Source organism: Accipiter gentilis, unplaced genomic scaffold, assembly GCF_929443795.1.
Source record: "Accipiter gentilis unplaced genomic scaffold, bAccGen1.1, whole genome shotgun sequence".
Lineage (NCBI taxonomy): Eukaryota > Metazoa > Chordata > Aves > Accipitriformes > Accipitridae > Astur > Astur gentilis.
The window spans coordinates 79-70,032 of NW_026060855.1; the positions used below are offsets into that span (position 1 = coordinate 79).

The following is a 69,954-nucleotide window of genomic DNA, read 5'->3' on the forward strand; positions in this document are numbered from 1 at the left end:
TTGTTTTCCTCCCCTAGAAATGTAGTGCTTGATCAGACTGCACTGACCTGTAGAAGTTGTGGGCACTGTGGTGTTCTCCAGAATGCTACTTGGGCTGCCACTACAAGTAGGCCATTTAAAACAATAACCTTAGACTTTAAAAATACATAAAAACTTCATGATGCTTAAAGTGTAGAGCAGAGTAGTCATCAGGTTAAAATAACTTCATGCTTATGACCATGCACAGTGATGGTTCCTTTCAGGTTTTTTGGTTGTTGGTGGTGGTGGTTGTTTTTTCTTCTTTAAGATGGCACTGGTTGCAGTGATCTTCAGTTTTTACGGCACAGCTAACTGTCTTAGTATAGATATGGTTCCTTTCTGCCTACTATTTCCGTTTACTGGCAGACATAGTTAAGATAGCTCTTTGGAGTTGTGGAGTGCGCGTGTGTATATATCTATAATGTGTGTGTGGTGGTGTGTGTGAATGTGTATGAAAATAAGAAGACCTAAAGTCCCCTCCCCACATCATTAGCTTTCGCTGCCCTGTATTTCAGTGTTACCAAGATTTTAAAGTGACCCAAGTATTGCTGTTGCAAATGTTTCCATGTTTGTCTAACTATTGTGATGACAGAAAAAAAAAAATAAAATCAAAACACTAAATGTTTTATTACTTGCCCTATAACTATATAGGCGTTTCCCTGTCTAATATCTATTTCTTTTTTCAGGATTCACTGTATTTATTTTTTTTTACCCTATGAAACGGAAAGAGATTTCTGGCTTACTGTTGGCTTTTGATAGACGTTTTATCCTTGGGGAATTGCCCACCAATTACTTCATAGAGTTTGGAATTTAACTGAAGGACATTTTGCATGCCCGTGTTCAAATAGCGATGCTAACAGGCCACCATACGGTTCATGTTGATAGCTTTATGGATACTTAAAGGTAGGCAATAGTCTTATTTTTTAATAATGCTTAACCTTTTTCTCTTTGGCATGAACAAGCAAGTCTGCCCTGGTTTTGTAGGACTTGCAGCTTTTCCTTAACATCAGACTTTAAAAAGGGAGAACCAGTAGTATCAGGTACGCAGTTAGGATGGCGATTTTTAAAATACTAAGCTGCGTAACAGTCTCGGGAAGAACACGTGTGACTGGGCGTGAGAGTCTGTGGTACAGCATTACTAACCTTTGCTAAAAAAAGTTTTGAAGAATGAAGCATTTGCTTTATGAACGGTACTTGAGGACGAATTCTGATGCTGCTGCTAAAGTTTATTGAAAAATAGGCACTGATTTCAGTGGTGATGCAGGTGTGGTTTCTGTTCATGCCTTAAATCTGAAAAGAAGAGAAGAGAAACCTCCATTTGAAGGAGGATTTTGTATGAAGGGTAATCAAACCAGTAACCTGCTTAAGAACGACTTTAACATATTTGGAGCATCGGTTAAAGGCAAATAAGTAAAGTTTATCATATCCTCCTACATAAGCTGTGACTATTGAATACAGTCGGCAGTCCACCTCAGAACTTGCTGGTGCGCAACTGCAACGTGTTAAGTTGTAAGACTTCACAGCCACGAGCTGATGGGCCACAGTTCTCTCCGAGCATAAAGCGCTGTAAGTTTTAGTTCTTGCACAGCAGTGACTCTTTTCAACATTAGTAACTATACAACAGGGTAAAAGGCAAATTTAGTGAATAATAATGTGTCATTCTCAGAGTAGCTGTTTGCATTTCACCATTATGCAGATGCTTTTTATAGCAGTTGTGTTGGCACATGTGTTAGCAATTGGGTTAATTCTCTCCTTAACTCATTTAAACTTTTGGCTTCAACTGCATCACTGGCAATATGTTTCAGAATAGAATAATTATTTCTTTAAAAAAAAAACGGGGGTGGGGGGGTAAGAAGAAGGGGTGGAGGAAGCGGGGATAAAAAAATCTGTTGTCTGCCAGTGCTGTGGGCTGCTCACTCATTTTTCTGTAGAACTTCTGGGGGTTTTTTGTTGTTGTTGTTGTTGTTGTTCTTCTTCTTCTACCTTAATGCTAATAGGCATTTCTACCTTTTCTACCTTGTTTTTCTACCTAATGCTAATAGGCATTAGCTATCCTCTGCACTTTGGTCATTTCCTGAAGTTTGTCTGTAGTTTCCTACATTAGTAGGTAAATGTATCTATTTTACTTTACAGAGTTTTTGATAGTTTTTTAAATTATACAAGAAATTTAAAGTCTTGGAACAAATGTCTTTGCTTATTGATTTTGTGAGTAGCTGCAAAAATCTTATTTATTAGTTGCCCCTTTTAAATTAAAATAAAAATGAATGCTATGCAAGAAATAGGTTGCAAGTAACTGTTAGGGTCTTACTACTGCTCGCTGTTGGAGAGATCGTGGGAAGTGCAGAGAATTTGTGTTAAAAGTTACGGGCATTTTTCAAGATAGTTTTCCAGGTCTGAGGCGTGCTGAAATATCTTTTTCCTATGATAGTGTGTTTAGTTTCATTGACTTCAGCGGAACACACAGAATACATTGACTTAAACTAGCTGAGAATCTGATGATAAGGTTTTATACTCTACCTAACATAGTGTTGTGATGACCTGTCCCCTGAACTCAAAATTATGTTTGATGATCGTAACAGGAGGCCGGATCTTTGATCTGGAAATTATGCTGATAGCGACATTACAGAATCCAGGCTTGTAACTTCACTGGTTCTTGCAGCCCTCAAGTTCATGAAGGACAATAAAGACCCATTCTCTTTTGTTCTTGTGCTATAATCAGTGATGGAAGTATGACATTGTCAGTTGTAAGAAGTGGCTTAACTGCTGTTGGAGTCTGCTTTTATGCCTGGAAAACCTGTTGATTTGCATGGGTTTGCACAGCTTGTGCTAATGATATGGCTGGAATGAGACAGGGTCTTGTGTAGTCTGCAAGGGCTGTATATGGTCTGGTTTATAGCTGGGTGGGAGGGATTGGTTCAAGTTACTTCTGATTTGCCCTATTTAATATCTTAAATAGGAGTGAACAGGGTGATTGGAACAGTTTCATTTTTACAAGAGGAAATTTATAAATCGGTTTTTATCCTGTGTTAGAATTAAGATATGTATTTACTGGAGACAACGAGTCTAGCCTGAACACTGAAACAGCTCTGTTTTGGGCACACTATTAGAACTTTTTTAAAATTTTCAAATCATAACAGTCTGTCAGTTCATGCTTGTTGAGTCTGAGACATTAAGTGATGCCCTTTGAACAGGGAACATTGCTAATAATTGATATTTGGTTTGTAGACTATACCTTTTGTATGCTCTAAAGTCACCTGTTGTTTCCCTTTCATTTATAAAAGTTCTGTTCGTCAAACCATATAAGCGCATACCTAAATTCAGTGTTAAACTTCCTGAATTGCTCTAAACTATTGCGTTGCTGTAAAACTGTTTTTGGCTGATAAACCTAAGCGGTCAGCTTGGTATTCCTCCATGTATATGTGATTAAGATGCAATAGGTCGGAACGAGTTACCAGGCAACTGCATGCTCCAGCTGCATAGGAGGCACAAAGCAGCTGGCCCGTTCCTTGTAATCAGTGGGAAAGTACAGATTCTCCTGTGACCTTGGTCACTTTTGTCTATAACATATTAGATAAGAGTATTTTGATACTCCTCTCGCAGTGGGAGAAACACTGCTTGTGTCTGTGCAGTGTGTGAAAATCACTTTACCAAGATGCTTTTATTTCTAAAAACCCTTGGAAAAAAAAACTCAAAACGGAGTTTTAAAACTTTTTTAATCCAAGGCAAACGTCAGGATTCTCATTCTTACAAAGTATTTTACAATTGTGTAACCTTGTAGACTGTACGGAGAATGAGGATCTTGCATGTGACATACTCAAAAGTTTCATTTTCGGTGTTCTACACGCTTCTACTGATCGCAGCGCCTTTGTTTCCTAAGGGCACCTGCAACAGACAATGCGTATGGGTTTCAAGGCCCTGTGGAACAGAGAAGGTAGTTTGCCAGTGTTCTTACTGCTGTTGCAGACATTGTTTCAGTGGATTGAAAGTGGCACGTTCCAAGTACCTTTTCCTACCATTGCTGCGTATATTTTTTTTTTTTTCATCCAGAAGAATGTTTCTGTACTTCCCTTCCCTATAGGTGCATGTTGATTTACATTGCATGCTATTGCAGTGTTCTTAGTCTACCAGTTACAGATTACTCCTTTCAGTTCTTGTGCATTTCTGAATGTGTATCTACCTACTAAACTCACATTTCTTCAGACCTGATATGCAACTGCTACGGAAGTCAGCTATTGTGCTAGTTATGGTGTTTACCCCGTCAGTTGTTTTACTGTCTAATAAGTACCTTGATGACAGAGAAGGGGAGTGTCAGAAAATGGACAAGTCAGGCTTTATATTAGAGATGGTTTTCATAAGATTTAAGAGAATGCAGTTTTGGCATAAGGATTTACATACCGCTCCCGGTGTTCTGTTGGGCTGACGGTGTTCTGTTGGGCTGGACGTTTTGCAAGAAGCTGAGGTGTTTAACTTTCAAAAGCTGTTTATGTAAATTGGCTTACCTCTGAGTAGTCTCCTTCAGCTGTGTGTGACGAAGAAATAAATGTGCATCTCTAGACATGTGCATATGCAGATAGAATTGTAAGTGCAGAGCTGGGATGATGCTTGTGTTTGAGGGTAGAAATACGGAGAGGGACAGCAGTGGGGAAAGAAGAACCTTTGAAGATAGTCTAGTGTTGCTCTCATTCTAGAGGTGAATGATCAACTTTCTGTACCATTCTTGACAAACGCTTGCCTAATTTATTCTTAAACATTTTCCTGTAATTATTACTACTGTTGCAAAGATTGCCACATACCCTAAGTTTTTCAGGTTGTAATTTAAGCCCCATGATTCCGTGTAACTGTGTGCAGTGGATGCACAGAAAAGTTCTTCCTTATAGCTACCTTTTAGAGTTTAAACATTGTTCTTTCTCTTCAGTATTGCCCTTTCTAGGTTAAGAGGCTGTTTTTCAATTTATGCTTTGAAGTCAGACTCCTGTACATCGTTGAGCACCCTCTTGGACTTACTGTAGACCCTCACCAGTTATACTACACCCTTCTTGAAAAGCAGTACATCATCTGGAGGGTTCAGCAGCTAATCCGTGCAAATGTAGCGCGGCAGAAATAATGCTTGGATGTACTACCTCAAGTGTGATGTGTGAGGAGGATTCACTGGGCCTTTTGATTAGCAAGAAACGGTACATAAGAACTAGGTGACAGAAATAGGACACGCAGCTGGCACACTGGCCTTCAAGCTTACAGTGCAGCTCCGCGGGCCTTGGCTGGCTAAAGAAGAGCATGAGGCACAGGAGAGAACTGCTGCTGGATCTTAGTGAAAGACGGTAAGTCATTTGGAGAGAGGTTTTCAAAGCCAGGAATTCAAGTCGGGTGCCCAATTCCAGAGTGCCTGTGAAAACCTGTGTACTGCCCTCGCTTGTCTAACTTTGTGTTGTATATTGTCTAGCAGCTTTTCTTTCAAAGATAACAAAGCTACACTTGTGTGATAGGTGATGTAATGATCTCATAATAACAGGCAAAATCCAAGTCACAGAAAATGCCAGCATTTGAAAGAGAGCCGGATAGGAGAGCCTTTTTTGTATGGATCAGTTGTCTTGTTCTGATTTTTTTGTTTTACAGGTAAAATCACAGCTCAGTGTGACATGGAAATAACTGGAAATAGTTTTATTTTTAAATTCGGGGCCTTATTTTCCTTGAAACTGGATTTTCAGATACGGTGCTAGAAGACGTTACAGAATTGTAAATGTTGTTTCTGCCTCCTGTTCCTCTTGAACATTTGGTTTCCTGGGGAAAAATACTGTGTAAGCTCTGTAAGCAAAGAGGTTTTATATTTTTGGAATACTTGCCAGCTGAATGGTTTGTACCTTGGACTTAAACTGTAGAGGAGGATCTGTTCAGGACATCCATGTTATAGAGTAGCTGTTGCATGACTTATACTTGTAATCCGGTTCCTACTTGATAGCCTTAACTTTGCGTGGATTGTGTATTGAACTTTCCAGTAGTTTGTTTGTTTTTACATTTCCTTAAGGTCTAGGCAAAGGCTTAGAGAGTTAGCAGACTTAAGGATAAGCATTTATTACTTTGTCCTGCCACGTTGCTATTTGAAACCTGTTCTGAGTGTTGGTGGTATTCAAGAAATTGCCGAGATTTCGAGGGTGAAATCTGTATCTTTAGGTGTACTGAGCAGAAAAGTACAATGGATCTTTTTAGTTGCCAGATAGCTTGCTTTATCCAGGCGGTCAGTTTGTCAAGATCAGGCTGCAGCGTGGCCAATTCATTTCTTAGTTCCAACAACTGCCATCTTAATGTAGAGATTTATTCTGTAATCAAAACTGGAACTGTTGTCCCTGGTTATGTGTGCTTACTTATTTGTTTTTAACGCTGCTTCAGTGAGACTCCGTCTGAGGGCAGAAGAATCACAAAGCTAGACCAGATTTTGCTAAATGGAAATAACATAACACTGGTAAGTCAGCATTGTTAAAATGCTGCATGCATTTATTTTCTGTACCTGTAAATCAATCAGTCACTGAGCTCAGCTACTTTAAGCTGAGCTTTCCAGACAATTCCATTACACAAGGTAATTTCAAGTAGCTTCTGGGGCATATGTGTGTATGAATGATGCTGGAAAAGTGACCTTGCTGTCTTAGTACACGTTACAGTTAAAAAAAAAAAAAAAAAAAAAAAAAAGAGAATGTCCCTAACTTTATTTGGTGAATGTTTTTCTGGTCTTCAGGTGTGCCAGGGAATCACTGGCTTTGTTAAGCGCTCCGTAAGCTGGTTCATACAGTGGCTTTTAACTCACGAGTGTTTGCCTGCATAAGCGTGTAGGTGGAATGCATCTACGTTTTATCCATTATTGTATGTATAGATGTGTTTGCAGCAGTTTGGATGTTTACAAGCTTGTCAAGTCATTTGGCAGTTATGATTACCATGTGACGCCCAGAGAGCTGTACCTTTACGTGCTCTGAAAAAAATCTGGAGGTCTGTTGGCTTATACCAAATCAGAAGCACTATGATTTTTAGTTTATTATCTGCTGGTGTAGGTAGGTCAGTACTGCAACAGTAATTAAATACTGTGATTATGCATCCCTAAGCTGAATTCTGCGACTTCCTAAATACCACAAGAGCAGACCTAGAATAGTTTGTTGTTTGTCGGCATAGATGGCTACAAAGTCAGGACTTCCTACGTAAAAGCATTCCTAATTTTGTGGGAAGAGGAGAGGATGACCAACTCGAGTCGAAATGAGCTCTGTGTGAATGAGGAACAATCTCCATTTTGCTGTCTTACCCAGCTTGCACCTCCTCACTGTGTGTCTGAGCAAGTGCCATCTTGCCTTAATTTCTAAGCCTCTTTCTGCTTTGGTTATTGTTCTGCCTCCTTAAAGGATAGTGCGTGTTCTGACTTCTTGTGTGGGGTAAAATTACTACCCTCCGGTTAAGCTGGTGGTATACTGCCCTGGAAGCAGAAGCTGGTGATGCTTAGAGTGCAAATTTTCAGCGAGACGTAGATACATTTCTGTATCGGATCTTGTGCCTCTCTTGCGGACACGTCTTCCCACGTCAGGAAGACTATGCTTTAGACTTTTTCTTACTTCGGTCCTGAAAGCAGCAAAGTTCTTCCTCTTTAGAAGTGCTCAGCTAATTATTAAGAACGTATCAGTAAAAGCAATGGTTATCCTCTTCTTTTATCCCTTATTCAGGAAAGGTGCATCACTAATGATGATGCTGGTTTTGTAAGTTGAAACCGTTACTTTCCTGTAAAGACACACTAATTTCTTCTGAATAAAAGCCTTTCTTTTTGTTCTCTTTGTGCTCAGTTACGTAAGTGCACGAGTGAGTGAGTTTTCCAACGGGTTGATGGAGTGGAAAAAGAATAGTTACGTTCCAGTTGCTGTCGGTCTTCAGTTTTTCTACATCTGTTGCATTTGTTTATGGCCCAAGTCTATATAAAACCCAAATCGTGGGCCAAGAGATTGCTATTCTTTGCACTACAGGCAGATACTAAGCTGGATCATTTGTTTAAACCCTGCTTCAGGCTGTGTCGCCAGAAACCGTGTGGTAGAGTGCTGCAGAATTCTGAAAGCTCTTCAGAGTGGATGCATCTGTTTGATGCTCAGCAGCCGTTGGTTCTGCTGGCCTTGAGGTTCAGCACTCTTGGACTTGTTTTGCTTGGCAGATGTACTCTCTTGTAGTAAAGGCATTGTAGTGGTATTTTGCGAGTGAGGACAGACAGACCAGACATCGTTCATGTCCAGGGAGCCGGGGCGGGAAGGTTGGTGTTCAAGCTTCTCATTCCTGTCAGCGGTGACTCCGCTTGCACCACTAAGTGGTGCTGTGTACATACGCTTTATTAAATCGGGAGCTGCCTGTGCCTGCCTGCTTGTGTAGTTCGGAGTGGTCCTTTTAGAGAAAATGTTCTTTTGGCTGCATTTGTTCTCCTGTGATACAAAAACTTGACAGCTGTTGGGGGCAACTACTACTTTAGGAGAATTTCTATAAAGTAAGAAATTGCTGGTTTTATTTTGTCATGGTGGGCACAAAATTAACTGATTCAAAATCACGTCCACTGCAGCTTATGCTTCCGTAACACACCACTCAACTGATTTCTATGCGTAAGTGTCTTCGGAGAGGAATCACAGGTGCCTGCTGTGACTATAGGGACAAGCAGTATGGGCTCACAGGAACAGAACATGCTTTGCCTTCCCATCACCAGAAGAAAGAGAGAAAGAAAGAAAGAGGTGAAGAAGGGTGCTCAGGAGCAAGAGGCTGCAAGGAAGTTGCTGTACATGATCCTTTTGCCTTGCTTTATCTGACAGAAAAGCTGCCTTCTGCTAGTTGGGTCTTGGCTTGAAAGACAAGGGGAGAGAGACTCCCGCCCCTCTCCCAGGGAGTGTGCTACTTTTGACTGGCTTGTTCTGACTATGTGATCTGCAATTACAATATTGAGATTGCATGGTGACAGTCTATACCACTGACTCCCTGAGTGGTTTTTCATTTCTGTCCCCGCTTCCTTCTCCAGCTTTTTTCAATATATCAATTTAAAAAAAAAAAAAAAAAAAATTAATAAAAATTTAACCTTACATGAACATCATCTGTTGGCTTTGGCCCCAAACACTTTATTTCCTAGAAATAAGTTGAGTCTCTTCATCAGAATATGTAAAAGATTTCTAGCCACTGTAGTACTATTGTATTGTTTGTTTTTTTAAATAAGATTCTGTCCAGGCTCCAGCATGTGCACTAAATTTCTACTGCAGTAGAAGAGAGTCTTAAGCTGAAGAGAGATTTCATGCTTGGGAGAGAAAAAGGGCAGATCTTGACTCAAAAGTAACTTTTCCAAGGGAAAGGTAAACTCTTTTGTTTCTTTGGGGATTTTTATTCTGATAGCACAAGCATCTTGTTCTCTCAGGATTTTGTAATCTCTGGGAAAAAAAGCCTTGGTGTTGTGTCACTTCCTCCTTCCCTGGTTGTGTTTTTTTCACTCCTTTTCAGAGGAAGTGCTAATACTGTTATAATTTAGGAAGACATTTTAACTTTTGACTCGGAGGTCTGCAGACTTCACTGTAAAGACAGTTTCTGTGCATCCAAATGCTGTTAATCCCTTAAAATACGAAATGAAAGATGTGTAACTTGGAGCTGAGACTGAGTCAGAGTATTCCAGATGGGTCTGGTTTACTTTGCATTCAGTGTTCCTGTAGCCTGTTGCTTTGGAAGGTACAGGTAATAAGCTTTTCAATCGAATAAATGAGCGGTAGTGGTTTTTTGTTTTCCTCCCCTAGAAATGTAGTGCTTGATCAGACTGCACTGACCTGTAGAAGTTGTGGGCACTGTGGTGTTCTCCAGAATGCTACTTGGGCTGCCACTACAAGTAGGCCATTTAAAACAATAACCTTAGACTTTAAAAATACATAAAAACTTCATGATGCTTAAAGTGTAGAGCAGAGTAGTCATCAGGTTAAAATAACTTCATGCTTATGACATGCACAGTGATGGTTCCTTTCAGGTTTTTTGGTTGTTGGTGGTGGTGGTTGTTTTTTCTTCTTTAAGATGGCACTGGTTGCAGTGATCTTCAGTTTTACGGCACAGCTAACTGTCTTAGTATAGATATGGTTCCTTTCTGCCTACTATTTCCGTTTACTGGCAGACATAGTTAAGATAGCTCTTTGGAGTTGTGGAGTGCGCGTGTGTATATATCTATATGTGTGTGTGTGTGTGTGTGTGAATGTGTATGAAAATAAGAAGACCTAAAGTCCCCTCCCCACATCATTAGCTTTCGCTGCCCTGTATTTCAGTGTTACCAAGATTTTAAAGTGACCCAAGTATTGCTGTTGCAAATGTTTCCATGTTTGTCTAACTATTGTGATGACAGAAAAAAAAAATAAAATCAAAACACTAAATGTTTTATTACTTGCCCTATAACTATATAGGCGTTCCCTGTCTAATATCTATTTCTTTTTTCAGGATTCACTGTATTTATTTTTTTTTACCCTATGAAACGGAAAGAGATTTCTGGCTTACTGTTGGCTTTTGATAGACGTTTTATCCTTGGGGAATTGCCCACCAATTACTTCATAGAGTTTGGAATTTAACTGAAGGACATTTTGCATGCCCGTGTTCAAATAGCGATGCTAACAGGCCACCATACGGTTCATGTTGATAGCTTTATGGATACTTAAAGGTAGGCAATAGTCTTATTTTTTAATAATGCTTAACCTTTTTCTCTTTGGCATGAACAAGCAAGTCTGCCTGGTTTTGTAGGACTTGCAGCTTTTCCTTAACATCAGACTTTAAAAAGGGGAGAACCAGTAGTATCAGGTACGCAGTTAGGATGGCGATTTTTAAAATACTAAGCTGCGTAACAGTCTCGGGAAGAACACGTGTGACTGGGCGTGAGAGTCTGTGGTACAGCATTACTAACCTTTGCTAAAAAAAGTTTTGAAGAATGAAGCATTTGCTTTATGAACGGTACTTGAGGACGAATTCTGATGCTGCTGCTAAAGTTTATTGAAAAATAGGCACTGATTTCAGTGGTGATGCAGGTGTGGTTTCTGTTCATGCCTTAAATCTGAAAAGAAGAGAAGAGAAACCTCCATTTGAAGGAGGATTTTGTATGAAGGGTAATCAAACCAGTAACCTGCTTTAAGAACGACTTTAACATATTTGGAGCATCGGTTAAAGGCAAATAAGTAAAGTTTATCATATCCTCCTACATAAGCTGTGACTATTGGATACAGTCGGCAGTCCACCTCAGAACTTGCTGGTGCGCAACTGCAACGTGTTAAGTTGTAAGACTTCACAGCCACGAGCTGATGGGCCACAGTTCTCTCCGAGCATAAAGCGCTGTAAGTTTTAGTTTCTTGCACAGCAGTGACTCTTTTCAACATTAGTAACTATACAACAGGGTAAAAGGCAAATTTAGTGAATAATAATGTGTCATTCTCAGAGTAGCTGTTTGCATTTCACCATGATGCAGATGCTTTTTATAGCAGTTGTGTTGGCACATGTGTTAGAATTCGGTTAATTCTCTCCTGAACTCATTTAAACTTTTGGCTTCAACTGCATCACTGGCAATATGTTTCAGAATAGAATAATTATTTCTTTAAAAAAAAAACGGGGGTGGGGGGGTAAGAAGAAGGGGTGGAGGAAGCGGGGATAAAAAAATCTGTTGTCTGCCAGTGCTGTGGGCTGCTCACTCATTTTTCTGTAGAACTTCTGGGGGTTTTTTGTTGTTGTTGTTGTTGTTCTTCTTCTTCTTCTACCTTAATGCTAATAGGCATTTCTACCTTTTCTACCTTGTTTTTCTACCTAATGCTAATAGGCATTAGCCTATCCTCTGCACCTTTGGTCATTTCCTGAAGTTTGTCTGTAGTTTCCTACATTAGTAGGTAAATGTATCTATTTTACTTTACAGAGTTTTGATAGTTTTTTAAATTATACAAGAAATTTAAGTCTTGGAACAAATGTCTTTGCTTATTGATTTTTGTGAGTAGCTGCAAAAATCTTATTTATTAGTTGCCCCTTTTAAAATTAAAATAAAAATGAATGCTATGCAAGAAATAGGTTGCAAGTAACTGTTAGGGTCTTACTACTGCTCGCTGTTGAGAGATCGTGGGAAGTGCAGAGAATTTGTGTTAAAAGTTACGGGCATTTTTCAAGATAGTTTTCCAGGTCTGAGGCGTGCTGAAATATCTTTTTCCTATGATAGTGTGTTTAGTTTCATTGACTTCAGCGGAACACACAGAATACATTGACTTAAACTAGCTGAGAATCTGATGATAAGGTTTTATACTCTACCTAACATAGTGTTGTGATGACCTGTCCCCTGAACTCAAAATTATGTTTGATGATCGTAACAGGAGGCCGGATCTTTGATCTGGAAATTATGCTGATAGCGACATTACAGAATCCAGGCTTGTAACTTCACTGGTTTCTTGCAGCCCCTCAAGTTCATGAAGGACAATAAAGACCCATTCTCTTTTGTTCTTGTGCTATAATCAGTGATGGAAGTATGACATTGTCAGTTGTAAGAAGTGGCTTAACTGCTGTTGGAGTCTGCTTTTATGCCTGGAAAACCTGTTGATTTGCATGGGTTTGCACAGCTTGTGCTAATGATATGGCTGGAATGAGACAGGGTCTTGTGTAGTCTGCAAGGGCTGTATATGGTCCTGGTTTATAGCTGGGTGGGAGGGATTGGTTCAAGTTACTTCTGATTTGCCCTATTTAATATCTTAAATAGGAGTGAACAGGGTGATTGGAACAGTTTCATTTTTACAAGAGGAAATTTATAAATCGGTTTTTATCCTGTGTTAGAATTAAGATATGTATTTACTGGAGACAACGAGTCTAGCCTGAACACTGAAACAGCTCTGTTTTGGGCACACTATTAGAACTTTTTTAAAATTTTCAAATCATAACAGTCTGTCAGTTCATGCTTGTTGAGTCTGAGACATTAAGTGATGCCCTTTGAACAGGGAAACATTGCTAATAATTGATATTTGGTTTGTAGACTATACCTTTTGTATGCTCTAAAGTCACCTGTTGTTTCCCTTTCATTTATAAAAGTTCTGTTCGTCAAACCATATAAGCGCATACCTAAATTCAGTGTTAAACTTCCTGAATTGCTCTAAACTATTGCGTTGCTGTAAACTGTTTTGGCTGATAAACCTAAGCGGTCAGCTTGGTATTCCTCCATGTATATGTGATTAAGATGCAATAGGTCGGAACGAGTTACCAGGCAACTGCATGCTCCAGCTGCATAGGAGGCACAAAGCAGCTGGCCCGTTCCTTGTCATCAGTGGGAAAGTACAGATTCTCCTGTGACCTTGGTCACTTTTGTCTATAACATATTAGATAAGAGTATTTTGATACTCCTCTCGCAGTGGGAGAAACACTGCTTGTGTCTGTGCAGTGTGTGAAAATCACTTTACCAAGATGCTTTTATTTCTAAAACCCTTGGAAAAAAAACTCAAAACGGAGTTTTAAAACTTTTTTAATCCAAGGCAAACGTCAGGATTCTCATTCTTACAAAGTATTTTACAATTGTGTAACCTTGTAGACTGTACGGAGAATGAGGATCTTGCATGTGACATACTCAAAAGTTTCATTTTCGGTGTTCTACACGCTTCTACTGATCGCAGCGCCTTTGTTTCCTAAGGGCACCTGGCAACAGACAATGCGTATGGGTTTCAAGGCCCTGTGGAACAGAGAAGGTAGTTTGCCAGTGTTCTTACTGCTGTTGCAGACATTGTTTCAGTGGATTGAAAGTGGCACGTTCCAAGTACCTTTTCCTACCATTGCTGCGTATATTTTTTTTTTTTTCAATCCAGAAGAATGTTTCTGTACTTCCCTTCCCTATAGGTGCATGTTGATTTACATTGCATGCTATTGCAGTGTTCTTAGTCTACCAGTTACAGATTACTCCTTTCAGTTCTTGTGCATTTCTGAATGTGTATCTACCTACTAAACTCACATTTCTTCAGACCTGATATGCAACTGCTACGGAAGTCAGCTATTGTGCTAGTTATGGTGTTTACCCCGTCAGTTGTTTTACTGTCTAATAAGTACCTTGATGACAGAGAAGGGGAGTGTCAGAAAATGGACAAGTCAGGCTTTATATTAGAGATGGTTTTCATAAGATTTAAGAGAATGCAGTTTTGGCATAAGGATTTACATACCGCTCCCGGTGTTCTGTTGGGCTGACGGTGTTCTGTTGGGCTGACGTTTTGCAAGAAGCTGAGGTGTTTAACTTTCAAAAGCTGTTTATGTAAATTGGCTTACCTCTGAGTAGTCTCCTTCAGCTGTGTGTGACGAAGAAATAAATGTGCATCTCTAGACATGTGCATATGCAGATAGAATTGTAAGTGCAGAGCTGGGGATGATGCTTGTGTTTGAGGGTAGAAATACGGAGAGGGACAGCAGTGGGGAAAGAAGAACCTTTGAAGATAGTCTAGTGTTGCTCTCATTCTAGAGGTGAATGATCAACTTTCTGTACCATTCTTGACAAACGCTTGCCTAATTTATTCTTAAACATTTCCTGTAATTATTACTACTGTTGCAAAGATTGCCACATACCCTAAGTTTTTCAGGTTGTAATTTAAGCCCCATGATTCCGTGTAACTGTGTGCAGTGGATGCACAGAAAAGTTCTTCCTTATAGCTACCTTTTAGAGTTTAAACATTGTTCTTTCTCTTCAGTATTGCCCTTTCTAGGTTAAGAGGCTGTTTTTCAATTTATGCTTTGAAGTCAGACTCCTGTACATCGTTGAGCACCCTCTTGGACTTACTGTAGACCCTCACCAGTTATACTACACCCTTCTTGAAAAGCAGTACATCATCTGGAGGGTTCAGCAGCTAATCCGTGCAAATGTAGCGCGGCAGAAATAATGCTTGGATGTACTACCTCAAGTGTGATGTGTGAGGAGGATTCACTGGGCCTTTTGATTAGCAAGAAACGGTACATAAGAACTAGGTGACAGAAATAGGACACGCAGCTGGCACACTGGCCTTCAAGCTTACAGTGCAGCTCCGCGGGCCTTGGCTGGCTAAAGAAGAGCATGAGGCACAGGAGAGAACTGCTGCTGGATCTTAGTGAAAGACGGTAAGTCATTTGGAGAGAGGTTTTCAAAGCCAGGAATTCAAGTCGGGTGCCCAATTCCAGAGTGCCTGTGAAATCCCTGTGTACTGCCCTCGCTTGTCTAACTTTGTGTTGTATATTGTCTAGCAGCTTTTCTTTCAAAGATAACAAAGCTACACTTGTGTGATAGGTGATGTAATGATCTCATAATAACAGGCAAAATCCAAGTCACAGAAAATGCCAGCATTTGAAAGAGAGCCGGATAGGAGAGCCTTTTTTGTATGGATCAGTTGTCTTGTTCTGATTTTTTTGTTTTACAGGTAAAATCACAGCTCAGTGTGACATGGAAATAACTGGAAATAGTTTTATTTTTAAATTCGGGGCCTTATTTTCCTTGAAACTGGATTTTCAGATACGGTGCTAGAAGACGTTACAGAATTGTGAATGTTGTTTCTGCCTCCTGTTCCTCTTGAACATTTGGTTTCCTGGGGAAAAATACTGTGTAAGCTCTGTAAGCAAAGAGGTTTTATATTTTTGGAATACTTGCCAGCTGAATGGTTTGTACCTTGGACTTAAACTGTAGAGGAGGATCTGTTCAGGACATCCATGTTATAGAGTAGCTGTTGCATGACTTATACTTGTAATCCGGTTCCTACTTGATAGCCTTAACTTTGCGTGGATTGTGTATTGAACTTTCCAGTAGTTTGTTTGTTTTTACATTTCCTTAAGGTCTAGGCAAAGGCTTAGAGAGTTAGCAGACTTAAGGGTAAGCATTTATTACTTTGTCCTGCCACGTTGCTATTTGAAACCTGTTCTGAGTGTTGGTGGTATTCAAGAAATTGCCGAGATTTCGAGGGTGAAATCTGTATCTTTAGGTGTACTGAGCAGAAAAGTACAATGGATCTTTTTAGTTGCCAGATAGCTTGCTTTATCCAGGCGGTCAATTTGTCAAGATCAGGCTGCAGCGTGGCCAATTCATTTCTTAGTTCCAACAACTGCCATCTTAATGTAGAGATTTATTCTGTAATCAAAACTGGAACTGTTGTCCCTGGTTATGTGTGCTTACTTATTTGTTTTTAACGCTGCTTCAGTGAGACTCCGTCTGAGGGCAGAAGAATCACAAAGCTAGACCAGATTTTGCTAAATGGAAATAACATAACACTGGTAAGTCAGCATTGTTAAAATGCTGCATGCATTTATTTTCTGTACCTGTAAATCAATCAGTCACTGAGCTCAGCTACTTTAAGCTGAGCTTTCCAGACAATTCCATTACACAAGGTAATTTCAAGTAGCTTCTGGGGCATATGTGTGTATGAATGATGCTGGAAAAGTGACCTTGCTGTCTTAGTACACGTTACAGTTTAAAAAAAAAAAAAAAAAAAAAAAAAAAAAGAGCATGTCCCTAACTTTATTTTGGTGAATGTTTTTCTGGTCTTCAGGTGTGCCAGGGAATCACTGGCTTTGTTAAGCGCTCCGTAAGCTGGTTCATACAGTGGCTTTTAACTCACGAGTGTTTGCCTGCATAAGCGTGTAGGTGGAATGCATCTACCTTTTATCCATTATTGTATGTATAGATGTGTTTGCAGCAGTTTGGATGTTTACAAGCTTGTCAAGTCGTTTGGCAGTTATGATTACCATGTGACGCCCAGAGAGCTGTACCTTTACGTGCTCTGAAAAAAATCTGGAGGTCTGTTGGCTTATACCAAATCAGAAGCACTATGATTTTTAGTTTATTATCTGCTGGTGTAGGTAGGTCAGTACTGCAACAGTAATTAAATACTGTGATTATGCATCCCTAAGCTGAATTCTGCGACTTCCTAAATACCACAAGAGCAGACCTAGAATAGTTTGTTGTTTGTCGGCATAGATGGCTACAAAGTCAGGACTTCCTACGTAAAAGCATTCCTAATTTTGTGGGAAGAGGAGAGGATGACCAACTCGAGTCGAAATGAGCTCTGTGTGAATGAGGAACAATCTCCATTTTGCTGTCTTACCCAGCTTGCACCTCCTCACTGTGTGTCTGAGCAAGTGCCATCTTGCCTTAATTTCTAAGCCTCTTTCTGCTTTGGTTATTGTTCTGCCTCCTTAAAGGATAGTGCGTGTTCTGACTTCTTGTGTGGGGTAAAATTACTACCCTCCGGTTAAGCTGGTGGTATACTGCCCTGGAAGCAGAAGCTGGTGATGCTTAGAGTGCAAATTTTCAGCGAGACGTAGATACATTTCTGTATCGGATCTTGTGCCTCTCTTGCGGACACGTCTTCCCACGTCAGGAAGACTATGCTTTAGACTTTTTCTTACTTCGGTCCTGAAAGCAGCAAAGTTCTTCCTCTTTAGAAGTGCTCAGCTAATTATTAAGAACGTATCAGTAAAAGCAATGGTTATCCTCTTCTTTTATCCCTTATTCAGGAAAGGTGCATCACTAATGATGATGCTGGTTTTGTAAGTTGAAACCGTTACTTTCCTGTAAAGACACACTAATTTCTTCTGAATAAAAGCCTTTCTTTTTGTTCTCTTTGTGCTCAGTTACGTAAGTGCACGAGTGAGTGAGTTTTCCAACGGGTTGATGGAGTGGAAAAAGAATAGTTACGTTCCAGTTGCTGTCGGTCTTCAGTTTTTCTACATCTGTTGCATTTGTTTATGGCCCAAGTCTATATAAAACCCAAATCGTGGGCCAAGAGATTGCTATTCTTTGCACTACAGGCAGATACTAAGCTGGATCGTTTGTTTAAACCCTGCTTCAGGCTGTGTCGCCAGAAACCGTGTGGTAGAGTGCTGCAGAATTCTGAAAGCTCTTCAGAGTGGATGCATCTGTTTGATGCTCAGCAGCCGTTGGTTCTGCTGGCCTTGAGTTTTCATGTGTTGATACTCGTTAGAAAAAAAAACAAAACTTGAAAAAAATCCTATAAGGATTAAGCTATAAGATTGTTTCCGGGGGGTGGGGGGAAGAAAAAAAAAGGAAAACTAAATGGAAGATAGTTTTAGAGAAAGTAACGTTCATAGCACTTGGAGGTAACATAGCTGTCTGTAAACAGGTTGCTTAAGGAAAAGATACTTGGTCTCTTTATGATTCTTTCTGTGGCCTTCTAACTGAAAAGTCTGACTGTGTGAACCCTGGTTATCTGTGTTACAGAAAACTGATCTGCTTTGCAAGCTGAGATTCTTCTGCAACAGAGCAAAGTAGGAGAGACATGGTCTTGTGGTTTGGGTTACTATCATGTAATTTACACAGACTGTGTAACAGCCAAATCTTTTTGTGATTTAAAAACTTCATTTAACTGCATAAAGGATGAATGTGCCCCATGAAGAGTTTCTTGTGTTCGTGCACATTGCCAGTGATTTACCGCTGAGAGAAGTCCTAGCAATTGTAAACAACTATATAATTCATCAGAACATCACACATAAATATATCTCCAGTGATTTTTATATCACAGCTAGTCTAATGCATTAACTTTTTATCTGTGGAGCTCTTCCGTAATAATCTACTTCTCATTTTATGGGATAGACAATGAAGGAATTTCTTGAAATATCTAAAAGACAACATTGGATGACAAAAGGGGAGAGACAGAATGGGTTTTGAAGTGTCGATGCAGTATTACAGATTGTGTTGCCATTCATAGAGGAGAAGACTACTTTGGTTATGATACCAAAAGATTTCTCTTCCACATCTGTAAGCTACACTAATTATTTTACGCTTAGAAGCTTAAACGATCCCGAGAAGGTAATTTCAACCTCTTAATAAAGGCTACATGGCTAACATGATATTATTCACTTTGTGTGATTTAGGTTAACACATATCATTCTCGGTGAAAACTGTTGAATTGAGAGTGTTATTTTCACATATCCTGGATATCAGAAATTGGAAGACTACGTAAATTGTCAGAGGTTTCAGTTTGCAAGTCTACTGAAGCTTTTAAATGCCTGATTAATGTTTAAGCGCAGAAGAAAGCCTACTACTGAATTCAGGTGGGACCGTATTTCTGTGAAGCAGCACATCTGGTTTTAGTACCCCCCCATGCACCTTTGTACCCTCACCTACCCTCCCCACTATGTCCGTGTCTCCCCCATGCACACCCCCATCTCCTGCTCCAGCCCACTCCCTTCACCCACACGAGTTTTTAACCCACGTGAGTTGTTTCCCCCTGCGCCCCCTGCTCTCCTGTCTCCTGCCCTGCCTCCCTCCTTTCCCTCCTCCGTATTCCACACCACCACCCCCCATCATCCATCAGGCTCCAGACCCCTGGTGTGCTGCCTGCACCATGTTCTCTGTAATTTTTTTTCCTTCTTTTCCTTACAAGTTGTTGTTGTTTCTTTTTCATGATGATTAAACTGTTTTTGTTTCAAGCCACGAGTTTTTTCACTTTTGCCCTTTCCGCTTGTCTCCCCGTCCCGCTGGGGGCGGGGGAGCGAGTGAGCGGTCGCGTGGGCCTTCGTTGCCGGCTGGCGTTAAACCAGGACACGAGGTGAGTTGCAAGCCCTGCCTGGCTAATGCTGGAGGCTCTCTGTGTTCCTCCTGCCATCTCGACGGGCCGTCCTTGTTCTTCATCGCTGCTTTATAGCGAGCACCTCTCGCTCTGTAAGCGGCAGTACTGGGGCCGTGTTGCAGGCGGCAAAGGGCAATTGTGACGCTTGCTGGCAGGAGCGGCAAGGAGTGCGGAGCCACGCTCCTGTAGGGAGCAAAGATGGAACCTCGAGGGCTCTATGGTCCTCTGCTGAGGACATCTAATATCCCGACAGGCCTCTTTGCTTTCCCTGCCTCACGTCTGATTACTTTGCACGCCAGAGGGCAGGGCGGTAAGTAACACTGTGCAGCGTCTTTTCGATAAGAGACAAGCCCCGCGCAAGAAGCCTTGCGTGCGTGCAGGATTAGGAGAGCAGCGTTCTGATAGCACGGAGGTGCCCACCCCGACCGAGCCCCAGGGTCGCCGGGGTATCGCTAGCTTGCAGGTGGGCCGCTCGCATCTGGTGCGCTGGGCCGCGGCCTTTCCTGCTGAACAGAGCTGCCCCTCCGGCACGAAGCAGCTTTGGGTCTCTTGTGGCCTGCCTTCAGGCTGTCACCTGAACCAGGCGTTATTTTTTGTTGTAAATCTCTCGCCAGCGTCTGCTGCCTGGCTGCTGTCGCTCCTGCAACCCTGATGCCACATGCAGAGGGATACAGCAGACCCTGGGGCTTGCTGAGGTGCACCGCAGGGTCCGTATGCCGCACGGCCACATAGCGTGCGAGCGAGCGAGGCTCCGTGCCTAGGAAGCCTCGACTTGCAAGACCTGTGTTACTCCTAGGGGGAGGATGGCCGTGCTGCCGGAGTTACAGAAGAGGTGGGGAGCGGGAGAGGAGCAGAAAGAAGCATCTGAACTGGCAAATTCTCCTGGCAGTGCCAAGAACAAGAGCTGTGGTGAGCCCTGGGCCCTCGGGGCCCCGTCTCCCCTCTTCGGCGTTCTGGTCCCTCCCTGCCCCTCCCTCCCCTGGTCCCTTCTCTTTCCCACACCCCTGCCCATTTTTTCTTTTTTTTTTTTTTTTTTCTTTCCTCCCTTGTACCTCTGATACTGAAAAGCTGGTCAAAGAAACTCCCTAAGACTCGTTTTGGAGTTTTAGAAAGCGGGCATTCTTCATTGCAGTGCTGGATGCACGGGGGATAGTTCCACCTAGTGTGCATGCCACAGCTTTAGCACAAACAGGTTATATAGAATAACTAATTGCTTATTAATCAGATTAGTACACATATACATAAAAACGACGGCAACCGATTATCATAGTACTGCCTACATCCGATCATGCGCAATGAAGGATCCATTTGAGATGAAGGGCTGCTTTTGCGACCACCGACCTATTTGAAGTTCTTGCTGGCTGTCCTCGAAGTCTTTATTCTTGTCCTTGTTCTTTGATCTTGAAGCTTAATGCAGTTTCAATCACATGTGGTCAGTTTCAGCATTGTTCTCATTTAGCGTACAGGAACATCTAGTCATAAGAGCAAAGAACTGCAAAACTTATGAATAATTACTAGTTAGTCACTTCACTACACTTTTGTAATTATGTCCCCAGGTACCCTTTGTCTACTGTTTCAACAATAATGTTAATACATGATCATTTATCAAATCTCACTTATACAGTTATCTAACAGCAAACCAGTTTTCATCAGTCTACATTCTAAAGGAAGTGTTGTATTGTGAGCTGACCTGTTTAGCTCGAGTCCTAATTAGGGCAGCTGCTAGCCTCCCCCTTTGCTGGAATTCCTCTACTCATTTGGTGTTATTTTCTTAATATGCTGAAATACAGTTTGTGATTTTAATTTTTCAGATGTGTTGTCATAAGGGTGTGGTGATGCTCAACAGATGCCCCATCCTGTGGGAAGCACCCCCTCCATGGGGCAGGCAGTGTGGATTATCTGGTGTTGGGTCAAGAACCCAGAGCGGAATTGCTGTTGCAGATTATCCCAGATGAGGTTACCTACTCTGGATTACCTGGGTGGAGCCCCTGGTGAAGGTAAACCTCATGCATGACCCCCCCCCAGCCTGTGCATGTTCTTGTGCACATATCTTACCACCGCAAACTAGCCATCTAACCCACCTTCCCTGTGAGTTTTTTCCCATGCCGATTGGTGGGGGCATCACCCCCTTCCCCCCACCCGCTGTGTATCCCTGAAGTTCCATGTTTTCTTGGTGTCATTTGTGGCTGCAGCCCCCCTCCCCCCCACCCCAAACCGCGGGGGTGTGGCTTCTGCTGACCCTTTCCTGCATGACTGCAGGGGGTGTTGTTGCCCCCCTGCCCTGCCCTGGCCTGTCCTTGTAGGGCATGGCTGCTGCCTGGTCCCCCCCATGTATTTCCATGGGGTTTTTTTGGTGTCTTTTGTGCTTTGGGGCTCTTGTACCTCTGTTAAGGGAGTCAGCTGGAGACATGCTCAGGGGGACTCTGCATCATTGGCTATTCACAGGAAATAATTTGTTTTGCAACCAGAGATATTTTGGAGACGGAATTCTTAAGGGATCTAATTCTGCTTTTTGATTCATTCCTATCCAGAAGGTAGTTCTGGTAGAAGTAAGGAGGTATGCACAGTCTTGCTAGAAATGAAGCATAACCCCAGAGTGTTTTGGCTTTTTTATAGGAAACTAAAGCACATCATTTTTGATAACAACATTGTCATTGCATTTAATGAGCTAGTTTCCTACCTAGTTTGGAAGGGCATCTATTGTTTTCTATCTAGGCCCCAGACAAATTAAGTTGAATTCCCTACCTGGTCCCATTGCTGATGCAATAGGTGTAGCTGTAGCACAGGAGCAGGTATCATCGTTGTCAGTAAGGGTGACTTTCTCTGTTCAGGGTCTCATTTGCTGTAAATTTAAGGCAGGTGAGAACAGTGCTGCTGCTCCTCCAGCTGACTTTATAGCTGCTGGTGGTTTGCCCTTCCCCTTTCCCAGGGGATTGTGCTAAGGGTGGTGGGTGGGGGCTCGGGGGTATTTGAGCCACAGGCTCTGCTGAGGGAGCTCATTGTGCTCCTGGGTTTCTCTGGTGTTGGTGCTCAGCTCTTCCTTGAGTGCTTTGCAGCTTTTGAGCTGGCTCAGCCCTTTGGGAAGAGGTGTCTGCCTGAGGTAAGAGCTTCAGGACCAGTCAAGGTTCAGCAGCATGTGTGGTAGAAAGTAACACTTTGTCCTGGGTTCAGCTGGGATAGAGTTAATTTTTACAGGAACCTGGGATGTGGGGGGCATAGCTGGGGCAGCTGACCTGAACTAGCCAAGGAGCTATTCCATACCATGTGATATCATGCTCAGTATATAAATGGGGATCGGGCCCGGGGAGCGCTCGACTTTCGGTGGGGGAAGTGGTGGAGCGTTGGGTTCCGGGTGGTGAGCAGTTGCACTGTGCATCACTCTTTTTGTTTACTCTTTCGTTAGTACCGTTGTTGTTGTTGTTGCAATTTTGTTTTTGTGTTGTCCCAGTAAACTGCCTTTATCTTAACCCTTGAGGTTCCTTTTTTTTTTTCCTTTTCTCTCCTCTGTCTCCTCCCTATCCCACCGGAGGGGGGCGGGAGGAGTGAGCGAGCGGCTGCGTGGTCCTTTGTTACCGGCTGGGCTGAAACCACGACACACTTGTATGCAGCTTTTTTTTTTCCCCTTTTCTTTTTTTCAGGTCAGTAATTTTGTTTCGAGTGTTCTGTTTCTCGAAATGAGCATTCAGTGATGGAGTTAAGTATTCTTTATTGCAGCGCTGGAAGAACGGAGGATCGCTCCTCCAAATGTGCTTTCTGGCTGGGACTAATTGTATAGGTTAAATACCTGCCTTACATACATATTCATAAAATTTCTGAGAAATAATATACATATTCATTGATTTTCCGAGAAGTCATTAGCATATGTAAATGTCCTTTATGCATGCGTGTTGAAGGTCTTCGGTGGTCTTCTGGAGTCCTCTGGTGGTCTTCCATAGTCTTCCTCACTTGTCCGCTGTTTGAACTTTGTTGTACGAGTTTGCGCAGTACGATCCCCTTCTGGGCCCCACAAACAACTTCTCTGCTTATCACCTAGCTTTTGGCTCAGTCACCACAAGAGACAGAACATATTTTCTTATCAAACAGAATACCTCCTCAAAGAGGGCATGTTATTTTGTCTTATATTACAGACACAGGAATCTTGTGCTTTATGTCCTTGGCTTGTCTACGTAAATCAACTTACAGAGGCAGTTGTTAACCTTCTAACAAATTCCTGAGTCTTTTATTTAGCAATACACTGAGTCTAAACATATGTTCTATTTCTACATCTACTAGGCCTAGTGTCAGGTTCTGCATCAGTTCAGGGGTAGAAAGATGGTTTAATAGTATGCATTGTTTGGGGGTTTTTTTGTTGTTTGGTTTTTTTTTTTTATTCTTCATGCATTGTGTTTTCCTGCAATTCCCAACTTTATTGAAGAAGGAACGTTGGGTTTTTAACAGTTCTGCTGTGTAAGTTGTTATCTCTCTTAACGGGACTGATGGTGACATTGTTTAGCAGGGGTTAGGGTGAGCATCTTGTATGTATTTGTATATGGAGTTTTAGTACTACTGATGAAAGCAGAAGGGCCGTGAGGCACAGTGCCCTTCAGGGTTTGGGGTGCCTTTCCTCATTGCCCACAGAATGCCACGTTGTCCTTAGAATCTTTGCAGCTGGTGGCAGGCCCCTCGTAGATTACAAGGCTTGGGACTTGACTTTATTTTGTGGGCATGTAGCAGAGCTCAGAGTCTCTGGGGAGCTGTAGGTTAGGGGGTGCCCCCAGAATTTGGGATGTTGCTCAGAAGAGCGGCTCTTGAGGAGTAGCCACTGAAGGGGGTTCAGGAGTGCAGATTGAGGGCAGGAGGTGTCAGGAAGCAGTGGGGTTCCTTTCCTGACAGTTGAGGAGAAGAAAAGGGGTTTCTTAAGTTTTGGGACTGCTGGGGAAAGGGAGGAGGGTTCACCAGCCCTTCTCAGAGGAGTTTTGCAGTTGGATTTGAATGTCATAGAATCGTAGAATGGTTTGGGTTGGAAGGCACCATAAAGATCCTCTAGTTCCAACCCTCCCCCATGGACGCCGTCCGCAAGACCAGGTTGCTGAAAGCCCCATCTGACTTGGCCTTGAATGCTTCCAGGGAGGGAGCATCCGCAGGTTCTCTGGGCAACGCGTTCCAGTGCCTCGCCACCCCTAGTGAGAAACGTCTTCCTAACGCCTAAACTAAATGTACCCTCCTTAGGACTAAAGCCGTTACCGCCTTGTCCTATGGCTGTACTCCCTTGTAAAAAGTCCCTCTGCAGGTTTCTTATAGGCACCCTTTACGTACCGTGAAGTCTGCTATAAGGTCTCCCGAAAAGCTGCATGCCGGTGAGCGGTCCGAGAAGGTGAGGCGGTCGTCGGCCGGGTCGGTGTTGAATAGCAAAGTATTATGGGGCTGCTCGGTTCAGCCTTTACCTTCTGTTGTGGAGGTGCTGTGTGGGCTATCTTTGAATTGGATGAGCGTTTCAGGTGAGCTGTGGATTAGCGAGGAGGAGCGTGGGGCCGATGGCTTCTCACGAGTGCCACGCTAACGTGGTTTCTCTCGGTACCTTAGATACCACGAGTGATGATGGCTGCAGGGTCTGAGTCTGGAATGAGCGGGGAAGTGAACACGGTGGCACTTGTGAGGAGGGGGGAGTTGGGGAAGTAGTTGGCGTTGGCCAGCGGGATGCTTACTCCCTTTTCTGATTTGTTTGTGTTTGTTTTTTTCATTGCAGATGTTGAAGAGCAATGTTCCCCTTGAGGAACATCCCAGTTAGCCCGTGTGGTTTTGTGGAGGATGGATTTGGACCCTCAGCCCTCTGAAAGCTAAGTTGAGGGACCAGGCTGAGAGGAAGGGACAAAGCTGGGAATAGCAGGGAGGAGTTTTAAAGTTAGCGCAGGAGAGAGGGCTGTCCCAAAGCAGTCGCCTTTGCGCAGGAGAAGGGAGCGGGTTGCTTTTCAGCACGAGACCCGTGTGTGCCGGGCAGGGCAGTTCCAGCCCGTGTCCGCGGTGGCGTGTAGTTTGTGTAGTCTGTCTTGTGCGCTTAGACCTTCCTCGGGTCTCGATGTCCTTGTCGCACTTTGCGCCAGAGGAGCGAGGCATGCGCTTCGGGTGCTGTCCCTAGGGTTTTGAATGCTCTTACTCATTGGCCTGGTGCCAATCGGGTGCTTCTTTTCTTGCGCTCGGAGCTCTAAAGCATGGATCGGTCTTGGCGGGTTCCGGTCAGTGCTCTATGGCAGCATTTTTTCAGCCTGCATCGGCAGCTCTGCTCTCTAGCCGTCCGTTTTCTCGGAGTGGGACTTCTTCCCCGCATCCTGACATCCTTAGGTCTCGACGCCAGGCTTCTGGCGCATCTGTCGTCTGGGTTTTGACAGTGCTGTCTTGTAACGGGCCGCTCCGTTTGACTCCTCTGGGTCTGCTGTGGAGCCTCCTGGCCTCGCGGTTGCGGCCCCGTAAGTCATCTTGCCCGACGGCGCCTCCCGTCCGGGGGTCATTCTTCTTGCTGAGAGTTTTCTCTCTCGTTGAATCACCTCGTTGGTGGCGTTCCACGTGGTGATGTTCTGCACACGGTGTGCTTGGCTTGGAGCTGCTCTGCCTGGGGGGGTGTGGAGTCAGGGGTAGGTGGAACAGCGATAAGAGTCTACGGGTGAAACGTTGATGTGCCTAGACCGTTTAGGCGAGGGTTGTACAGTCATCTCGGCTCGAGTAGCCATCAGCGGCCTGCGCGGACAGCCGTGCCGATAGTGTTTCACGGAGACAATTGGAGCCGTGTGGCAGGGGTTGTTGAGGGGCAGTGAAGCGGATTTGAGTCTCTAAGGTGTTAAGACTTGCACGTGATGGGCTCCAAGTTTGGCCCTGGGTTTTTTTGGTTGGTGGGGTGTAGGGTTTAGGGTTACTCCGTGCGGGGCCCGGATGATAGAACACCAGTATGATGATCAAAGTCGCCCCTTTACTGAGCTTAGCTGATCATTCTTACACAATTCTCTAAGTTGTTTAGAAGCTTTGATTGGCTGCTGCACGCAAGCATGTGGTGTCCACGCGCACAAGCGTAAGCGGTGATTGGTTACATCGATACTGTCCACGCGTAGAAACATAAGATACAGTTAGTTATACTCGCTCTGTACACGTGCATACACACAGGATATAATTGGCTATGTTAGAGCATGCAAAACTTGTCTTAGTCCAACTGGTCGAGATAAGCCCCTGAATTGAGGTCGGTTGTGCCAAGTTCCCTTTATCGTGGAATGTGCACCTGTGTTTTTCTAATTGGGATCTTTCTTCTTCTATCTTCTTGTTTGTTCTGTTCAGAGCCTTCAAAGGTGTCTGGAACTCTCTTGCGACCATGAGCTACTTTCAGGGCCAGTAACTAAGTTCCATATAATTGAACCCTACAGTGGGCAGGGGGGTGTGTGTGTTGGGTTTTTTTGTTGTTTTTTTGTTTGTTTTTTGGTTGTGTGTTGTTTTTTGTTGTTGTTCTTTTTAAAATGACAGGCTGTAGCTGCATTCCAGATGGTCTTTGTAGATGGAATCAAGACCTCTGGAGTTGTGAAGCTCTTGCTCTGCATCCAGGTGACTCATTCAATATGTTTGGTTTGGTTTTTTTTCAGATGTGGAGGGACAGGATGTGTCCCACAGAGCGATGGGGGAAGGCAGCAGAGCACTGTAAGGAGTTGAGTCTGTGAGTGGACTCTGAAGGAAGATGCATCCGGTGGCTCTACGAGACTGCTTTGCTTTGCTGTGTTTTGCAGTTTTCTTGCATTGTATTGGTCTGTATTTGCCTTTGCCCTGTGGTGTTTTGTTGTGTATTTGTATCGACTGTCATGTGAGACTGTCTCGCATTGCCTGGCCCTGCATTGTGTTTTGTATTGCAGTGCTCTGTACTTGTATGGATTGCCACCTGAGACTGCCTTGCCTTCTATGGTTCTGTATTGGTTTTGTATTGTTTTGGTCTGTACTTGTATTGACTGTCACGTGAGAGTCTCTTGCATTGGCCCTGTTCTGTTTTGTCTGGTATGGCAAGGCTCTGAGTTGTTTTGCCTTGACTGAGGTAAGAGTACTGCCTTGTATGGCATTACATTTGCATGTGAATTACATGGCTCTATGTTTGTGTGTGTCTTGTATGGCATTGTAGAGGCAGCGTAGAAGGTTTAATGACTTTGGGCTCTTTGCATGCAGAGTTGAGGGGATCGCAATTGGACTGTGAACTAGCATTGAGTAAGGCAGGAACTGGGCAATGGTGTTCATCTTGTTTATGCAGATGCTTTGTGGCAAGTCTCTAGAAATGGTCAAGGCCTTGAGGTCTAAGTAGCAGCGTGATGGGTCTTGGAGCGATCGGTAACTTTGGGACAGCTCTGTGTTTGTGATGCTCTGGTTTTTTCAAGTGTCATGGAGGACACTGGCTGTGAGGATGTGTTATTTTTGGAATAGGTGGGAAGCAGGGTAGGGGAGTGGTGGAGGACTTCTCTCTCGAGGATGAAGTGTCTGTTGACAAGCTTTGTGTGTTGTTTTTGCAGGTGATGACAGGGCACGAGAGGTGCTTGAAGGAACCTTGCGTTTAGGTGACATGGCGCTACGGAGGTTGGACTGTGACACGTGGCACTGTGAAAGCTAATTATCGGGTTGAAAATGCACGGATGGTGGAGATGATGGTGCGTGTTGAAATGTTGGTGTAACGGAAGGGCAGTTTGTGGGGAGGTTGGTTGGAAGGAGGTTGGGCTGGGGCCTGGGTTTTTGCAGGTAGGGTGCTTTTTTGAGGCCCCTGCTGCTGCAGACGGGGTGACGGCCTCTTGAGGCCTGTGGACGGTATGATGGATGAGTTGAGAGTGAGGGCTGGCGTTCATGTGATCTGAACGAGTGGTGTGTTGTGAATGTCTCTAACCTTGTAGGGTTCTGTGGTTAAGCCTTTTTGGTTTTTTTTCCTTTCAGGTTGGATGTAGAGTTGAGATGTTTTTCAGGGAATTAGGAAAAAAACCCCAAACTTAGAATAAAAAACCCCAGCTGGGATATGGGTTGGTTTTTGGTGTGTCCTCCCCTGCCCCATTTATTTTTTCTTTTCCCTGGTCCCAGCTGCTTCATGAGGCAATGTTGATCGCCAATGTTTGGACTGGGGTCTGCCTCGGGCCTGGGTTTTCAAAGGCAGGGCGATTTTTTTGTTGGGTTTTTTTTTTTTTTTTTTTTTTTTTTCCCAAGGCTCCCGGGAACGGTGTTCCTGTGGAGCGCTCCCCTGGAACCTGGTAATTGCCAGTCAGCACAGAGAGATATGTTGTTCGGTGGATGGTCTTTGGAAGACAGTTGAGGATTTTGTGGGGGGAGTTGGACTAGATGGCCAGCATGGAGTAGGCCAGGGTTGTGAAGTGCGTGAGTGTAACTGTATTTGTCTGTGGTGGGTTTGTAAAATATTTGGTTGCTCTTTGTAGCTTGTGATGTAATGATATTTTTCAATTTCTGGTTTTGTGTCGAGGTGTGGAAGTGGACGGTCTGTCAAGATGATTGGAGGTCACTCGTTTGGTGCCTGGGAACAGGGATCATGGCGGTAATGTCACCTCAGGGAGTAAAACTTCTGGATGTGCAGCGATGTATGTAATGGGAGCGAGGTATGTGGAAAAGACCACTCCGTAGAGCATTGCAGGTACTAAATAGTGGCATTTCTTCTTCAGGTAATGCTAAATTTTTGGAGTTTACATGTATTTGTAAAAATAGTGATTAAAAGAGGACTAAATCTAATAGTGTCAAATATTTGACGAGTGAGGCCATAAGTCTTTTCTATATATTGTAGAAAAAGTACATTGTAGAATTGGATTGAAATACTGACATAGCTGAATCTATGTGGAATGAGTAATGGACCAAATGAAGCACTAAAAATAAAATGTAAAAAAGACAGGTAATTATGTGTCCTTGTGGGAATTACAGTACTAATGGCAATCACAAAGGGAAGCATAGAGGGAAGCATGGGCGTTTAGTGCCCATAGGTAAACTTAGCTGTTGAAGTAAGTGAAAGTGTCTGTTGGAATTAGGCATCCAAGGGCGAGTTGTAGATACCTTGAGGTAAATGTAGCTGCTGCTGGGTTAATGGAAAGGGGGTGCATTCCTTCCTCTAGTGATTGCAGAACTTTGAAATTGGAGCTGTAGGTAGAGAACCGTGAAATGGGCTCGGGCGTGGTGCGGCGCCGAAATGGGCTCGGGCGCATGTGTTACTTTTCTTAAAGGGGCTGAGGTACTGTGTAACTCTGAAATGGGCTTGATGAGTGGATAACATGTGTGTAATATGTGAGGGTTTTTTTTATTCTGTTGTCCTTCTCTTTCCCTGACCCTTTGTGGTGCTCTCTACTCTTTTCATTCATGTCTTCTCTCTCTCTCCAACGTCCTGTGCTTTTCATAGTCTCTCTCTATCTCTTGTCATTATTATCATCTGACGCTCTGTGTTACTTTCTGTCCCATCGTATCATGTTGTATGTTTCTCCTGCTTTTTTCTTCATCTGTCCAGATCCCTGTCCCTTGTTTCTTCTATTGCTGTCCCTCTGCCTTGCTTCCTCTTGCCATCTTTTCTGTATTTCTCTCTGTTCCCTTCCCTCTTCCATCCTTTCTAACTGTATCCCCCTCTCCAGCTAGCTGTCCCTTCTCTTTTCTCTCTTCCTCCATGTCTCTCTCGCAGCCTATCAATCACAGTTGTTTTTTCCTCCAGTGCTGTCCTGCTCTGTCCCTTGTTTCTCACTCTCGTTCTGTCATGCTCCCTGTGTCTTTTTGGAACTCCTCCATCTCTGTCCTGTAGCCTATCACTATTTTTTTCTTCTGCCATCCCTTTGTCCTTCTTCCAGTCTTTGTGTCTCTCTCCCTTTGTTCTCCCTCCCTTCTTTTTTTTCTTTTCTTGCTACATCTCTGTTCTGTACCACAAAAGCACGGAGGGTGTTTAGTAACAGAGAAGAAGGATATAGGCAAGGACAAAGGAAATTAATGGCTGTTATTCGGGAAGAAAGGGGAAGAGGGCCTAGACGAGACTTGCCCCGACTGGGCAAGGATCAATGCGCTTTGTGTAAGAAATTCAGTCATTGGTAGAGGGAATGCCCAGGGAACAAGGAGCATCAGAGGGCTCAAACAGGAAGAACAGTAGCCTCTGTGAAGGGAGACTGACGAGAACCTGGGGAATCTACCCTAGCGGATCCACTGGTTATAATTAAGCTAGGGAAAACAGAACAAGAGGTAGAATTTTTGGTAGATACAGGAGCAACATACTCGGTTTTGAATCAGGCTTTGATGCCCCGGGGAATGATTATGTCACGGTGAAAGGAGCGACTGGCCAAAGTGAAAAGGCATAGTTTTGTAAACCTTTAGAATATAAATTAGGAAAACAGTGGGGCATTCATAAATTTTTATATATGCCGAACTCCCCAAAGGCCCTTTTGGGAAGGGACTTGTTGGAACCATTGGGAGCAAAAATTGTATTCAAGAAGGGAGAAATTACTCTGGAGGTAAAAGATCAGCAAAATATTCAAATATTGAGCCTAACCTTAACCAGTCTCCCCCTAGAAGGAATCATTAATGAGGACATCTTAAAGCAAGTGTACCCGGGGGTATGGGCTACCGATGCACCTGGAAGAGCGAAAAGTGCTCCACCTGTTGAAGTTAGGATCAAGGAAGGCCAAAAGCTGGTAAGAATTAAACAATATCCCCTAAAGAAGAAAGACAGAGAAGGAATCCGGCCGGTGATAGAAAAATTTTTGCAGTTGGGACTATTAAAAGAGTGTGAGTCTGAATTCAATCCCCCTATATTACCTGTTCGGAAGCCCGATGGGTCATATTGGGTGGTCCAAGACTTATGGGCGGTGAATAAGATAACTGAAGATCTTTACCCGGTAGCGGCGAACCCATAGACCCTGTTAACCGTGCTAACACCTGAATTGACTTGGTTTAGTGTTTTAGATTTGAAGGATGCTTTCGTTTGCCTCCCTCTCCATGAAGCCAGGCAAAACTTACTCACATTTGAATGGGAAAAGCCCAAGAGCGGTCGAAAGACCCAGCTCACTTGGACGGCCTTGCCACAAGGATTTAAGAATAGGCCTACCGTTTTTGGCAATCGGTTTGCGAAAGACTTGGAATCCTGGGAAACCCCATCTGAGGAGGGGAAGCTGTTGCAGTATGTGGATGATATCCCGATCGCCACCAAAACAGAGAAAGATTGTACGACGTGGGCGGCGAGTCTGTTGAATTTCCTGGGACTTCAGGGGTACCGGGTATCCAAGAAAAAGGCACAGGTAATGCAAGGCAAAGTGAATTATTTGGGCTATGAAATTAGTGCGGGACAAAGACCTTTGGGACAGGCCTGTAAAGAGGCAATATGTCAAACTGGGAGACCTCAGACAGTAGAAGAGTTATGGACTTTTCTGGGAATGACAGGGTGGTGCCGATTGTGGATCTATAATTACGGATTGCTTGTTAAACCACTGTATGCGTTGACAGCCACTAAGCAGAAACACCTTGAGTGGAATAAGGAGACCGAACGAGCCTTTGAGCTACCGAAAAAGGCTTTGATGTCGGCCCTGGCCTTAGGACTCCCAGATGCGAGTAAGCTGTTTCTTCTTTACTCCCATGAGAAGCAGGGCATTGCTCTGGGAATATTAGCACAAAACCTGGGCCCGTATCGATGGGCAGTTGCCTACCTCTCTAAGCAGTTAGACACGACTGCAAAAGGTTGGCCTGGATGCCTGCGGGCGGTTGCGGCTGTGATACTAAATACACAGGAAGCCCGAAAGTTTACTCTGGGCCAGAAGATGACTGTTCTGGTGTCTCACGCAGTATCAGCAGTACCGGAAGCAAAAGGCGGACACTGGCTCTCTCCACAAAGATTCCTGAGATATCAAGCTATATTGGTAGCGCGGGATGACGTGGAGATTGTAGTCGCTAACATTGTCAACCCAGCTTCTTTTCTCAGCAGGAACACAGGAGAACCGGTACATCGTGACCGTTTGGAAACCATCGAAGCAACGTACGCCAGTTGCCCAGACGTGAAAGACGGCCCCATGGAAAACGGGGAAACTCGCTTCACAGACGGAAGCAGTTACGTCCTAAACAGTAATCGACACGCGGGATACGCCGTCACTGCCAGCCAAGAGGTAATAGAATCGGGGGCTTTGCCCAGGAACACCTCCGCACAGAAGGCAGAAATAATTGCTCTAACCCGCGCCCTGGAATTGGCCCAGGGCAAAGTTGTGAACATTTATACAGACTCAAAATATGCCTTTGGAGTTGTACACGCACGTGGAGCAATTTGGAAGGAGAGAGGACTAGTGAGTTCTCAAGGGAAAAATATCAAACACGCGGAAGAAATTCTGAAGTTACTGGAAGCTGTCCAGCTCCCTAAGAAAGTAGCAATTATGCATATTAAGGCACACCAGAAAGCGAGCTCAGATTTGGAAAAAGGGAACGAGCTGGCGGACAGAGAGGCAAAACAAGTGGCCAAAACACAGGTAAAAACAGAAGGGGCCTTAATTCCTGATAGGTGGATTTCCCTAGAAGGTAAGCCAGAATACACTAAGGAAGATCAAAAGCTCATTACACGTTTAGAAGGGTCATATAATGAAGAGGGGTGGGCTCATACCCCACAGGGAAAGCTAATCGTTCCCTCTTGCTTATTATGGCATTTGATAGGGGAGGAACATAGGAAAAGACATTGGGGAACAGAAGCCCTGTATAATCATCTGATAGGAGAAATTGTGGCTAGGAATTTATACGCCACGGTGAGGCAGTGTGATCGCACAACAGTGTGATCTTTGCCTCCAGACTAATCCTAAGAGCACCCCCAAGCTGGAAATGGGCCAGACTGGAAAAGGCAATGGGCCTGGACAACAATGGCAAATTGCTAATGTTTATTCATTACTAAAACACACCCACTTGTGATTTGCAGCTATGCATGTTCCGTAGCTTTCTCATGGGAACTTCTTCAAAAGTTACTTATGAAGTTATGCCAAGGTCACACTGTCCCTGTTTTTCTCCTGATATCAGCAAAGCCAGCTATTTTCGGCCAAGGCCTAGTCTTGCTGCTCAAACTGACATTCTTTCACACAGAACTCTGCTCGCACAGCTTTTCTATAGACCCATGTCCTTTTTCATGAAGCCAATTCCCAACAATTCCCCCTTTTTCTTTTTGTGCGAGTAGAGCTTGGTGTGTCAGCTTTGAGACTCCTTTTATCATGCACCCATACGGAATTCTAACTATTACACAGATTAATATCAATATACCCAACCATCATAAGGCTTCCTTAATCAATGACATTACCCATAGTGTTATCCCGCCGAATATTGATTGTAACACTCCATCAAACCAACTAGTTTCTTGCTGGATCTTTGTGTATGTTTCTTCAGCCAATCTATTTGTTTGTATATAGATTGAGGTAAAATTTTAACACCTGCTGTATTGCCCTTTGCAAAGATCTGTGAACACTATTAATTAAACACAGTAAAAACAACATTATACCTAATAAAATACATAAGCACACAAAAAGAGGTTTGATTAATAGCTTTAGCTAGTGACACCCAAACATTCTTACTGTCCCATGGTGTTAACCGATGTGGATCAATCACCGGTGTCACTGTCATGCTGCTTACTACAGTCAGTGTGTTCCATATCAATGTCAGCATAAGGTTTCAAATTTATGGGTAAATCAGGAACGTATCTGCCAGACATGGAGGATGTGATGGGGTTTTTTTGTTGTGGTTTTTTTTTGGTTGTTTTTTTTTTTTTTTTTTTTTTTTTTGTCCAATTGCTGCCAAGGCTTGCCATCCCGGTGCACTTAGTTGTCTTGTAGAAGTTAAGGTACCGCTGCCCCACAATAAATCCAGCAGCGGCTGTAAGTCTGTATTTGTAATACCACAACAAGGTTGAATCCACTGTAGGTCTCCGTTTAAATCTTTCTCCCTCTTTTTGTTTTTGAGCAATCCAGGCTTGCTTAATAACTTGGGATGCCATTTTCCTTAATAAGCTGAACAAGGTAAAACTATTACAATAGCTAAAATCACAGTAACTACAATAATGCCCATAATTCTTTGAGCCAACCCGTTACCCCTAATGACCCAGACCATGAGGAAAATGAACCATCTATACATTCTTGTGCCATCTTGCTCCACGAACTCAGCCCAGCAATCGGTAGGTGCCAGCTTTCCGTGGGCGTCCCCACAGAGGCAATGATGGCCTCACTGTACACCAGCCCGATGCTCTTCGGAAAATCCCAGTATTTATACATTTGCAGAGGAACGGGTTTTAGCACACGTGGCCAGCGGGTGCCAAAAGTCCGCCTCGGTTGCAATCTATGACGCATGCGCTCGCTGGCCAGGCGCGCTGCACGAGTCATAGCCATCTTGTCTATTGGTTCATGGGCTTTACGATACAGTTGCGACGCACAGAGAATCTTGACCTGTTATGTTAGCCAAGGTGACCTATACATTAGTTTTTGGCTGAGGTAGTATTCATATTGCCACATCATCTATGATGCTCCAGATGATGATGGTCATGCAAATCGAACAGGAGTCCATCGTGGGCCTGTATCTGTGGAAACACAATCAACCTCGTTCCCAGGTTATTAATGGAAATAGACCTTACCCCTAATTTTGGCTTTAACTAACTTTTACCCCACACTGTCTTCCCGTAATCACACTATGTTTAATCAAATTATGCTTTACACACTTTTTACCTAAAGCAGGTTCTATATACAATAAGGCACGCTGTTCTGAAAACCTCTCTGAAGGACTCCGTGTCCACTAGTAATACTCTATTAGTTAGAATCTGTCAGATCAGTGGCTCCAGCACCCGCCGGTGCCGTGCCAGTCGCCATTGGAACAATTCCGGGTCCAGCATCAGTGCGAAGCCATGGCTTGTCCCACTTAGCCAGGATCTCCCAGTAAGTTTTACTTCTGCTGATCTGCACCATTTCCTGGATTCTGGGTCCTTATACATTACCATGATTCCTGTACTTTGTTGCGTCCTTTCTGCCTGTAAAAGAACATGATGCACTACCATTGGTGGGTCTTTGTGATCACCTGTCAATCTAAGATAATTTAGCACAAATAAGGCTTTGGCCAATCGTTCCTCTGGGAGTAAGCCCTGGGTTCCCCCCTTTTGTTTTTGCAGCATGTTCTTTTAGGGTTTGGTTGGCCCATTCGACAATAGCCTGTCCTGTGGGAAGATGTGGAATACCGGTACCGTGGTGAATTCCCCACAAATTACAAAATCGAGCAAATCGTGTAGAACCATAGGCTGGGCCGTTGTCCATCTTAATTTCTTGAGGCACACCCAGTACTGCAAAAGAAGCGTGAAGATGTCATTCAATATGTAAGGCCTTTTCTCCAGTTCGTGCCGTGACCCACATGGCAGCAGGATAGGTATCAATACACACATGCACAGAACACTTTGCACCAAACCACATGACATGGGTGAAATCCATTTGCCACAACTGCAATGGCAAAAGACCTCGTCGGTTAACCCCACAGCCCAAGCCGAGCCCTTCGTTTTGACAATCAGGGCATGCTTTAACGATACCTTGGGCATCAGTAAGTGGTAAGTCAAATTGCTTTGCTAACATCCTAGCGGGTTGGTGCAAGAACGCATGCGATTGCCATGCTTTGTTGAAAACGATTCCCTGGAGGAGGCTCCCGTGGCGCTGCAACCAATTGGTCAACTCTGTCATTTCCCGTTTCTCATCTGCACAGTGTTCTCATACCCAAGAGTTCTACCAGAGGGGTCATATTGCCATTAGTGATACCGCAAAGATTCCGCACCCGCTGGATATCTCCCACAAGCTTCTGGACATGATGTAACATTGAAATTTCTCATGTTATTTGAACCTTCTGAGGTTTAACATTGCTAGCATTTATGTGCCACCCCAAATACTTCCAAGGTGCTGCCTTTTGCACCTTTTCAGGAGTGATTATTACTCCGCGATGGCTTAAGATGTCCTGCAATTGAGTTAAAATCTCATCCTGTGGCAAGTTACTGAGGTAACTGCTTTCTTACAGGCTCTGATGCCCAGGCCACATACACCTGACGCATCGTGGGGGAATTGCGCATTCATTGCGGTAACACGACCCAATGGTATCTCTTATAGGGTTCTGCCTTGTTAATCGATGGTACCGAAAAGGCGAACCGTTCAGCGCCATCTGGGTGCAATCTTTTAGATTTATAATTAACAAATCCCATTCTTCTGGAAGCATAACTGGAGATGGCAAACCTGGCTGCAGGGCTCCCATACTGTGCATCACCACATTCACAGCTCTGAGATCATGTAACAGTCTCCGCTTCCCACTTTTCTTGGGAATGGTAAATATTGATGTATTCCATGGACTAGTAGAAGGAACAACTTGTCCCGCTCTCAACTGGTCCTCAACTAACCCTTGTATTTTTAGTAGCCTTTCAGAATTTAGCAGCTACTGATCAATCCAAACAGGTTCATCTGTTTTCCAGTTAATTTTCAGAATCGGCTACCCCTCAGTGACCGCTCCTAAAAAGGATGCGTCACTAACATTGCCTTCATTTGGCTCAATAAATCATGGCCTACGAGGCCAAACAATTCAGTTGGGGTAGTCATGACATACGGACACGTCGTAATGTGTTCACCATCGGGGAACACAAATGTAATTGGTAGCTGACTTACTAAGGTGGCTTGTGTGCCCCCTATCCCTGCAATACCAAACTTTGGATTGATCGATGGCCATGATGGAGGCCAAATGCATTGTGAAATAATCATAACATCAGCACCTGTATTGATTGTCATAGGTTTCTTGACAACAACTCCATCGGGCCCTTCCAATTGCACTACCTTTTCTGGTTTACCTCTTGTTGTGTCCATGGCAAAGTATACCTGCGGTTTCCCTGTGGAGCCGAATCCACCATCTCCACGTTGTACTTCACCTGGGTTCGGAACACACGACCTGAATGGAACTAATTGTGCTATTCTGGTACCTTTAGGAATAGAAACAGGAGGGATTAAAACATGAATCATAATTTTCACAGTCCCACAATAATCTGCATCAATAAGCCCTGGGAGCACCAGAATTCCTTCTAGAGCTGTTGAAGATTGCCCCATTAAAAATGCACTAAGTCCAAACCCCAGTGGTCCCTTTATGTTGACTGCGGTTTCCACATCCACTCTGGAGCTTCCTGCGGTGGCGGATCTGGTGGTTGCGAGGCTGCCTGAGGGCTGGCAGCTCAAGCCCCTTGCATTCGTGTCGTCGCGCGAGGGGCCTTCGCAGTCGGTGTAAAGTTTCCCTTCTTCCTGTATTCTTGGTGGTATGGTTATCTTTCTTACACTTGTTGCAGCACTTACTGTTAACAGTACCTGTACATTTGCTCCTAATGTGTCCACGTTTGCCACAGTTAGAACACTTGACCAAGGGCGTCTTACTGGCCTTGTGTTTCTTTGTAGCTCCTTGGAGAGCTGTGGCAGCATAGGCTACTTTCTGTGAGTCCACTGATCGATCCGTGTATTCTATCATATCAACGATGTCTGCATTTTTTGGCAAATTACACAATGCTTTGCGTGTCTTTTCAGTAGCATTTTCAAAAGCGAGTATTTTGAACATGTTTTCTTTCATGCCCTCGTTCATGTCAGGGTGGTCATAAATTGTATTCTCCTGTTTCACCTGGGTAAAAGCATGGCTGTACATATTGTCTGGTACGGTAAGAAAAGCTTGATACGCCAAGATCTGTGATAGATGATGAACCTCAGTGACACATTGTAACTGAGCGTTCCCTGATGCGAAGGGTCCAGCACCCTTCGCATCTGCATGGTTACTCCCCATAGGGGATCTGTTTGTTGTCGTGATGTTGCTTGTTCCCTATCACAGAGCTTCTCCCACTGCCAGAAAAACACTAACATTCGGGCGGGTGTCAAAATCAACTGTGCTAGCTGTTTAATATCTTGAGGTATCAGCGTATCAGCAGAAAAAATGAATTGCAGTATTTGGTGAGTTAACGCAGATTTGATTCCGTACTGACTCACAGCATTCCTTAATTTCTCAATGACCTTCCAGTCAAACACCTCCCATTTTTTCTGTCCATTTGATGCAATAACTGGGAATGCTTAGAGCATAGTCCCTTCTATAATGGCATCTGTTATTACACCCCTCCAATGTCTCTGCCTTTCTTCTGCAGCGGCTATTACAGGCGGCTCCGCGTCTGTCACGGGTGCGGTTGGTTTCCCCGTCTCTTTTCCCCATTTCCTTTAACAATTCTAACATTGTCTCTTTTTGTTCTATTATTAGAGTAGCCAAGTCCTTGTTTGCATTATTTGAATCAGGGTGTATGCTAGGTATAATTTGTTCATGTTGAATGGTGGTATCTGAGGGCTGGTTTTTCGTAGGCAGATTTTTACTCACTCCCTGATTCTGTAGGGTTTCCTTTAATCGTACGGTTAGGGAGGCTTGGGAACTGTCGGATGGCTGATTAATATCGGCAGTCCCAGGGAGTGGAGCAGAAGTCAAGGGCACGAGAGTAGGCGAACAAGCTCCAAAAAGTCTCTCTCGCTGCATTATGTTTTTCTCCCCGCTTTTCCCTTTCGCTTGCGGTTGGAGAGAGAGAGCAGCAAAAGCAGACGCAGACGCTTTACGATCTGCTTTCATTTCTTACAGAGTTGTCTTAATCAATTTCCATAAAGTTACAAGATCTTTAACTTCTTTAGACCCGTCACTAATTTCATCCCATAGGGAGGTTCCGATAGCATTCCAGGTACTAAGCTCAAAAGCTGTACCCACACTAATTGAAAGGTTTCTGTCCTTGCTTCATTAGTTTTTTAGCTGATTTATCATCATCAGTTACCATATCCCATAATACGTCTCCTAATCTACGCCATTCACTCTCCTTAAATAATAAATCCGGATTCTTAAAGCATCCCTTAACGCGACCAACCCCGAAATTTGCTTAATGCAGTTTACTCCCCGCTTTTCTAAAAAGCACTGTAATAATTTTAGGGCTACCTCTTGATCCATTGCCGGCCAGCTTCTTGATACTCCTGGGTGCTACCTTGATTAAGGCACCTCGGTTAAAAAGTCTTTGCAGCCTTTTTCCAGTAGCCCTCACTGACGGCGAACCCCTTTTGGATGGTCCAGGCACGAGAGTTAACACACCAACCAAGACGATCAGCGTTCGGTTAATCTTTTGCCCCCCAGTCGCTGCTACCGGTGCTTCTCAGTGTCCGTCACTCCAATTCCCCTTTCTTCGGTCCCCGTTCGGGCACCATTTGTTGGAGCGGCGGAGGAATGCACATAAGTCGACCCAATATGAGTGATAGAAGTGATTCAACTTTATTTGCACGGATAGCTCATATTTATACAGTTTGCGATAATTATGCCTACTAGTCCTAATATGATTGGTACATTGCTAATGTTTATTCATTACTAAAACACACCCACTTGTGGTTGGCAGCTACGCGTGTTCAGTAACTTTCTCATGAGAACTTCTTCAAAAGTTACTTGTGAAGTTATGCCAAGGTCATACCGTCCCTGTCTTTCTCCTGATAACAGCGAGACCAGCTGTTGTTTTTCTCCCAATATCAGTAAAGCCAGCTATTTTCAGCCAAGGCCTAGTCTTGTTGCTCAAACTGACATTCTTTCACACAGAATTCTGCTCTGTGTGAACTTTTCCACAGGCCCATGTCCTTTTTCAGCAAGCCACTTCCCAACAAAAGGTATTCCTAGAAAAAGTTTCCCGTTTATAAAGCAGGAGTTTGTTGGGGCTGAATTACAGTTCCTTTGTAACTGAATTGGGTCAATATTCCGAAAAAGGGGAATATGTTTATTTTTGAAACAGGTCAATACTGCATGTGTTGTGCTGGCAAGGAGGAGGCTTCTTAAATGTAGAACTTGTTAAATTTAAAAGCACACCTCCACTCTCCATAGTATTGCTTCTATGTTAATTCAGGGTTAAGATATTCGTTCACTTCAGTTTCTGTGAATCTGTTAGGGCAGCGTGCTCTAAGGTGATGGGAGGGAGCAGGGGGAAGAAGGGGAGGAGGAAAAGCAAAATATCTGGAACCTGCTCTTCCATGACTCCTGCAAACTGTAATGTTATTTTTTTTTCCCAAGCCTGAAAACTGTACTTGGCAGTGGGATTGTGGCTATCTTGTTAATATTCTTCCTTCCTTTCTTGTTTTGGCCTCTCCAGGAAGCGATTCGAGTAATCCTTGGAAATCTTGATGATTTACATGCATTTTCTACAGACCACTATCTTTCTGTGTACCCTTTCTTTCCTACTTGTAAAAGAAAAGGTCCAATGACTTGTATCTGTTGGGCATTGCTTAATTTGACATTCCTGCCTAGTAGTGCGCAGATCTTTAGCTGGAGTACGACTCCTCTGAGCTTCGCAGTTTTACATTAGCTGAAGATCCTCCTCAGTTGTTGCCTTCACCAGAGAACTGATGTATGTAAAAAGAATGTTTTGCAGTGTTTTCAGATGGCCACCCCTGCGTTCCAAATCTGATTTAGCCAGAGAAAACGAACGTGCATATATAAAGTCCCAGGAAGCCCACGTAATGCGATTGCAAGGAAAGCTAGTGCGTTGTTTCAAAAGGTTAATAAAATGTAAAGCGCAGCAGCGTTGGCCCTCTAGTAGAGAAGACCGCAGTAGTTTTCTTGTAAGGTACATTAGGATTAAGTATTGTAGTTGCTGTAGTGTAAAGGGTTACGGAGAAGTTACTCTCCTGAGGCTGTTGTTGCAGAGAAAAGTAAGTTACTGGAAGGAGAAGCCTTTTCAGTCCTAAGGTGCGTCAGTTTGTGAATCAGATCAGGCCCTTCGGCATCATCTCCTCCCGTGATTCCGAGTGCCCAGGAGTAATGAACACCCGCGTGTTTCCGCCTCCAAGGCATCCCCTTCCAGTCTCGGCAGACTGCGTTATTGCCACCCCTGGTCCTAGCAGGCAAGAACGAGATCATCCTCTTTCTCTGTCAGAAGCTGGTAGGTATGAGAGCAACTTATTCCTGTTGCTGCCAGGAAGAGAAAGTAGCCCAGAGCATCGTCAGACAGGAGGCACCCAAACAAAGGAAGCCTCCTCGTTGGTTTGCTTCGCTAAAGCGCAGCCAGTTTTGCCTGCGTGCTTGAGGAGGGTTTGATTCACGAGCTTGTATTTCTGGAACTGGGAAGTCCATCCACCTGCTCAGGCAGCACCGGGCCCTGCGGAGAACTGCAAGCTCAGAGGCCTGGCGTGATGAGTTGTCCTGCAGTCTGTGTGTCGGGCTCCTCGCTGTAGCATACCTCTTAGTTAATCGCCAGCTGTGGGAGTCCTTGAAGCCAAACTCAAACGAACAATTTCATCCCTTAAAGGAACTGACTGTGTCATCTAGGCAAATCTTGGGCTTCATCTCTGGTCCTCAGGATGCAAATGGAGTAAAAGTATTCATGTTACCTGTTTCTTCCTGAGGTCAGAGGCACGTAAGGAGGCTGCTGCCTGGCGTCACCCATTCGTGCATGCATGAGCTCCTAGGTGTGCGAACTGCACCCCCAGGAAGGAACGTCTGTAACTGTGGCGTTTGTCATGTCAATTATCTTTTGTTCTCCCATTTTGAGGAGGACTGTGAAGTGAATGTAATGACGCTAGTCCTGTGAATCCTAGTCCTTTTCAGGTTTAAAAATAATTTTTAAAAGAATTACTTTTTAGTTAGGAAAGCTGATGAGGTTTTCTTCACAGGGTTGGGAGAGCCTGGCACGTTGTTTTTTGCGGGAAGATGTGAGGACTGAAGCCAGATGCAGTTAAGGAAACACAGTGCTATGAATGCAAGCAACTGATGGGAGAGTGTCACCTGGATGAGTGTTTCTTGTAATGTGTTACTAGCGTATGGTGTCTCCTCACATCTCATTTCTCCGCTGTGTAGTTCGATGTGTCACTTGTTCAGCTGCTGCTGCTCATTAAATATAAATCTCCATTGGCAGGAGCAGTTACAGGGTCGTGGATCTTGGACCAAGATCCTCAAAACCCCCTAGCTATGCGAGGTTTCCCTGCCGCACGTGCACTGCCTTTGTGTCCTGACGCTCTGTTTCTCCAGGAATGTCGGTATTTGCGTGGGGAGTTTCAAGGACCTGCCTGTGGACGCGACGGCCCCTACACCCCTGATGTATTCTTCTGGTGCTGCATCCTCTTCTTCGCCACCTTTGCCCTGTCAAGCTTCTTGAAGACGTTTAAAACCAGCCTCTACTTTCCAACCAGAGTAAGTAGAAGGAGGTGGCCAGCGTCCATCTCCGCACTCGTTTCCCAAAATGGCTTTCCTGGAGCACTAAGCAGTATTTGCCCTGCCTTGGTCAAGCTGGGAAATGTTGGCCTTGCAGGCCAAGCTCTCTAAGAGCTTGGATGTCCCACACTCATTTCCATGAGTGCAAAATCATCGTAGCGTTTCCCACCTGCCTCGTGACGTGCCCCAGATTGAAGATTTTTGGGGTTTGATTTTTTTTTATTTTTTTTCTTCTCCTCAGGTAGTAGGAAGTCAGGTTTCCCAAAGTTTTGGGGGTTGGGGTTTTCGGTTTGTTTTTTTTCCCCTACCTTCTGCGCATTATGTGCTCGAGTGGAAAGTAGATTCGAATGAGAAGCTTCCTTTTGAGGACTAAAGGATGCCTCAGTGCCTTGTTGCCATTGTAGCTGTGAGTGTAGCTGTAGTGGCAGACATGTGTTTTCTTATTTTTAATATTATTATTATTATTTTTAGATTTTGACTTAAACCAACCCTTGTTGGCCTAGTTAAGCTTTTTTTTATTGTCTGACCCCAGATCTCACAGGGACAAACACAGCAGCAGTATCTAAGCAAGGGATCAGGCTGCATGTGCTCAGAGGGGTAGTGGGATTTGGTTAAGCAGCCTTAATGTTGTGGATGTCTGCAACTCTTGCATCTCACCTTACGGCCCTGTTTGCCATGCCCCTCTCACCTCTGGTTTCTCGCCCCAGGTACGGTCCACAGTGAGCGACTTTGCTGTTTTCCTCACCATCGTCATCATGGTGCTCCTTGACTTTGTGGTTGGGATCCCATTGCCGAAGCTCCAGGTCCCCCATGCGTTCAAGGTAACGGGGTGTTTTGGCACGTGGGGGTGCCACAAGGTGATGCCGGGGCAGGGCAGGGCTGAGTCTGGAGGAGATGCTGGTGGTGTGACCATCTCCTCTTCCACCTCCAAGTGCCTTGCTTCCTCCTGGAAACGAGAAGATGGCCCCAAAACTAGATACCTACAGGGGAAGTATCTAGAGCTGCTTGCAAGGAGGAGACTGGCACTGCTGAAGCCCCCGGGAGAGGGGGACATGAAGCCAGGGCTGGGAGGTGCTCTGACGCAAGGAGGGAGGGGAAAATGAAAGCCAGTGGAGTGCCTGGGCTGGGAGACAATGCTGATGTGTGGGCTTTGTTGCAGCCTACCAGAGACGACCGCGGGTGGTTCATCAACCCCATAGGACCCAACCCTTGGTGGACGGTGTTGGCTGCGCTCGTCCCAGCTCTGCTCTGCACCATCTTGATATTCATGGACCAGCAGATCAGTGCCGTTATTGTGAACAGGAAGGAGCACAAGCTGAAGGTAAGGGCCTGCGAGAGATGACCCCAGCCCCTTCTGGGCTGCAGGTCTGGTGGGAAGCTCTTATTCCCGATGCTTTCTGAAGGCATTGGTTTGGGACAAGGTCAGGCTGCGTGGCAGGATGCTCTCCTGGATTAACGATGAAGCAGGGAGCAAGTGACAGGGCAGTATAGATGAGCAACCTTTTGGAGGAGCAAATTAATCTTGGAGCAATAGAGAAGTGCGTTTTTGTTTTAAAATGGCAGCAGCAGCAGGTGTGGGGAATGAATTGTTTTGATGCGCTGCCAGGGATAACTCAGAGTCACACCTTCCTCGCAAGTGGCAGAATTTTCTTTGTGAGTGAAAAAAATGATTTGGTGCTTTTGGGTTGTGGGTTGTTTTTTTTTTGGAGAAGTATGTATCGCACAAGCTCTGCGTATCCCTTGTGTCTGAACTCCTGCCAGATTTTCATGCCAGGTGCTTGTGCAAAGTCTGCATACACCCTTGCTTGTTTCCATTTCTTGTTTTGAATTCTGAAGAAATTGACTTGTGCTCGAGCAGGGTTTGAGTCTGACTTGCGACGTTATCCTTGCTCTTGTGCTATAGGATGCTCTGTTTCTTGTTTTCCTGCCTGCAGAAAGGATGCGGGTACCACCTGGACCTTTTTGTGGTGGCCGTGATGCTCGGGGTGTGCTCTGTGATGGGGCTGCCCTGGTTTGTGGCTGCGACCGTCCTGTCCATCACCCACGTGAATAGCCTCAAAGTAGAGTCTGACTGCTCAGCTCCAGGAGAACAACCCAAGTTTCTGGGCATATGAGAGCAGAGAGTCACTGGCTTGCTGATCTTTGTGCTCATGGGCTGCTCCGTCTTCCTCACTTCTGTGTTAAAGGTGAGAGGAAAATGCAAACCACCCAACAACCGCGAGCTTGTTGGAGGTTACAGACAAACAGTCCCTTCTCTGCAGGCCTGAGTAGTTAGTTGTGGAGCGGAGGAGAAGGAGGTGATCCCAACCCTTGGGGCTTGACCCACGGTGGGAATCAGCCTCAGTTAGGCTTTGCAGCCCTTCAGGCCCCCGTTTGGTGTGCTCGAGGTGAGCGAGCAACGCAACTGCTTGAATTTTTGGGTGTCTTTCAGGCCCACCCATGTTTATGGGTTACAGTTGAGCATATTCAGACCAGCACATCTGCTGTCTTTCAAACAGGCAGCCCTTTAGTGGCTGCAATTTGCTCCCCAAATGCCCCGGAGCAGCCGTTCCCAGGAGCTAAACACACTGAGGTCATCCCTGTGGGCTTCCTTGCACGTTCCTCCCACAAAGTAATCTCGTCTCTAGGCTAGGAGGAGGCCTGTGGCCTTTGCCTGTTGCCCCAAGAATAGGCAGAAGTGTTTCTTCTACCGCCAGAGAATGCGGCATAGGGTAGCATGGGTGAAATCACATATTTTCCTCCAACCTTTCTGGAAAATAGGGTTATTCTGAGGAGAGGTAACTCCCAAGTTCAGCCTAAAGCAGAGCCTTAGCTCACTCGTGCGCACAAAATGGCAAAAAAATGGTTAATATCTGACCTATCTCTAAGCCTGAATGGAAGCTGGAAAGCTTCAAGCAATTTTAGGCAGTGCCTGTAGAAGAGGGTGGTAATACTGAAAATGCAATACAGAAAAAGAAACGATTGCATTCTTTCTTTTTCTTTTTGTTCCCCCCCCCCCAGTTTATACCAATGCCTGTACTTTATGGCGTCTTTCTCTACATGGGTGTGTCGTCGCTCAGAGGAATTCAGGTATGGACTCTTTTACAGCGTGCAGCATGTCGGCTCCCTGGTATTTTGTCTCCGTAGCAGCAGGGAAAAAAGCAGTGGCATGGGAAAAACTTCTCGCAGAGCAAGCAATGAAACTCTTTTGTGTAAGAAAAAGATTGGTGGAGGCACAGGAGGTAGATAGGGCTGGGAGGACCAGGCAAGTTCAGCGCTCTCTGTTGCAGAGTTTAGGGCAGGTCAGTGTTTGGTTACGTGAAAGCGGGGGAATTTGGTGCAAAGGGAAGGCAGTTTCTACCACTGGTGGAAATCCTCGCGGGGGGATTCAGTGGGCCGAGAAATGCTAATAATGGAATGGCATTGGAATAGTTGCCGTTTGGTGGGCAGCTCTCAGGGGCAAGCCGGTTGCTAGATGGAGCGAAGGGAAAATGGGTGCTGCTCCCAGGAGGAATGCAGTGGGACCCAGGATTTCTGACGGCAAGCGAGATGCTGCAAAGTGCCTCCACGTCTCGAGAGGGCCAGCAACTTGCCGCAGTCCCAAGGTGGCAACCTTTCCCTTTTATTTCGCAGTTCTTTGATCACTTGAAGCTGTTTTGGATGCCGGCGAAACACCAGCCGGATTTCATCTACCTGAGGCACGTGCCCTTGCGAAAGGTGCATTTCTTCACGGCGATCCAGCTGACCTGCCTCGTCCTGCTCTGGACCATCAAGGTGTCCCGTGCCGCCATCATCTTTCCCATGATGGTAAGAGCTGCCGCCACTCGGCAGCGGGGTGTTTGCAGCGTTGGAGTGAGAGGTGGCATCGTCTCTGAGCTCACCGCATCTTCCCTCTTATTCGTGAAGGTTTTGGCTCTCGTCTTTGTCCGGAAAGCGATGGATTTCTGCTTCTCAAAGCGAGAGCTCAGCTCTCTGGATGACCTTATGCCAGAAAGGAAGAAGAAGTTGGACGATGCCAGAAATGAAGCCGGAGAAGAAGAAGAGGTAAGGCTTGCTGTGTCCTCGGGGCTGGACATCTCCGTGTGTCTGTGAGATTGCCTGTTTCTCTTACAGCTTGTCTGGAAACGTTGGGGGAAGATCAGCACTCAATTGAAATAGATCCCAATAGCCTGTAACTTTTGTAACCTTTGTTTCCTCAAGTAGCAGTGAGCTGAACGTTTGAATACAGGTGTAATTTTTAAAACGAGTCGTTTTTCACAAAGGTCATTATCATTATGATGATTATTATTAGATGCTGCTGCGGCTGCTGCTGCTGGCAAGACTTGCTCATAATCGTGTTTTGAACACACAATCCCCCTGCCCCGAAATCTTTGGAGTGAACGGTTTCTCCCCTGCTGCACTAATACCTATAGCTGCCAAGGGGCAGAAGCGGAGGGCAGACTGCTAAGTTTGTGCTGGGCATTCAGCTTATCTCCACTTTGATCAAAGACAGAGAACGTGATTTGTCCCTTTTTTACATCAGGAGTCCAGGAGGGCCATGGAAGCTGCTGCTGCTGCAAGTTCAGTTCAGCTGAACGTGGGGAAGACCAGTGACGTGGATATCCCAAAGCAAAGCAGTGACGGGTAAAGCCCCACCAAGCGCCAGGAACCCCGGCAAGATTAGCTTGAAGGTGTTTGGCAGAGTTTTCTCCACTTGCCTCTTTGTGGGGCATCCCACAGAAACCAGCAGGCAGCTTGGTGGGAAAATCGAATTCGGGGGCAAGGCTGCAGGAGGCAATTGCAGGGCTCTGACCCCAAGCAGAGTGGCTGCAGCACTCATGTTTGACCCCCAAACCTTGCCTCATCAGTGCCTTTACGGTAGCTGGAGATCCTCATACTTACACATGAGGAGTTGCAGGCGTGATCTGTACCAGCAGTGGCTTAGGAACCCGGACCGGGGCTAAGCCCCAGCAAGAGCCTTTGCACAGAGCTGTTGCTCTGCAGCTCCCCGGCTTGCCTCCCAAAACTCCTCATCCAGCAAAACCTCCCACACTTATGCGGAGCTTTGATTCTCGGGGCTCCGCTGTTCCTCTTGCTGATGCTAATGCCCTTGGTGGCATCAGTTCCCATAATCACGGATTGCTATGTAAAATATTTATTGCAGGACTGATCCTTCTGAGATTGTTATCCTGGATGAAATGTCACAAACGACCATATGGAAGGCTCTCACTTTGAAGACAGAAACCCTTTGAATCCAGGGAGGAAAAAGGTAAAGGATTGCACGTGAACGTGACCGTGCTCCTCTGCAAGCGACGGCGCACACCTACGCTTTTCCCACGCTTTGGCCGGCAAGGCTGAGCAAACGGCCTGTCCCTGGGAACAGGCAGGGAGGACCGTGGCATGCAAACCAGCTCCTCTCTGCTGGGGTGGTCCCCCAAACAGGGCTGAATGAGCAGCAGCTGGCAGGTCTTCCACTGATGATGCTCTCCCTCTTTTTCTCTTCCCTTCGCCTTTCCCCACTCCCGCTTTTCACGTTTAGGAATCTTGACTTTGAAGGAGAGGAGTGAGAGCGTGACTCGGGGATGTGCCAACGCAGACAGAGGGAGAAAGCGCTTTGTTTCAGTTGGAGGATTCCCATTAAAGCCATGCAGATGTTTTCAGTTATCCTTGGTGTGCTTCAGGCATTCAGTATCTCTAGACCAGCAAGCTGAGGGGAACGTCAGTGTCAAGGGGAGTTTGGTGGTGTTAAGTCTGTGTGCGTACGTGCGTGTGGGGGTGTGGGTTTGTAGTGGTAGAGGGACTGCTACAGCTTTATCATTCAGTGCTGCTCTTTTAATACCTAATTCCTCCTCTTTTTTTTTCTCTTTTTTTCAAATGTAAACTGGGAATGTCCAAAATAATTTTCTGTTGTATTTGATGCATTCTCCACTTTCTTCTTGATCACGACCGGGTTTTTGGTCTGGTTTGGGGTCCTGGCTTTAATTCGCTCCTACATCTCTTACTGATACAAGAGGGATACCCTCTGCGGCAGGTCAGCATAGAGAGCCTCCGAGCCGTTGGTCTAAGGTGAAAGAAAAGCATTTGCTCCCTGCGCTCCAGTTTTACCTTTCTTGGTTGGTTTGGCAAGTATCACAATAACGTGTGATGAACTGACCATAAACCCCATTCCCCGTCCCCCTGTGCCACTGGGGGGTGGTAGGGAATCCGGGAGTGAATTTGTGCCCAGGAAGAAGGGAGGGGTGGAGGGAAGGTGCTCTGAGATTTGGTTGTATTTCTCATTACCCTGCTCTGGTTGATTTGTAATAAATTGAGTTAATTTTCCCCAAGCGGAGTCTCTTTTGCCAGTGACGGTAATTGGTGAGTGATCTCTCCTGTCCTTATCTCGACCCACAAGCTCTTTGTTATATTTTCTCTCCCCTGTCCAGCTGAGGAGGGGGAGTGATAGAACAGCTTTGGTGGGCACCTGGCATCCAGCCAGGGTCAACCCACCACAGGGGGAAATGATGTACTTAAGAAATTATGTACTTAAGCCACACAAAAAAGGCCACAAAGCTCTTGTGAAACAAGATCCCCTTTGTATGATCAACGCATGCCTTGCTAACAACTGTTCCCCTGGAGAAGAACTAAAAGACTGAGAAGAAGGGAACATCCTACCCCAGGAGGCGCCAAAAAGTTGAACAATTGCTAATAGGCATGAAGTCAGAAACATCTTCACAAACTGGAGGAAAGGTAAAGAAAGGTGGCAGGGGGAGATCATGACCACCAACTCAATTCCACACCAAAAAGACTTACCCCCCCCCTCTCCTTGAGCATGCGCTGTAGAAGAAAAGAACATTGGACCTTTAATTCCAAGCAGGGGAACTTCAACCTGATAGAAACTGTGCGAGATAAGCGACTCCCAGCAATAGTTTTGGGAAGAACTTTGGAAATCGAATATGTATAACTGAACTGTATAGATTGCTTGCCCGTTTAGGCATGAGGGGTGCTAGTGTTGCGGATTACCACCTAGCCCCCATCTTTTTGTAAACATGAACTGGAATAAAATACCTCTGCTCTGTGTTTATATTGGCATTTTGCACGCCGGGTAAACGACCCCACTTTTGGGACAACAGTGGGGCAGGCAAAGCACCGCATCCCGCAGGCCGAGGGGCTCAGGCACCCACGCCGCTGCCGGAGGACTGCCAGCAAGAGGTTTGGCATCTGGCGAGGGGCTGCTGGGCCAGGGTGCCCAGGCACCCACCCCACTCCCCCAGCCGCAGCCACGAGTGCTCTCAGTGCTGGGGCAGAGGCCGTAGCAGCTGCCTGTGCCCAACCCTGTCCCGAGCGGAGGGAAGACTTTGCGGGCGAGGAGCAATCCAGTGAAGGCATTGCTGAAATTGCTGGGCTTGAAGTTGCTGCCGGGCCAGGAGGGGGCCGAGGGGTCCTTGTGCAGCACGTCCTGCTCCAGGGGCAGCAGCTCTCAGGCCAGCAGCAGTCTGCTGGGGGGGACGCTCAGCAGGGACTCGGGGATGGGGACCCATGATACCGAAAAGCTGGTCGAAGAAACTCTCTAAGAGTTTTAGAAAGTAGGCATTCTTTATTGCAGCGCTGGATGCACGGGGGATAGTTCCACCTAGCATGCGTGCCACAGCTTCAGCACAAACAGGTTCTATGGCGTAACTAATTACATATTAATCAGATTACTATACATAGACATAAAAATTACTGTAACTGAGTATCATAGGACTGCCTACATCTGATCGCACGCAACGGTTCTTCATTTGAGTCGAAGGGCTGCTTTTGCGCCCACTGATCCATTTCAAATTCTGTTGGCTGACCTTCAAGTCTTGTTCGTCATCCTTGTTCTTTGATCTTGGAGATTAACATGGTTCTAGTCATATATGGTCAGTTTCAATATTAATCTTATCTAATGTACAGGAACATCCAGTCATAAGAGCAAAGAACTGTAAAACTTAGGAGTGGGTTACTAACTCTACTAGTTAATTACTTGGCTACACTTCTGTCTATTTTTTCAATCATAGTGTTAGTATAAGATTTCTAATAATTATTTACCAAATCTCCCTTTTACAGTCACCTAGCAGCAAACCAGTTTCCACGGCTGGTACAAAATATTAAAACCAACAAATATTTAGACATACCATACATTCTGTATGGACGTATGCTATCAGCCACTGCCTCACTTTGGTGCCCTCCTCATTCACCTCCAGCAGCTCCGAGAACTGCAGGGTGTAAAGCGTCAGCCACCAGTCATGCGTCAGGTATTTCACCTGAGGGACAGAGGGGGCCACTGCGTCACTGTGAGTCTCCCCAGGCAGGGGCCACCCTAAACCCATCATCCAGGCAGGCTGCAACCCCATCAACCTGAGGTCATGGCAAGGCAATATCCCCCATTCAGGATTTGTGGGAGAAGGTCGCCTGTGCTCCTGGACCATGGCAAGAAGACACAGCTTCCCTGGACATCACACCACCAGTGCTTCCCTGCAGTTTTTTAGTTAAGGCATGATCTCTCCCAGAGCAGCCTAGGGGAACCACGGGCAGAAGAGGCGAACCCAGCCCTGGGCTTGGGGTTTGAGGACTGCTCACCGCTTCCCCAGCCACCCTCCCTGGGTGGAGAACTGCTGCAGCACATTGAAGGCAGAGAGCAGGACCCAGCTCTGCACCACCAACGCTTTGCCGGGACACAGGCAGCCTGAGCAGAGCCTGGACCTCCCCGTACACCTCAACGCAGACAGCCAGAGCACACCCAGACACCCAGGCATCCTCCACGTGGAGGCCACTTCCCACCCCGGCTGGCCAACGCAATGGGCTGCCTACCTTCTTCAAGGACGTCAGCGGTTTGATGCTGACGAAGCCCATCTTGTTCTTCTGGACATGTTTCAGGAGGAAAGCATCCTTGGCCAGGTTCTCGTCAGAGAGGTGGAATTCCACCTGGGACACAACCCTCCTAGCCAGCTGCCGGTCAGGGACAGAGTAGCTGCAGTCCAAGAGATCAGCCCCCAGAACATCGCTCGCATCGCAGAAGCTCCCGGCAAAGCAGCAGGGACACGGGTGTGACTTGGTGGCCTTTGGGATGTGCAGCACTGCCCGGTCCCAGCCACAGCGGTGCAGATGGCAGAGTCTTGAGGAGCGGGGTGGCTCAGCTGCGCTCTGAAATGAAATGGAGTTTTATGCTTTTAGAAGCGCGCTTGCCTTCACGCCCCCAAGCATCGGTCCCTGCCACAAGTTACGCAGCAGATGGCCTTGCACAATCTTGCAGCCAGAGGTGCCTCACGAACAGAGCGCAATCTCTTTGATTACCAGGATACAGGCCAGGAGAGATCTTTGGCCTCCGGTTCACGGCAGTTGTCCCGACTCCCCCAGGCCACACACTGTTCACACAGCGGGAGCGAGAGGCCTGTGTCCTTGGTACCCTTGGGGTGTCCTTGCTAGCGCCGAATCCTCCAAGCACGAGGAGGGGATGTACTAACCCCATCCCTGGGATCCCGTAGAGCGCAAACAGCCCCAGCGCCCCGACACCGGACGTTGGGCAGAATCCAGTCCTTTTCTGGGAGCACGGGGCGGCGGGTACCGTCTCCTCCGGGGTGTCACGCACCCAGGGAAAGGGCCGCCCCCTCCCAGGGGGATCCAGAGCTGCTGCTTTTCCCAGCAGGAGACTGAAAGACCTGACAGCACTACTGGAGCGAGGGCTGGGGGAAAGCGTGCCACCGAGCGACACCGCGTGACCTTCCTTCGCGCCCTCGAGGTCCTTTTTCCTATTTCTGCCTCGCTCCGGTCAACGCAGTGAAACAGAAGCGCGGGCAACGGTCACAAACGCATTTGCCATCTGGCACAAGGAGGCTGCGGCTGCAGCTTGGTGCCCACTCGGCTCGGCTGAATCAACTTGTTCTTCTTCCCCCACCGGAAAAATACTGTTGAAAGCCAAGAGCATTTGCACCCGCAGACCCCGAGAGCCGCCTGTAGGCCCCGGGGGCACCCCAGCCTCCCTTAACCCTTTTCCTCCCCAGGAGGAGCTGGGGAGGCTCTTGGGGTGGGGCGGAACACAGGGAGCCCCCGCATTCCTTCCGGGGAGACGCCAAAGAGTCCTTGGCAGCCAACAGCCAGAAGGGACCATGGCGCGGCCACCAACGCAGCTCCCACTGCCTGGGCCCTGGGGCCCCCCGGCGCCCCAGCTTTTCCAGCCATTCGTGCTCCCCAAAACCTTCTACCCTCGAGGTAGGGACCGACCCCAACCCCTGCAGCCCAGGGACGCTCTTGGGGGGCAAGAGCAGAGGTGACCGCCGGCCATCGCTCCTGTCTCATTCTCTTAGGCTCAGCCAACCCGTGCCGCCTGCCCACGCGGGAGCAGCCCTTCCCTGCAGCCCGGGCCCCCCGGGCCCCCCAGGCACCACCAGCAGGTATGGCACCCCAGTCTGCTCTGGCACCTTCGCCATCCCCATCACACCCGTTCCCCCGGCACTTTTCGCATGGGGGTTCAGCAAGCCCCGGTGAGCATCCTTGCCCTCGCCCGGGCGGCGCGTGCCCAGTAAAGCCCATCTGCAGAGAATTCCCCAAATATTTGGGGCCACCTCTCCCCTTTCACCTCCTAGATGCCAGTCTCCTCCCCGATTTGCAACCCTGTCCCACCGGCACAGCGGTTCACCCCGTGGGGATCGCCCCGGCCACAAGCTCCCCACGCCCCTGGCCCAGAGCTGGGGGATGTCAGCCATCGGGGCCGGCTCGGCGGGTGCCCCTGGACAGTCCCCCTGGCCCAGCATGGCTCCCCCTCACCCACACAGGTCTGCAGAAGGCTCCATGTGGCTGCCTCTTCGACCCCCGGGTCTTCCGCATCCCGTGGACAACCACCAACCTGCCTCCACCGGCCACCGCCACGCTCGGCCAAGGCTCCGCTTCTCTGCCGGGTGCTGCCCTGTGGAGTTCCGGGGGCTGCGGGGCCCCCCTGGCCTGGGCAGCCCCAGGGACCCCCCAGGGCCAACCACGATACCTCGCACCCTACAAAAACCAGAGGAGTGGGGTGGCCCAGACCCTCTGGAGCTGCCAGTGTCCATCCCTGGCTACCAGCACAGCGAGGGGCAGCTGGCACAGATCAACATCCCCAGCACGGCCACCCCTGTGGGGGCACCCCCCGGCGGCGACGTCCCCCCCAGCCAAGCCCTTGGAGATGCCCTTGCCGTCGCTGAGAAAGTGGCTCTCCAAGAGGCCCTAATGCTCTTTGATTGCTCCCTGGGCGGGCTGGCAATCAGCCAGCATGCTCCCAGCAGCAGCCCCATGCCTGGGGACACTGGTGGCACCGGCGCAGACACCCCCGACTGCGACTTCAGCTCGCTCTCGCTGCCTGAGGAGATGCTCACCCCCGACTACTGCATCCCCGAGCTCAGCGACGCCATGCTGAGCCTCAAAATAGTCAACGACGGTGGGATGGAGCCCCAGGAGCCGTGGCAGGATGCGGGGATGGACCTGCCACCGTCCCCACCTGCCACGGCCGGCAAGCGGAGGAAGAGGCAGGCGCAGAGCTCCTTGCCAATGGCACCCAGCAAGCGCAGGGCTCTGGCAGCCAACGTGAGGGTGTGAGGGGGGGGTGGGGATTAGACAGGGGTGAGAGGGATGGAGATGGGGGGAGTGGGGGGGGTGGGAGAGGAGGGGTGGGGTATATGGCAGGGGGGGTGGGCGGGGGGGGCTAGGGAGGGGTCAGACCAGCTTTGATGGGACATTTTCTCTTGTCTTTTCAATTGAAAGCTGTTTCTCCAGAACCGCTCGGTGCCTATGTGGGAGGGGGAGGGAGCACAGGGGGCACCAAGAAACAGCCCCCAAGAGGTGCAAAAGCCCCACTGAGCCCCAAATCCGAGCCAGCAAGCCACGAGGGGAACCCAGCCACCCCCAGGGCCCAGTCACCACCAGCGGGGCAGGCAATGGTGGGGGGGGACGGGAACGGGAACAACTCCCCTGTCCCCTTCCCCAGGGGAAGCAGCCCTTTGGTGGGGAAGCCAGGACAGACAGGTCCCTGCAGGACTCACGGACACGGCCCCACGCAGAAAGCAGCACAGAGCCCCTGCGACAACGACAGACCTTGGGGGCCAGGGGGGACACAGGTACACACGACAACAAGGCCTGCAAGGCCTTCGTCTTGAACACCACCAGTGTCCCCTCCAGCGGGGACAGGGCTCGGTGCACAGCCCTTCAAAGCCTCAAGACCATCACGGCCTTCCTTGGGTCCCACTGCACTCAGCCGCGGAAAGCCCAGCTTTGCCTCACTGACACAGCAAAATAACCCCAAATCACCCCAAGAATGGCGAGGGAGGGAGCTGCAGGCCAGGCAGGGACCCTCCTCCACTTGTCTGGCTGCGCCTTGGGCAGCCGCAAGACCAGGAAGCGGGGAGAAAAAAAGTCAGAAGGAAAAAAAAAATAAAAATCACTGCACCGGCCAGAAAGTGCCTGGAAACTTCATCCCTCTTCATTGCCCATTTCCCATGCGAGCTCCATAACCTGGGAGCAACGCAGCCAATAGAACCTTGGAGAAGCAGACTCACAGCCTGCTGCAGCTGGCCCTGCTCGAGCAGCCGAGGTGGGCTGGATGATCTCTAGAGGTCTCTTTCAGCATCCATTCTGTGCTGCTGTGACTCTGTCTCTGTCGTGGTTTAACCCCAGCCAGCAACTAAGCACCACCCAGCCGCTCACTCACTCCCCCCCCACCCAGTGGGATGGGGGAGAAAATCCGGAAAAAGAAGTAAAACTCGTGGGTTGAGATAAGCACGGTTTAATAGAACAGAAAGGAAGAAACTAATAATGATAATACTAATAAAATGACAACAGCAATAATAAAAGGATCGGAATGTACAAATGATGCGCAGTGCAATCGCTCACCACCCACCATTCACACCCAGCTAGTCCCCGAGCAGCGATTTCCCCCCCACTCCCCAGTTCCTATACTAGATGGGATGTCGCATGGTATGGAATACCCTGTTGGCCAGTTTGGGTCAGGTGCCCTGGCTGTGTCCTGTGCCAACTTCTTCTGCCCCTCCAGCTTTCTCGCTGGTTGGGCATGAGAAGCTGAAAAATCCTTGACTTTAGTCTAAACACTCCTCGGCAACAACTGCAAACATCAGTGTTATCAAGGTTCTTTGCATACTGAACTCAAAACATAGCACTGTACCAGCTACTAGGAAGACAGTTAACTCTATCCAAGCTGAAACGAGGACACTTTTAACCACTTAACATTCCGTGAGAAATACTGCAAGAGCTCAAGAAGAAAGAGCAGAAAGACAGGAGACAGGTGAAAGCCTAGAGCGCCAGCTAGACGGAATGAAAGACCCTCTTCCTTCTCTGAAGCTTCAGCAAGGCTTCCTTCACCTGCTTGTTCCTCCGACTGTCAATGACGGGGTTCAAACTGGGGCTGACGAGACTGTAGAAAAGGGAAAGAACTTTCTCCCTCCCAGAGGAGTTACCGCTCCCGGGCCCCGCGTACACGAAGATGGCGTTTCCATAAAAGACACCCACCACGGTCGGGTGGGAGCCACAGGTGGAGGTGGTTTCGTGCCATCCTGGCACAGAGCGGATGCGCAGATCGGTGGCCAGGCTGTCCAGGGAGCAAATCGGGATTAGGGCTAAAGGGAAGAGGAAGAAGCACACACAAACAGCAAAGATCAGGACTTTATTGGCAGGAGCGGCAGGGCAGGCCAGCTTTGAGACAGCAAGAATTTCACAGGAGAAGTGGACAACCTCGCAGGGGCCACAGAAAGGCAGGTGTAAAGCCAGAGAGGCTTGCAGTGTACCAAATACAAACACCAAAGCCCACAAAACCGTGGCAAGGGTGAGGCGCAGCCTCCAGATCACGATGAGGGCATAGCACAGGGGACGGCAGATTGCCACATAGCGAACGTGAGACATGATGGCCAGCAGCACGCACGCCGTAAGTGCAAAGATTAAATAAAGATGGCTCTGTGCCCCACACCCAGCAAAGGAGGGGGTTCTGCCTTGTCCAAGGAGGCTCCTTAGCATACGGGGGACATTGCTGGAGGCGTAGCAGATGTCCGCGATGGAGAGGTGGCAGAGGAAGAAGTACATGGGGAGGCAGTAGTCCAGGCAGATAAGCAGAAAGACAAGTGCGTTTCCCATCAGAGTGGCAGAGCAGAGGGCAGAGAAAAGGCCAAAGAGGCAGCGCTGCAGGGCTGGGGTGCTGCAGAACCCCAGGAGGACGAATTCTGTGACCGTCGTTTCATTCTGCACGCTGTGCTGGAGGTGAGGCAGCACAAACTGCGACCACGGAGATCTGGAAGCGAAGGAGCAAGGAAAAGGAAAGAAAAAGGAGAGTTTTCCTAAGAATGTTGCGCAGGAGGAACCGCTGCACCGGCTCACCAGCGCCTGGTTCTGCTTCCCCAGCATGAATGACACGTCTGTCCAGGGCACCTCCCCCAGCACCCAAAACAGACTGCACCCCTGCACAGCGCAGCCCACCCTGCCTGCACCCCCCCATCACTCCAAACCACGCTACACCCGCACAGGCTGCACAAACCTGAACGGCACCACCCAGCTGATCACTGCGCCCACCCCACGGCTGGACCTCCCAGACAAGTGGCCCCCAGCCCCTCACTGACCATCCCTGACCCATCCCTGACCCCATCCCTGACCCCCTCATCGACCCCATCCCTGACCCATCACCAGACCCCTCTCCCCCTCCCCTTTCCCCCTTCCTTCCTTCCTTCTTCCCCCGCTCCCCCGTTCCCGTCCCCTTCCCGCCCGTACCCACCTGCCGGCCCCGCCGCCGCTGCCGTCCGCCTTGCTCCCCGCTGCTGGGCCGAGCTCGCCGCAACGGCCCGACCCGCAGCCTCCCGCTGCCCACCGGCCTCTCGCCTCACCTCCCGCCCGTCCCCACGCACCGACCCCTCTGTGCCCACGCCACCTCGCTCCCGGCCCCACCACCCCGGGCGTAGCGCGTCCCCCAGCACCCCGGCCCGGGCCCCCGCGCCCGCTCAGACGACCCAGCAGGCCCGGGCTGAGCCCAGTGGGGGCGTAGGCCCCGGGGAGGGGGGGAGGGGGGACTCCCCCCCTCCCTCGTGCCAGCGAACGGCCGATGGAACCCTGCCGCCTGCCGCGGCAGCCGTAACCAGGGCAACCCAGCAGACCCCAACGGTCGCAGATCGCTGTGGCTGAGCGCACAGGAAGGCCTCTGGTGTCCCGGTGTGCCCACCTGCCTTCGAGCGAGGGGAGCCCGGCGGGCCTTGTCCTGCGCCTCCTGAGGACGAGGGAAGAGCCTCGGCGTGCCTGAGGGGCTGGGGGCTGCTCCCCGGCTCGGCCTGGCCATAGGTGGGGGTGGCACCAGGCCCTGGGAGGGAAGGGACAGAGGACAGAGGGGTGTCTGCGACAAGGGGGATGCCCCCATACAGACAAACCCCAGCCCCATAGCGGGAGGAGGAGGAAGAGGGAGCCAGTCCCGTCCCCCCAGGGCGAGGAGGGGTCCACGTGCTCCGGGGCAGCCAGAGGGCTTCTGGGGAGGGGGGATCAGGGGGCTTAGGGGAGTGACATTGGGGTACTTTGCGACACCCTGTGGCAGCCAGCCCTGCTCCCGCAGTGTCTGGGAGGACAGTGTTGGGACAGGATGGGAGCGAGGAGCCCCTGAGCACAGCCACCTCTGCCCCCACCACCCCTGGGGTGGCAGGGGGTCCTCCTCACCCCTTTCCTCCCTCCCTCCTGCAGGATGGCGGAGAGACCCCCTGGCCACGTTAGGCAGGCCTGGGTGGAGAAGGCTGGAGCTGCCCCGGCTCCCAGATCCAGGCCAAAGCCCCATGAGATGTCCGAGGTCCAGCTGCTGCGGGCAGGTGAGTGTGCGGGTGCTGTGGAGCAGGGGGCTCCCCAGCCTGCCCTGCCTTGTCCTGGGCCAGGCTCACATCCCCCAGCCAGGCTGGCATCAGAGCTCCCACAGCGCAGTGGCCGGGAAGGGAGCTCTGTTCTGGCGTTCCTGGGACAGGGACTCTCCCTGTGCCCTGGTGCCAGCGCATCCCTTACCAGACCACAGCAGGGCCCCCTCCCTGTGCTGCCCTCCAGCATCACACCCTCTCTCCTGGGGCACACAGGGGACACCGGTGTCCCAGCCTTGAGCAAGGGCTTGTGGCATCCCTGGGAGCTGGGCAGAGGGCTCGGGTTTTCCCTGCTGCTTGCCCCCCAGCCCTTCCTGCTCTCTCTTGGCCAGATCTGTGCTGCTCTGCCTTGGCTTTGCCCAGGGAGGAAGACAATACCCTGGACATCATTCGAGCCTTCCTCAGGAGCAGACCAAAGGTATCCGTGGCCACTTCTATGAGGCTGTGCCCGTGTCTCCCAGCCTGTCTTTCGGCCCCTGTCCCGTGCTCAGAAGGTGCTGGGGGCTGTGCTGGGCCCCCCACCTGGCTGTCTCTCCCCCCTGACACTGTCTGTCTGTCTGTCTCCTCCCTGGCTGGCAGCAAGAGGCCCAGAAGCTGAGGTTTCTGGCCTCCATCTGCACCGTCTGCAGCACCACCAGCGTGGACTCCGCTGTGTGGGACATGCTTTACTTCTGCCAGCCGGAGGTGGTGGAGACCATCGAGGTGAGGGGACGGCCAGTCAGGCTGAGGCAGGGGCAGGGGCAGCAGGCAGCGACACAGCCCCGGGGGCAGATGAGAGCTTGGCCAGGCAGGGGGGTTGCGGATGAGCACTGCTCCAGGTCTCCATCCTTGGAGATGCTCCAAAGCCACCTGGGCGGCCTGGCTGGATGTTTGCAGGTCCCTTGGCCAGCCTGTGGCTCTGTGACGGGCACAGCCCTTCCAGCCATGGGGCTTGGGACCACTGGGTGCTGGGTGGGGAGGGGGTGCCAGGATGGGGGCACCTGGGCTCTGCCAGCCCCACAGGCTCTTGCTGGGCGAAGGAAACTGCCCCATCCTGAGCTGTCCCACGCTGCTGTGCTCCCCAGGTGCTGCTGCAAGAGGAGCCCGCTGGCCCCCAGGGCATTATGGTGCAGCAGCAAGCCATGCTGGCCATCATCTCCATGAGGTACCTGCCCCAGCCCCCAGCTTGGTGGCCCCGATGGCACCGGTCCCAGGTGGGGGGCATCCCCAGTCCTGGGTCTGAGAGGGAGGCAGAGAACAGGGCAGGGGGTGCCACAGGGTTTTCCCCGCAAAGGCAAGTGCCAGTGTGATGGAGGGTTGAGGGGTCCCCCATGGCATGGGGCTCAGCTCAGGTCTCTAAGCCCAGGGTCTGCCTCCTCCTCTGTCCCCGCAGCAGAGCGGGGCTGCTTCTGCAGGAGAAGAAGAACAGCCTCCTGTATGCCTGCTTCTGCAACATCTTCCACCTGCCTCCTCAGGAGGACACTCAGGGCCCTGATGCTTCACTCTGCTCCAAGGTGTGCCAGGGGGTGAACCATGGGGAGTTCCCTGGCTGCGAGGCCCCTTCCTGGGCACCGCAGGGCCACGGCCGTCCCCTGCCAGGCTTCCAGGGCTGCCCCCAAGACTCTGTCCCCCTCACAGACCCTGGCCACGATGGACAGCATGCTGCAGGTGCTGGTACGCAGTGCCGGCACCCTTGGCATCGTGGAGCTGCAGAACATCTTGGAGGTCTGACCTTGGCACAGGGTCCCCATGGGCAGTGACCCCTGGCTTGAGCGGTGCCCACCCCCAGCACCTGGTGCAAGGAGGGGGGCAGGGAATGTCTCTCCTTACCAGCCATGCCCCCCACCCACCCCCCTGCCTCCTGGCTCCCGCCAGAGCCCCTTCTCCTGCCCCAGCCCACGCCACCTCTGCAGCCTTGCCCGCTGCCCGTCCTCCCCAACACTGCCTCCCAGATGGACCTGCCTGTCTGGCAAGGGGAGCCCAGCCCTGGGGCTTTCCCCCTCCAGCTTCACCATGGGCCATATCCCAGAGCCCCCACCACAGGTCCCCAGTGAGGTGGTCACCCCAAAGCCTTGGAGTCCTTGGGTGGGAGGCAGAGGGATGTTTTTTGGTGGGGAGTGAATGGAAGGCAGCAGAGGCAGCAGCAGAAGCGGGATGCAGTGACCTGCCTGCCTGCAGCAGGTTGCTGTGAGGGGCGAGAAGGACACATGCCCCATCCCCGGCACTGCCCCAGAGCAAGCCTGGCTGTGCCATGCTGTGCCATGCCACCTCCCTGGCACACCAGCAGCTTTTCTCCTCCCAGCTGCTGCTGCCCTTCACCGATTCCCAGCTGGCAGAGGTGCAGGAGAGGGCCATGGCACGGATCGCCAGGCTGGTGAACTTCATCACCACCTACTCCCTGCCGCAGGTACCGAGCTCCTGGTCTGGGCAGCCCCAGTGCCCTGTCCCTGTGCCCCTGAGCCCCGGCACCTCCCAGGGAAGCTGGGCACCCAGCCAGCAGGTCGGGAGCAGGGGTCTTTGCCCTGCCCCTGTCCTGTCGATGCTCTCTCCCAGGGCAGGGCAGGGCAGGGCAGGGCAGGGCTGCCCCGGGCACAGGCAGGAACCTGGGTCCGGCAGCCCTGCCCTGCTCTTGGCTGCTGCCTAGCTGCTCTGGGAGCAGCTGGGGCTCCCGTTGTGCTCACACTGCCTCTCTTCCCCCAGGTCTGCCCCTGCTTTGCCCAAGCCACAGTCCGCAGGCATCAGTGCTCCAAGACACATCAGTTTGTAATGCTGGGGAAGCTGGTGGGGCACCTCACCCTCTGTTGCACCTGCAAGGACAAGGGGATGCGTCCTGAGGCTGCAGAAGCTCTCTATCACCTGCACACGTTTGTCCTGCAGCAGAGAAGTAAGACAAGCTGTGTCGGGCTGGATCCCCCAGGCATGGGCAGTCAGGGGCCACTCTCCTTGATGAGAGAAAGCCTTATCCAACCTGCCTGCCTGCCTGCAGTGTGAAAAGTCATTTTGCCTTGCCCCCGCTCACAATAGCCCTGGACCCTCCCTGGGTACCTGCTCCCTGGACCTGTCTGGTGCCCTTTTTCTTTGCCAGCAACTTTTCTGCCCAATGCTCTCAGACTGCACTTCCACTTCTGCACCCTCTCTCTAAGCACCCCGTTTTTGCTCCCCCCCAGGCAGGTGGCCCTGGCTGCATGGCACAGAGCAGCTGCAGCTCCAGGAGGACTGGCAAGCAATGAAGCCCTGGCAGCTTTTGAAAATCAGCCACACCCGCAAAATCTTCTTGGTAAGAAGTGCCTTTGGCTCAGTGTGAGTGAAGGGACACCCGATGCGTGGGGATGACAGGGGCTCACGCTGTTCCCTAGGCAAAGGCCCTCAGGGAGCTTCAGTCCCCTGCGGGACCCTGATGCCCACCATCAGTCTCCTCCCCAGCGCAGCCTGGCTCCGTGCCCCGCTCTCACTGCACAGTCAAGATGCTCTGGGTGATGCTCTGGGTGAGGCAACAAATCTCCCCTCCTCTCCTTCATCCTGCAGATGTTCACAAAATACCTCCAGTCCTCCGACCAGGCAGACATCATCCTCATGGCTATCAAGAGCTTGAGACACCCAAGCGCCTACAGCATCAGGCTGGCTGCCCACATGGTGGATGTCCTTGTGGCGGACCGTGCCTTCCAGCCGGGGCAGGTGAATAGCCCATGGGTGGCACAGCTGATGCTCCAGCCCACTGGGGGACTGTTCCTCCCCTGGCTCTGTGCCTGGCTAGCACTGACGCCGTCTCGAGCTGGCATACCGCACTAGGAACGGAAGCAGCTCCCAGTAGGAGCTGGGGAAATGGCCGCGCTCACCATGCTGACATCCCCACTCCCGCCCGTGTCTCCCCTCCAGGTGCTGAACGTCGTGTGGGCCATCTACAGAAGCCGGCCCTCCGTCAGGGCGGTGGTAGCCCGCAAAAGCCTGGACAGGGCCCTGGTGGTGCTTGTGCGCAAACACCCCAGGGAGTTGGTGGCCAGCCTGCTGCAGTGCTCCCCGACGTGCACCCGGTAAGGGGACCACCAGCCTTTGGGGGCTCCTCTCACACTAGGAGAGGGGCCCCAAGACCCTCCCGAGGGATTTCAGCCCGGCCATCCTCTGGGGTGTCCCTGCTGACAGAGCCCCGTGTCCCTGCAGTGTCGCCAGGGCCATGTGGAGGGCGATGATGTCTGACCTCCGGGCTGCGGACAAGGTGCTGAGGGAGCTGCTCAGCTTGCTGGTGAACCAGTCACTGCGCAAGACCTCCACCTCCACCAAGGACAACCCGCGCATCCTCTCCCTGGCTGTGAGTTGCTGGACGAAGCCTTGCTGACCTCCGGGGCTGATCTCAGCTGTCCGGGGCCCCTGCTCCCCTTCCCTGCCCGCCCCAAGGCTTTACCTCCCCAGGGATGAGGGGACATCTCAGCGTCCGGGTGTCTTCTGCAGGCAACCAGGGCGATAAGCGAGATCCTCCTGCAGTCTGTCTGCCTCTGGCAGGTGGAGGCAATTTTCCCCCAGCTTTTCCTGGCGCTGCTTTTCCAAGCGTCATTCACCACGGAGCTGACGCTGCAGGAAGTGCACATCTTCTGGACGGAGCACCGACAGGATCAGCTCACTCCCATCAGGTGCTCCATCCCTTTCCTCTCATCCCTGCCAACCACCCGGAGCCAAGACAGGGTGGGAGCTAAGCATTTCTCCTTGTGCAGGTCTGCGGTGCAGTCCATGAAAGTTCTGCTCTGCAGCATGGGTTTTGAGAACCAGGTACTGGCCATCGAGGCGCAGGGTGGCTGGGACACCCTGCTCAGCTCCCAGACCCACCTCATGGGAGTGCGCATTATCGCCAGGTGAGAGCCCCTTCTCCCTGCTCCTTGGGGACAGGGTACCCCATGCCACCCCCTCCCTTGGGGCTGATGGCAGTGGGGTCCCCATTACTTGGAGAAAGTGGTACAGACTGGCGATGTCCAGGCTGGTGCAAACCCCCAAAAGATGTGCCTGCCTGGCTCAGGCCTGACAGTGCCTCCTTCCCCGTCAGGGAGATGATGAAGATGCCAAGGCGCCTGCGCTCCGCCATCTTCTGCCATCTGGTAGAGCTCCTCCGGACAGAGGACCCCACCTGGCAGATGGTCGCTATGGTCTTCTTCATTGAGGTGAGCCTGATGGCACCACTCCAAGCTCCCCCCGATGCTCGGTTCTCCCATGCCCACCACTGTGGGGAAAGCTGGGGCAGTGCGTGGGCTGTGGTTGGTACCATGGAGGAGCAGATGAGCAAGCAATGTGCTGTGGTGTGGGGCACGGGGACTCTCTGCAATCCCTGCTGCCTCTCTCCGTCTGGGCTTGGTCTTGCCCTGCGTCCTTGTCCTGAGCTGATGGTTGGAGCCAGCACCACACCTCAGCAGCTCCCACTGCCTGTGTTTCAGATGCTGGACTTTACCAACATCAGTGAAGAGCTGGTCCGTGCCCTGGAAATCTTCCCCATTTATCTGCAGAGCCAGTGCCTGGGGATGCCCAGCCTGGTGCTCAGGGCCATCCTCAGGCTCACCGAGAGGCCTGACACAGTGAGTAGGGGGCAGCCGGGACAGCAGCCCAGGGTGGAACAGTGGGTAACGTGGCAGCTCAGGCTTTCCTGGGCATTGTGGGCTGTGCTGGCTGCTGCCAGCTCTCCTGCCTCCCCGGCCCTCTGCCCCATGGCTGTGCCATGCCAAGGAGAGAAGCAGCAGTGCTGACGGGAACGGGCTCCCACTGCCAGCACGTCCCAGCAGGGATGCTGGCGGCAGAGCAACCGGCCTGAGCGTGGGGTCTGCAGGGCCTGGCCGTGAGGTGTTGAGCCCCAGGGTGAAACACAGCAGCCATGGCAGGGGCTGCTGGCAGCTTGGGCAGCTTTCCAGGCAGCGCCAGTCACCCACCAGCCTATCCAGGGGGGTCTGGTGGAGAAGGGGGCAGCCGAAGGGCTGGCAAGGAGCCAGTGCTGTCTGTCCTCCCCCTCTGTGCCCTGCTCTTCCCATGGGCATGCTGGTGAGCCCTGTCTGCCGGGACCTTGCCCTCGTAACCTGCACTGCCTGCAGAGAACCCAGTGGGGAGGCCGGTGTTCGTGGAGAGGGTTTTCACCCCTGTGATCGGTGGCTCCTTTACAAAAAGGAGGTGGCATGTCTCACACAGGAAAGGAAAGCCCTTATCCTGCTGCCGTACGTTATGGACCAGCTGCTGGATGATGACAGTGATGCCAGCGCCGCGGCCCTGCCCGTGCTTGGCAACATGCTCTGGCTGCTGGAGGGGAAGAGACTCAGCCTCAGTGCCCTGGCACTGGCTGGAAAGCTCCTGCTGCTTTTCAACAATGTAAGGCTGGGGGAGAGCCCCATGTCCCCCTTCCTGGGCACCTCCATTCACGCCTCCCACTGCAGCCCCTGTGCTCTGCAGGGGGATGCTTTGCCCTGCAGTCCCCAGACCCCATTGCTGCCCTTGGTGGCTCCGTGCTGTGTCACAAACCCCCCACCAAGGACTCACTCCGGCTCGGCCTCCCTGCCGCAGCGGGGGACAGTGGTGGCAGGATGGCAGCAGGCGTGCTGAGCCCCACCAATGCACACCCTGCTCTGGCAGCATCCTCCAGCCTTCTGCAGGGCCTCCCTCTCTGGCCCTCAGCCCCGGAGACCCCAGTCTCCCTGGGCAGACCATCTGCATGCCGCAGCTCGCTGCCTTTTGCAGCAGGGCTGCCTGCAGCCATTTTGGGGATGTCTGTCTCCATGTCAGCCCCTTGCTTGCCATGGGCTTGTGGCTGAGGTCCTCCTCCCCTCTTCCCCCAGGAGCTGGACACGGTGCGGGAGCTCTCCATCCATCTCTTCCAAATTGCAATGGGGCTCGTGGTGGGTGCTGAAAAGAAGAAGATGAAGAAGGTGGTGTGGGACAGCCTGCTGCCGCTGCTCTTTCACCTGCATGACCAGGACGAGAGTGTGGCCAAGGTGGGATTCCCAACCTGACTGGTCCTTTGGGGAGGGCAATGCTGACACTGCACTGTGAGGTCTAGCTTGTTGAGTCCCTAGGAACAGGCAGAGCCCCCCTCCCTGCCCACTGCTGCCTTTTTCCTCCTGCTGCCTGGTGGATGGGCAGGTGGGTCCCTTTCCCACCCAGCTCCCTCCACACAGCCCCTGGCATGGGTCCCTGCAGCCCCAGAGACTGGACTACGGCTCCGCAGCAGCCTGGGGCCACCAAAGCTGAAACGCTGAAGCCCCGACAGGCTTCCAGCCAGAGAGGGTGGCTGCCCTCCTCTTCCCCTGGGGTGCTGAACCTGCTGGCAGCATCAGTCCCCAGCTGGTGCGTCTTCCCTGCATGGGCCAGGACAGGCTCTGAGCCCCACCAGGAGGGAGGACACAGGGTCCTGTGCCCCCCATGGTGGTGGTAGCATCTGTGCTGCTCACCAGGCCTCCCAGGAAGCCCTCCGCAGCGCTGGCCAGTTCCTGAAGTGGAGGCAGCTGGTGCGACTGGCCGAGACGGCGCAGGCATGGAGGATCTGCGAGTGCTTGGTAAGCATAGCCCGAACACCCCTGGGATCTGCCCTGGGTAAGCCCTGCCCGTGCCCAGCAGAGGGGACCAAGGGCAGTGTCCCCACAGCTGCATGCACCCTCCTGGAACAGGCTCTGCTCCAGGCTGTCCTCACCTCCGGGGTCCCAAAGGGGACCCCGCCACCAGGATGGCACCCTAGCATTGCCTGGGAGCCCTCTGCTCCCTCCGAACCCCAATGCGGAGAGCGGAGAGCTGGGAATGTCCTGCTGGGGAGAAGAAGGGTGGTCCTTGGTGGAGGGATGGCCCAACGGGGGGGCCATCTCTGTGCCAACTCTGCACCCTTCTCTCCAGCTGGCCAGGAAGAGGAGCAGGGCCACGTACTACCTGTGGAAGAGCCAGACCTACCTGCGGAGCCCGCAGGAGTCCCTGCGGCTGGAGGCTGTCAGGTTCATCGGTGAGCCCCTAGCCCCAGGGTCCCTTTCTCTCCCAGGGTCCCTGTGTCCCAGTGCAGGACCTGTGGGGCACCCCTTCACTCTCTCCCACTCCTGCCTGCACAGGTAGGGCTGGCAGGAGGCTCATCCATCCCCTCCCCGATGCTGCACCCTGGGGTCAGCCCTCCCCAGGGAACTGTGTGGCCAGACAGGCTGGCTGGTGGGTCCCTGATGGCCAGTGGGTCCCTGACATGCTGTGTCCCCCCAGGACTCCTTGGACGGGATGTGGATGAGCACGAGAACGAGCACAAGTACATCAGAGAGAGTGAGTGAGGGCAGCGGGGAGGAGGAAGGACCTTGGCATGGAGCTCCCCCCCCAGCCTGGGCAAGGGGGGCTCTGCTCCCAGCACATCTGTGGGAAGAGGGGTGTTTCGGGAGGGGCGTATTCCTAACCAGCAGCTTCCAGCTGAGCCATCTGCCCCCTGGTTCCCTCCTGGCCCTGGGAATCGTGAGGTGCAATGTGCCCTGCCTGGAAGGGATATGGGGCTGTCACCTCACCTCTGCTGCTTTGTCCCCACAGTCCTTCAAGGCCCAAGCAAAGACACCAGCCCCTTGGTCTCCTCCCTGGCAACTCAGACACTCCTCATCCTGGGACGAGGAAGGCTGAAGTCGAGGTTTAACCTACCACGGCTGAGTTTACAGATGACGAGGGCACGGATGAGGTCACACTCAGTCCCCAGCGAGGACTCTGCTCAGGCAGAGACAACGCTGGAGCCCCAGCCCTAGGATGCTCTGCAGGCTGGGGTATCTCCTCTTCCTGAGGTCTAACAGGAAAGGAGACACCTCAGCTGGAGGAGGACGCGGCAGCCTCCGGAGAGTGGCAGGACAGCCACTCTTTCCAGTGGTCTAGGACAACGCCTGTCCACGCGCTTCATCTTTGCCACAAAGCACCAGCTGCTCTGCTGGGCTGTTGAAACAGAGGGAAGGAGAAGGCCACGCCAAAGCTGAAGCCAAAGTTGAAACTGAAGCCTTCCCTCCCCTCTGCGGGGCCACGCCGGGGCGAATACCTTTTTCTGCCTCCCACCGTCCAAGGATCCTGTGCTGCTTTGGGCTGACGTGGCCGAGCTCGGGAGCTACAAAGCCACCAATGCTCTGACTCCAGCAGCATCCTCCCCTCCACGTCCCCAGCAGGAAGGGCAGCTCTGCCTCCTGCCCGCACCGCAAGCTGCGCAGCCACTCCTGCCTGGGGATGTCAGAAGTCACAAGAGCCAGCAGGCCCGGGGGAGTTGTGGTAGCAGAGGGCCCTGCTTGCCACAGCACTTTGCCATCTCCTTCTCCAGGTTCGGGCACCAGGATGTCATCACGGGGCTGGACAGCCTGAGCCGGGAGTGCTGTGTGACGGCAGGGGGCCGGGACGGTACCGTGCGGCTCTGGAAGATCCCGGAGGAGTCACAGCTTGTGTTTTACGGGCACCAGTAGGTCTGGGGCGGGAGAGGGGGCTGCAGGCAGGGGGGTCAGGCTGGGGCAGCGGTGTGCAGGTGCCAAGCATCACTAGGAGCCTGCCGGCACTGTGGGGATGCTGATGCCCCGGTGAGCCCTTGTCTCCTAAATAGGATCCCAAAGCATGCTCATAACTGATGGCAGTTGCCCCTTCTCTTCACAGGGGCTCCATCGATTGTATCCAGCTCATCAGTGAGGAGCACATGGTGTCAGGCGCCGATGACGGGTGAGCACAGGGCCGGGGTGGTGCCTGGGGTGCGCAGGCGGTGCCCCCCTCGGCCCCCTCGCCCCTTCCCTCCCTGGCAGGTCCCTAGCCCTGTGGGGGCTAACGAAAAAGAAGCCGCTGGCACTGGCCCGGCAGGCACATGGCATGCAGGATGCCCAGGGCCTGCAGCAGCCATACTGGATCTCAGCAGTGGCCGCCCTGCGCAACAGGGACCTCCTGGCTACAGGTGTGTGGCAGCTGCTTTGGAGTGGGGGTGTGGAGAGGGGGGCGTCCTGCTCCCTTACCTGGGTGGGAGTGCATGGCAGTCTTCTCTCTCTGCCCCAGGCTCCCACAGCGCCAGCGTGAAGCTCTGGAAGTGCGGTGAGGGATTTCGGAAGCTGGAGCCCCTCTGGGACATCCCGTTGGTATGGATGGGGAGGTGGGGGAGCTGGGCTTGGGGCATCTCTGGGCTGGGGCTCCCCTCCCTGGGCGGCAGGAGGAGGCTGCCAGAGCCCCTCACCCTGCCCTGTCCCCTCCAGGTGGGTTTTGTTAACAGCCTCAAGTTCTCTGCAGCCGGTGACTTCCTGGTGGCTGGCCTTGGACAGCAGCACCGGTACTGTCCCCCCTCCCTGGTGCTGCCCAGGGGCACAGCCCCCCCCTGCTCCTCCAAGGGCTTGGCGGAGGGTAGCCCCCATCTCTCTCATCTGCAGGCTTGGCTCGTGGTGGAGAGTCAAAGAGGCCAAGAACAGCATCTGCATCGTCCCTCTGAAGCAGAGGGCTGCAGCCCCCAGTCCCGAAGCCCCTGACAGCCCTGAAGCCCCCGACAGCTCCTAGCCCCTGGCCCCAGAGGCGCTGGAGCCAGGTCACCAAACCCCTGTCCCTGGAGCTGCGCCCCGAGTCCTTTGTGCAACCATCTTCCTGGAGCCGGCAGGACGTGAGCAGGGGGTGTCGCATGGCCCCCTGATCCTGCTGGCCCCCCTATCATGATGTGGCTCTGCCCTCTGCGAGGGTCTGCCCCTTTCCCTCAGGTTCAGCCTGACCTGAGCTCTGGAAGAGTCTTATTTAAAAAAAACACAAACCAAACCCACTTTATTTACATAAATTACAAAATAAAATAATCACACTTTTGCTCACACTAAAAATCTACTCTTAAAAACGCGGTTGGGCTCAGCACAGCAAGGAGCCACAGCAAGGTCGTTGCTAGCAGAGCCTTGTGCTCTTAACACAGCGTTCCATTTTTATAGCTCTCATTTTTATAGCTTAAACCATGATAGAGACAGAGTCACAGCAGCACAGAATGGATGCTGAAAAAGACCTCTAGAGATCATCCAGCCCACCTCGGCTGCTCGAGCAGGGCCAGCTGCAGCAGGCTGTGAGTCTGCTTCTCCAAGGTTCTATTGGCTGCGTTGCTCCCAGGTTGTGGAGCTCGCATGGGAAATGGGCAATGAAGAGGGATGAAGTTTCCAGGGACTTTCTGGCTGGTGCAGTGATTTATTTTTTTTTTTCCTTCTGATTTTTTCTCCCCCCTTCCTGGTCTTGCGGCTGCCCAAGGCGCAGCCAGACAAGTGGAGGAGGGTCCCTGCCTGGCCTGCAGCTCCCTCCCTCGCCATTCTTAGGGTGATTTGGCATTATTTTGCTGTGTCAGTGAGGCAAAGCTGGGCTCTTGGGGGCTGAGGTCAGTGGGACCCGAGGAAGGCCGTGATGGTCTTGAGGCTTTGAAGGGCTGTGCACCGAGCCCTGTCCCCGCTGGAGGGGACGCTGGTGGTGTTCAAGACGAAGGCCTTGCA

At 49.6% G+C, this 69,954-nt stretch overlaps 1 protein-coding gene and 1 long non-coding RNA gene across 12 annotated transcripts; both read left to right on the forward strand.

Moving 5' to 3' along the window:
* Nucleotides 1–18,868: 18,868 nt before the first annotated feature.
* Nucleotides 18,869–21,508, forward strand: LOC126036999 (uncharacterized). The gene is made up of 3 exons (XR_007505426.1): nt 18,869–20,269; nt 20,359–20,471; nt 21,374–21,508. It is a non-coding gene; the product is annotated as an uncharacterized LOC126036999 (long non-coding RNA).
* Nucleotides 21,509–49,416, forward strand: LOC126036997 (electroneutral sodium bicarbonate exchanger 1-like). 11 transcript variants are annotated; one of them, XM_049797205.1, is made up of 10 exons: nt 21,509–21,559; nt 28,067–28,201; nt 29,014–29,181; nt 31,077–31,198; nt 32,479–32,659; nt 42,570–42,731; nt 43,460–43,573; nt 43,912–44,073; nt 44,687–44,938; nt 45,753–45,821. In XM_049797205.1, the coding sequence occupies exons 4-9, from the start codon at nt 31,134–31,136 to the stop codon at nt 44,864–44,866; spliced, it is 864 nt and encodes a 287-aa protein (XP_049653162.1). In that variant the 5' UTR covers nt 21,509–21,559; nt 28,067–28,201; nt 29,014–29,181; nt 31,077–31,133; the 3' UTR covers nt 44,867–44,938; nt 45,753–45,821. The 11 variants fall into 11 exon arrangements, with proteins under 11 accessions (XP_049653162.1, XP_049653161.1, XP_049653160.1 ...); XM_049797204.1 differs by lacking the exon at nt 21,509–21,559 and adding an exon at nt 27,156–27,215; XM_049797203.1 differs by lacking the exon at nt 21,509–21,559 and adding an exon at nt 27,161–27,231.
* Nucleotides 49,417–69,954: the final 20,538 nt, after the last annotated feature.

What these genes read in the sequence shown, in the direction of transcription:
- LOC126036997 (XM_049797205.1), top strand. Translation starts at nt 31,134, where the DNA reads ATGCACCTGGAAGAGCGAAAAGTGCTCCACCTGTTGAAGTTAGGATCA. An exon ending in TCAAGGAAGGCCAAAAGCTG is followed by an intron (nt 31,199 to 32,478) that starts GTAAGAATTAAA and finishes TTCTTTTCTCAG; the next exon opens with CAGGAACACAGGAGAACCGG. An exon ending in GGAAGGAGCACAAGCTGAAG is followed by an intron (nt 44,074 to 44,686) that starts GTAAGGGCCTGC and finishes TCCTGCCTGCAG; the next exon opens with AAAGGATGCGGGTACCACCT.